The sequence below is a fragment of the Megalops cyprinoides genome, chromosome 1 (genome assembly GCF_013368585.1).
Source record: "Megalops cyprinoides isolate fMegCyp1 chromosome 1, fMegCyp1.pri, whole genome shotgun sequence".
Lineage (NCBI taxonomy): Eukaryota > Metazoa > Chordata > Actinopteri > Elopiformes > Megalopidae > Megalops > Megalops cyprinoides.
The window spans coordinates 44,067,494-44,138,797 of record NC_050583.1 but is presented as its reverse complement, the minus strand read 5'-3'; the positions used below and the strand labels follow the sequence as shown (position 1 = coordinate 44,138,797).

At 43.3% G+C, this 71,304-nt stretch overlaps 4 protein-coding genes across 5 annotated transcripts; 1 reads left to right on the top strand and 3 right to left on the bottom strand.

Moving 5' to 3' along the window:
- Positions 1–1,596: 1,596 nt before the first annotated feature.
- Positions 1,597–5,778, top strand: LOC118788981 (protachykinin-1-like). The gene is made up of 5 exons (XM_036545226.1): positions 1,597–1,896; positions 2,184–2,280; positions 3,626–3,658; positions 4,097–4,150; positions 4,310–5,778. The coding sequence occupies exons 1-5, from the start codon at positions 1,783–1,785 to the stop codon at positions 4,345–4,347; spliced, it is 336 nt and encodes a 111-aa protein (XP_036401119.1). The 5' UTR covers positions 1,597–1,782; the 3' UTR covers positions 4,348–5,778.
- Positions 5,779–10,753: 4,975 nt separating this feature from the next.
- LOC118779695 (histone acetyltransferase KAT7-like) lies at positions 10,754–20,921 on the bottom strand. 2 transcript variants are annotated; one of them, XM_036531899.1, is made up of 14 exons: positions 20,719–20,921; positions 18,252–18,399; positions 16,681–16,917; positions 16,445–16,527; positions 16,258–16,347; positions 15,924–16,019; positions 15,477–15,587; positions 14,803–14,994; positions 14,454–14,543; positions 13,881–14,021; positions 13,500–13,593; positions 12,969–13,115; positions 12,381–12,487; positions 10,754–11,358 (listed from the first exon to the last, which is right to left on the bottom strand). In XM_036531899.1, the coding sequence occupies exons 1-14, from the start codon at positions 20,731–20,733 to the stop codon at positions 11,257–11,259; spliced, it is 1,653 nt and encodes a 550-aa protein (XP_036387792.1). In that variant the 5' UTR covers positions 20,734–20,921; the 3' UTR covers positions 10,754–11,256. The 2 variants fall into 2 exon arrangements, with proteins under 2 accessions (XP_036387792.1, XP_036387799.1); XM_036531906.1 differs by having other exon boundaries at positions 16,681–16,914.
- Positions 20,922–24,156: 3,235 nt separating this feature from the next.
- Positions 24,157–47,918, bottom strand: LOC118780760 (rap guanine nucleotide exchange factor-like 1). Its single transcript, XM_036533440.1, has 15 exons — positions 46,676–47,918; positions 36,544–36,622; positions 33,994–34,144; positions 33,250–33,347; positions 32,553–32,665; positions 31,867–32,034; positions 31,360–31,457; positions 30,926–31,048; positions 30,380–30,558; positions 30,158–30,248; positions 29,610–29,660; positions 29,431–29,518; positions 27,853–27,917; positions 27,068–27,122; positions 24,157–25,234 (listed from the first exon to the last, which is right to left on the bottom strand). Exons 1-15 carry the CDS (start codon positions 47,058–47,060, stop codon positions 25,110–25,112), a joined length of 1,869 nt encoding a protein of 622 aa, XP_036389333.1. The 5' UTR covers positions 47,061–47,918; the 3' UTR covers positions 24,157–25,109.
- A 10,172-nt stretch (positions 47,919–58,090) lies between these two features.
- casc3 (casc3 exon junction complex subunit) lies at positions 58,091–70,475 on the bottom strand. The gene is made up of 13 exons (XM_036537704.1): positions 70,290–70,475; positions 69,465–69,489; positions 69,213–69,268; positions 68,469–68,696; positions 64,989–65,140; positions 64,607–64,783; positions 62,947–63,833; positions 62,547–62,608; positions 62,213–62,321; positions 61,535–61,651; positions 61,035–61,240; positions 60,642–60,824; positions 58,091–59,745 (listed from the first exon to the last, which is right to left on the bottom strand). The coding sequence occupies exons 1-12, from the start codon at positions 70,473–70,475 to the stop codon at positions 60,678–60,680; spliced, it is 2,352 nt and encodes a 783-aa protein (XP_036393597.1). The 3' UTR covers positions 58,091–59,745; positions 60,642–60,677.
- Between the last annotated feature and the right edge of the window lie 829 nt (positions 70,476–71,304).

Genomic DNA, 71,304 nt, shown 5'->3' with positions numbered 1-71,304 from the left:
TCTGTGATACCTCTAATACATGCCAGGTCTGACTGCATAAGAAGCCAGGAGATGGGGTCTCTATGGAAAGCCTGTCCTTCTACTAATCTGTTTGCTACAGATGAGCCTGCCCTGACACCCTTGGCCTGTCCTATTGTTGGAGCCATAGTTGACTGTATCTCACATCCATGCATTGCCTTTATGATAGCTGTGTTTTCACCCACTCATAGGTAGGTTGACTCAAATATAGATTAAAAAAGTATGTGATACACTGCTTAGCCTTGAACAAAAAAAAATGAATTAACCTTGAACAACAACTCCATGCAAGAGGGCTTTGGAAAACTTTGAACTAGAGCCAATTTAGCACATTCTGATTAACTGGAATGCTGTGCACTAATCTTTGAGTAGTAGTGGAAGTGGAACTAGCAGAAAACACCAGGAAAGGCTGCCAAGTTACAGCATAGGCAACAGATTCCACTTTGAGTTCAGCTTCTTCACTGCCTTTCAAGAGTTGCAAGAAAACTCATAGAATGTACTGCTGCTAATCAGCATACAAGGAACAACTACACCCCCCCCCCCCCCCCCCCCCCCCCCCCTCCCCAAACCTACACACACAGTGATACAGATCATTTGACCATCTGATGACCTGGAGCAGTGAGGTCAAAAAATCTGAACTGCAGAAAATTGAAGATGCCCCCCACCCCCAACCATATATTATATGTCATTCCCTTTATAATAGATGTTCAGGCTATTAAGGATTGAGCAGGAGAAGGGTGCAGTCTAATTTAACCTCTTCACCAATGTCATTGGCACTTGTTGGCTACAGCACAGCTAATTGAGCCTGTCTGGATATCAAAGAAACTTAATGCAGAGAACCTGCCTCTGATTATGTATATTCCAATGTCTCCTACTTTAATTGACTTTATTGATTCAGGGGAGGCTAAAATACTGGTTGACAATGAAAATGTCACAACAGATAGATATAGGGTTTACCTCGTATCTGTCAGTGTTTAAGTTATAAGAGTAATAGACAAAGACAATGGGGTCAAAATGCAGCAAGAGAAGGACTCAATGAAATGCCCTAAGACATTGACATAAACTGAGAGAACATATTATCATGTGGCAAGCTCTGTGACATTCCTGAGTACTTGCATTTCATAGTCAGCCTAATTCGTTTTGCAACACCCTATTAAACATTTTAGATGAAAATCAATTTTTAAAACATTTTGAATGATCTTTTGACAGTGAATCCAGACAATCAGCTTATCCTACTGGATGATTTAGTCTTTCCTCATGTATTACTGGAAAATAACACTATAATGCACTGTCGATATTTAAGTGGCATCAGCCTGTACATTGCAATGCAAGTTCACATCTTACAGAGACTGAGTGAATAATTACAAAACGTGACCTGGATTTTTTTACTTGGAAAATGAAATGCACCATGAAAGTAGTTTTTTAAGTGTTTAGCATCTCCTTCTGTTAGTCATTTTAGTTTCAGGGTACCGACCAAATACTAGAGTTTGTGATTCATCTCAGGCGGGGCCGAAGGTAATTTGGTCGTATGCTGGGGGAGTGGAGTACGGGTGAAATGGGTATAAATATCACTGGCAACCTGTGGAGGATCAGTACGAACCACAAAAGCTCACAAACACAACCACCTGAAAAGGCAGAAAAAACATATTTCGCATGTTTTTCAGAACAATTGTAATTTATTTAGATAATTACGGTTCGTTTAAAGTGCAAGGGTAACTATTGGAATTGTTATCACTGCAATATACAGTATCTTGCCACTGCGCCGCCATGGAGATCTGGAAGCTGCTGGTTTTAATAGTTGCCCTTTTTGCGCTAGTGTATTGCGCTCATGGATCATCTCCGAATTATAACGAGGAATACTGGCCGACAGAGGACTGGAAGGTAAAATTATTATTTTTTGTCAACTTGCAAATGAGATCAGAAACGAGTGTAATTTCAATAACTGAGTATTGCATGCGCTTTCAATTCAGCACCATGGACAGCAGACATTCCTCTACTCGAACGTAGTTCGAACACAACTTTGAATTTGCAAACGTAATCTAGATGCATGTTTACATCTGATCTAATGATAGCCACCACTTACATACGTTTTCTTGGTGAAAATACGCTGGTATAAACTGCAGCATGAGTAGGAAGTTACTTTATTTATGAGTTTTCTGTTGTTACAGGACGCGCCTTCGGAAAACACATTGGGCAACCAAGTGACCAACCTCGTTAAGAGATACAAATCGCAACAGTTCTACGGGCTCATGGGCAGACGCTCAGGTAACGTGCAGACGTCTCCTGTCTTTTAGGTTTGAAAGTATTTAAAATAGCCTTAGTGTCGGCAATCTACATGTGTACACAGCTTCCGGTCTTTCGGATATCGCCTATGGTTTACCAGTTTTGGAAGGAAATTTTCGAGGTTAATATCCTCGAGACATTTTCAACAACCATCACCTACAACCAGAGGATTATGCTGGATTCATTTTCAAAGTTGAACTTACTTTGAGATAAATCAGAAAAGAACGATAAAGAGGCTATTGTAAATAGCCTAACCACTGGTGTGCAGAATTGCTGTGAGTTCCTTGCGGCGCTGGAATTGTATTTGGATTTATAGGTACAGAAAATGTGTGAAACATGCTCGGGGAAAGGCAGCAGAGAAAAAAAATGAAAATTAATCAAATGGAATAAAAACCTTCATACGTCACAAAAACGTAGAAGTGGCATTTCAGCATTTCACGCTTCCAGGTTCTCTGTGATATCCTGTATATAATCAGAATTTAGAATATCAGTCAAGTACTTCAAGATTTTATTGTCGCGTTTTCTGGCTAGCTAACAAGGTAAGGTAATGGTAAGGTAATATGTAAGTCAATGTACTGTTGAATTATTTTAATCCGCGCTAAAATTAAGTCAAATAAAAGTAAAAAGCGCCTTCGACATATGAAAGTCTCTGTGAAAACTGCTTTAAGAATTTTCTAGATAAAATGTGTGATTATAATTTTAATTTTAATTTTAATTTTATTGGGACGTTTAAAATACATTGTGTTATAACATTTCTACATTTAGAAAGGGTTTGCTGCAGATAAAAGATTTGCTGATAAGATGCTGTTCGCACAGTTTCTTAATGCTTTTGACTATCATGCCAATTGTACCTCTTGACGCTGGGAAACCTATAAGATATGAAAGTACACCCTAGCGCGTTCCGGGTACAGTGGGAAATGAAATGTAGTAGTAACCAACGTGTAACTCGAGTAACGACGGGCCACACAAATGAGTCCGTATGACCGTGCGTGTCGTGGTCAAAGGGTAAGCAGTTAACATAAATAAACATCTTTCATTTTCAAGACTTAATCTCTGGATTAGACTGTACAAGCATGTTTTACATCAAGCGGAAATCTCTCGTTCGGATGTAGGGTTTACCCTAAGTACACATCAAACTGGGTATTATCTTTAAAATTCTTAACTTTGCTGGTCAGTTGGCTTAGCAGCATCAGCTGTTCTTGCCAACGGGAAAAAGAGAACAGCCCACGTTCTGAGGTATAAGCAACGGCCTGGAAATTGTGAACCTTTGCTCTTCACTTCCATGAGCAAGACTGATTGGCATTGAAGTATACCTTTTCTGTTTCAGGGGTTCCACTGCCTGGAAGACTAGGTCGAAAGAGTAAGTAGATTAGAAAAATAATAATGTAAGAGGGCTAATATTTTAATGTATTCAAAATCAAAAGATGAAACGATCTCTTGCCTGATGTTTTGCTGAATTACTGCTTGTAAAACTGCTGGAACATATATACTACATAGTATCTTTGTGACGAAGAGCAATACAACCTCCGCTGCCGAATCGCTATCCAGGTTTGGGAAGCTCGTTCTTGGGCGATCAAAGGGAGAATATGCTCAATCATCTGTCTGAAAGATCTGTTTTCACATGCAGGAAAGAGTAGCATCAATGAATAAGTATATACGTTATCAGTAGTTACAAACATTTTAACATATGAATGAATATGAAATGCTAGTTTCACCCTACCAATCCTGTTCTGAAATGAAACGATCCATGTCATTTCTTTATTTTGTTGTTATAAGGCAAACTCTGGTTTTCCGACAGGAAATAAAGGAGAGGCATTTGTTGGGCTCATGGGAAGGAGGTCTTCAAGTGGAGGTCAGCTATTAGGATTTAAGTCATTTGTGTTTCATTACATACTGATATACTGTAACAGCTCAATCATGATATATTTCATTCAGCTAAAGATATGAACATCATCTCCAGTCTGTTCTCTGTGCTGTATCTAAGATTGAACCTTTTTTTTCCTTTTGGCAGAGCTGGAAGATGAATGGGACAAACCACAGTTTTACTGAAGACATACTGTACATTGCTGATGCACATATATTTAATAGAATATTTAACAATGCCTCCTGTTTCCCCTTTTCTGACTTCATCTGTCATGAACAAAAAGTCTCCAAAATACTATTGCATACCTGTGATTGTGTATATGACCAGGGATCAGTTGTTATTGAGGGAAGGACAACAGGAGGTAGCTCTGAATTTCAACTCCTTTCAATTCCTTCATTTTGAACTTACATTATTCTCCAGAGAATACATACACTAAAAATTGTAAAAATCTAAGGAGCAATGTTTCTAATTCTCACCTCGCATCTTGCTATTGCCACTGTGAAAGTGTCTAAATTTATTTAAGAAAGCTTGGGTAAAGAAAAAGAAAATGATTATTTTTTTCATCTTAACAATGTCTACTCCATGAGACGTTTCCAGTTTTGATTCCTACAGGGCTTTGTTTCAGCTCTGTTAGGGCATTCATTTACCCTCCACCAAAATATGTTATTTAGCTAAATCATATTCATATAGAAATCATTTCCTTCACTATTGCCTGTAAGCAAATATTCATAACATTCATTGGCTTTCTTGGTCGCTACAGACCGAGCAGTGTTAAGGTCCTACCGCTTCTCTTCCCTCCCCGCTTCGCTCACCCTTATCACCGGTGGCCTAACAGCACACCACTAATCAAATTACGGAGCCTGCACACAATTTTAGAAATCACATGCATCCTTTTCATTCCATCCTTGTACCTATACAGCTTCAGTCTAAGGTTTTATTATGTTGTACAGTAGGTTTAGGTTAAAATGTTTCAAAGGCCTTTTTTTTCCCTAATAGTAGTTTTGCTGCACTTGATTATCTAATGAGAAAATACAACATACCAATTTTGCATGTAGAAATGTTCAATGTTAAGAGAAAATATCCATAAACTATGTTTATAATGTGTATAATCTTAACTGTCTTTTTGTATAAGTGAAATGAAGGATACACTATCCTGTAAAAAGTCACAGGACGCAGGTAATCACAAATAAAAAATGCATTTATTCCAAGAAAATGAATGTCATGTTGTGTAGCAGAAGACTGTCTACTAATTTGTAATAGAAGGCTGGTGGTGTTGTGTTTAACTTCTGCATTAAAGTATTAGCAAGCTCCACAACTGAAGATGGCCATCTTGGCCTTGCTCTAATTCAATGTTCCAGTTCATACCCAAGGATGTTGTGATCAGGTCGGTGCTCTGTGCTGGCTATTGCCATGTTCCAATGTTATTTTTATTTCAGAGACTTTTTAAAATATATAAGATGAAAAACCCAACCCAAAATTACTACCATTTCTGGCATTAACCCTGAAGATGTTGGTCGCCACACATCTGATGCCTTTGCATATCTATCATTGTTAGTCTGCTGCCCCTACATTCCAATCTCAGTGGCTAAGATTAAACCGTAATGAATCTCAAGCAATTTCTATCTCATCATATTTTTCGCGTTTGTCCATCAGACATCTTTTAACTTCTAAATATATCCTTTAAAAATCCCATTTCCTCTCGCCTCTGCCTGGGGCAGACTTCTCTGAAGTCTCTCATACTTTCACATTCTGCTAAACACTTGAGGATCACTCCTCCTTATTCCTTTTTCAGCAGATTTTTTTTTCACTCCTACTGCTTCCTTTTGAGGTATATTTGTAAAATCCACTCCCTTCCAACCACTCCTAGTCCTCAGTTTCATTTTTCAATACAGCAAGTCTCTTTCCAGGGGCTGTGATAAGATAGCTAAGGACTGCTTAGTCTCTCATAGCCTTTTGTCATTTCCTGAAGACACACTGCTAAAGCACATTACCTTTTCATTTCCACATTCTTTAATCTTTTTTTTTCTTTCTTTCAATGTCAAACACTAAAATTGAACACTATTACTGGTAAAACTTTATTTTTCCTTAAATATTACCAATCCACTTCTTTTTAATCTATTGTAAATTTTAGGGTTTTTTTTAAACTTTCATCAAACAATTTCAAAGGTTACTGCAACAGGTTGGTGGCTATAATTAACATTACACAGTATTATCAAATCTGATGGGTGTTAAACATTAGAATACTGCCCTAAGTCAATGCCAAAATACATCAAATAAAGCTGATGATTTTACAAAGAAACAATACAAGCATTTCAAAGCATTAATTAAACCCTCACTGTGAAATGCTTGAACTTATTAAGGCGTATCTGTAGCCTAGTATTGTCCAGATTCTTCTCTGATGCATTTGGGTGAAAACCGTAGGAGAACTTGACATGTTTATGTTTTAACTAAATAATAAAATTCCTCCATGAAAGATGCATTTTTTGGTTTAAGTTCTTGCTTCAACATTGACAACTGTACTAGAAGAGTCAGTATAAACTATCAGATATTTTCCATCCAATGGAAAATCTAAAAAACAACAGAAGTAGCAAAAAAAGGTGTTCACTCGCCAGCTGATGCACTCAACTGGAAAGATCGTATATTCAAATGAGTTGTGTCAAAATGTTATGTTTGGAACGAGTGCATTGTCGGTTTTGATTTGAAAAATTCTTATTAAAAGAAACCCACACAAGGCCCAAAAAGACAGCAATTATTCATTTCTTTCCAGAAAATGAGTTTACACTTAAAATCTGTCAGAAGGGTTCACATGGCATAATATACACTGGGGTCCAAAATTATTGGGACACCTGGGCATTTTGTGGTTAAGTGTGGATGTGTCCATGTAGCTATTAGTTTTATCACTCGAACTTAAGTTATGGTGTGGCGAAAACAGTTACATGTTTTGGCAACTATTAACATTTTCAAAACATCTCTTTATGTGGTTGGCACACAATTGCCTGATAACTATCCTTATTTCCAACATTTTAATAATATGTATGACATTAATTCTGCCAAACAAACTGACAATTCCATGACATTAACTTAATTTTAAAAGGTACCTACATACTTATTGAGTGCACACAAGTGAACAAAAGAGACCATCACTTCAATTAGGCCTGATTGAACCTTGCCCTGCCCCCTAATTGAACACTCATACTGAAGACTATATAAACCTAACAAGGTTGGAACATGGTCACAGAAGATGAAGCTGAAATTGACATTGACATAAATATGACTTTCCCAATGTCTGATGGGATATGCAGCAAAAAATATTGTGGGTTTTCAGAAAAAAAAGAGTGTCCCAATAATTTTGGATCCCAGTGTATGTAGTTTTCTGTAGAAATATGAAAGTGAAACTGTAATTTTGCTCTTGTGGGCAAAGAGCATAGCAGAACCTGAAGGTGTCAGTGGTCACTTGTAATTTAAAAATGCTTTCAGTGACATGCTATAAAAAGGAAAATCTAATTTTTCATATCTACAAAGTTATAAAATAAGTACCAATAAACACTATTAACATTCTTACAAAAATAGAATTAAATATGTTATTCATGAATTATCTTCCATATGTATTTGTAAAACTGGGACAAGCAGTTTAAAAACTTTTTCTTTTGTGTCAAATAAAAATGCCACAGCATTATGTTTTATTCATACTACAAAAAAGGAAACCAAACAGTATTGCTACACCCTAGATGAAACAAGAATATATTTCAAGCTATTACCAGTCCAGATTACATTAAATATCAAAAAATATTTGAAACCTGGAAATATTCAAAATATTTCCAGATTGAAAAGTATTTTCTTTTCAATGGACTTCAAATACATGCACAATTCATTCGTCCTAGCTGTTCATCATTTACAAAGTACCACTACAAGTCAGCTACACTAGCTAGTCAGCTGCATTAGAGCAACTAAAGAGATATAGCTATGTATCTACCTGCAATTACTCTTAAAACTAACTGTTGTTAAAGATTAGTGTTTGTTTTCCCAATATTATATTATCCCAATATTATTACTGGATTTCCAGTTCAGTGCATCATCTTATCAGCCCCAGGCCCCTGATCCTCTTCACTCCCATGATATAAGCATTCTGTAGACCAGGATTAATGGCAACATGATTTGCCAAATTTGCCAAATGCTCTTGGCAGTGAACACCATTCAGCAATGACTTCTGGTGGTGGGTTTAATGTGCATGCTGGTGAGCCGACTTTGATCCTAGAAATAACAGAGCATGGACGTTGCCAGATGTAGCAGTAAAAGAAAACTGATCTGATGAGTTATTGTGAAAGATGTATGCATTTGATTGCTCTACAGTAGTGAAACATTGACTATTTTAATTTGGACAATTTGCCAAGACTTTAAGGATCGTGCTAAGGACTTGAATGAAAATAATTTCAAGAATTTTCAAGGACTGGAAACCCAAATTCGTCTCATGGGCAATATGATCAAGACAAGCATGGTCTTGATCTTGTCTGGATTACTCCAACAGACCCCAAAATATAAGTGTAACAGTGTTACTGTTGTTGTCATGAAAGCGCAGAAAGCACAATTAACACAGACACTCAAAATAATATAGATTAAATGGTTCGATGTTGAATGACTACTAAACACATCAGCCTCACTTCCAAAATAAGACAAAATAAAAAGTGTTGCTCTGTAATATTCACTGGCCTCTCACAGTTATGCAAAAGGAATAGATTGTTATGATTGACTTCAGCTACTGAGGATGAAGAGCAATATATGATTTAAAACAGTATATTTCATCAGCTGTGGAAGGAGTGTCTGGTCTTCTACTAGATCAGGTTAGTTTCACTCACAATAACCAATTAGTGATAACATTATTTTAAGTTAATACTTGTGTTATTTTGTGCTTCACCACTATAACAAAGTGGCTTTTTACATCATTTTGTAAGGTTTTAGTTTGTTTGTTGCGTGTTCATTGTTTGCTGCCAATTAAGTGTTATTGTTTTCATAATTAGCCAAGCATGGATTGTTTCAGTCACAGTGCTATTTAGTTAGAGGCTGATTGAGCAGCTGATTAGAAGATTGTTTCCACAGCTGCATTATTAATTAGCTGGTGTATTTAAGTAGCAGGGGTGATGGTTCAGTGGCAGCCTCTGCCAGACAAAGACTCAGTTGGACCAAGACAAGGGAGTCTATCTGTGATAATCCATTGATGGGAGTATATCAGGGAGAACACCAATACACCGTGTTGTGTAGAACCCACAGACTGCCAACAGGTGTCCCTCAAAGCTCCGCCTCCTCTTCTTTTCATACCACTTCTGTGCTGATGACACTCAACTTTTCCTGCCTTTTCCACGATCTGACACGCAAGTCTGCACACATCTCAGCTTACCTGAAGGACATTTCACAGTAGATGGTGGACCACCGCCTAGAGAGTTACCTGGCTAAGACTGAGGTGCTTTACATCCCATCCTGTTCCTGCCCATTTCAAGACTGTCAAAAGCCTTGGTGTAATGCTCAGCAGCCAGCTGTTCTTCTCCTCTCAAGTTGCAGGAGTGAATCAGGCACGCAGATTCTTTTTGTACAACATCCAAAGGATCCGTCCGCTCGTCACTATTTGTTCAATGTTCAGGCCCTGGTCCTCTCAGGTGTGGACTACTATAATGCTCTCTTTGCTTGTCTTCCTGCCTGTGCCATCAAACCCCTATAACTAATCCAAAATAGAGCTGCATGACTTGTCTACAATCTCCCTAAACATAGTCAAGTTACACCCCTCTTCACCTCACTTCACTGGCTCCCCGTTATTGGTCACATCAAGTTCTAAACCTTGGTTCTGGCATACAGGACAGTGAATAGGACAGCCCCCTCATATTTACAATCAGTCTTCAAACCATATGTATCGCCCAGATCACTATGCTTTGCAATCATGCAGCAATCTACTGTCCTGCCCTGATAGGGTCGCTCCTCTCAGACACAATCCTTGTCTGTACTGGTCCCTCAGTGGTGGAATGAACTTCTGATGAAGGTCAGGACAGTGGAATCACAGGCCATTTTCTGATGCAGACTGAAGACACACTTCTTCAGAATACATCTCAGTTACATCTCAATCCCACCCATAACACCTGCTACTTGTATTACTTTCTGTTTATTTTATGTGTAGTATCACAATCTGTTTTGGATTCTGGGATCTAGTGACTGCAATGTATGGTAGTATACTCGGCTTCCCTTGTCAGTTTGCACAAACACTATTCAAGCCCTACCCCAAGTTATGCTCACACTGACTGGTTAGGGAGTGTTGTTAGCCTGGTCTGACACTGTTGCTAACTCAGCCTGAATGGATTATCTTCTGTTTGTGCTGGAACGCGCTCTGGATAAGAGCATCTGCTAAATGAATGTAATGTAATGTAACATAATGTAATGTAATAGGATTTCATCCAGTAAATGACATGTCACCCAAAAACAACATCAGACCAGAAGGAAAATGTAACAAGTGCCAAAAACATAATTTTCATATTAAATTAAAATGAAAATTAATGCATATTTAAAAAGAAATGTCTGTTTTTGTTGTCTCCTTTCACTTTAATGCTCATGATGTATTCAGCAATAAGGATGGACTCCACTGGTACCATAAAATAAATTTTGACAACATTTTTTGCAATAACAACATTTTCACACTGATTAGTAAACTTAAAATAAACATGGGCTGGAACACAGAACCCAGCAAATTTAACCTCTTCTAAATAATAATCAGTGGCCTTTCAATAAAGTTGACCATGTACTTTTCTACCTCTGTTGGAGGCATTTTCCCATTCAAATTTTAACATTCAAGTAGTGATAAAAACAGTTTTAAAACGGTTTATGTTTTAAAATTATTTCTGTAACCTAAAACAGCAGTAAAACTATGTGTAGAATGAAGGTGAGAATGGTGGGATTCATTAGACAAAACCTGAACTAAGCTAAAATTACACAACATATCCAAAATGAAAAATAAACACCATCTCCTCCCCCATACCTATGAAGGGAAGGGACCCTTCTCCCAATCAAGCAACTGGCTCTGCAGGAGCATAGGAACAGGGATAGGGTGCTGATGGATCCTATGTTCCTTTGGGTGGGGTCCATTTTAGAGAACTGGGGTCAATGGTCTTGTTGCTGCTGCCTCTTTTGGTCTCTTTGACCCTCCATTCGTTGATCAGGTCCTACAGAAAGACAGATCACATGGTCAGCTTTAGCCAATGCGCCGACAAAATGGACGAGGCTGTCGAATGCTCACAAGGTCACATGATGTTAATATTAACCTAATATTTATAGGTTTGTAGCAGAGTTCCTCAGCCCTGGTCCTAGAGGGTCCTACCCAGCAGTTAAACTAAAAGCACTTAATTCTCATCTGTGAACACTGCAAGTCATCAGCAGCAGACATTAGTGACACCTTCCATCCAAAAAGCACTGTTTTTGAGGTATCCACTATCTATTGATGTCATCCAGGAAAGGTGTGCTAGGCGTACTATATCTGCAAAGTGTGGAAGAAATTCCTGTAGACCCATTAATTATTTTAATCTGATATAGGCTAGCCTCCTGTTGTTTTAGGCATATGGGACTAATGTGGCTTCTGCTTACTCCCCTTAACAGTTAAATATTAATCAAGTTTGCTTCCTTGGATGACACCATGTGACCTATATTTCTAGCTTGTTTATGGGGGACTGTTATCTTATTCTTGTGATATTAGGTATCTAGTTTTTCTTTTTTTGTCAGGACGTTCCCAACGTATGTATCCTGTCATGATTACTCTGCTCCCAGTATTTAAATTTTTTTAACTCTAGGAAAAAATATATATATATTCAACCTTGTCTATGCTTGGGGTAGAGAGCTGCAGCGCTCTGTATTTCTCTCCCTGATATCATGCAATAAAGCCTGATCCCGACCGAAGTCTCCGGTTGTCTGAGAATTATTCAACAAAAAGTCTGCCTCAAAATGAAATTTCTGGTGTACAGATTAAATAGAAACCTCTTTCATACTGCATATACTTCACATTAAATACTAGCATTACTCCACCAGCTTGGTCTGAACAGTCTTAAATAAGTCCCTGTGGTGCCATTTTGCTCCCAACAATCTCTCTGCATTCATTCTTGTAATATCTGCACTATATCGCCACCAATGTGGTGTCACTGCAATGGGAAAATGCTGGAATTTACACAAACTGAGGGTATGGGAGGAGGCTTACCTGTCTCTTTAAGACCAGGTGCTTCCCCTTCCAGTACTTGAGCATCTGCAGGGACTGCAGCGTGCTGATAATGTCGACCGGGTTCACTGCGGTCTCTTGGCTGATCTCTGCACAGATGGATGAGACGAAGTGTTACACGCAGAACACAGAATACGCAGACTCAGTCAGCCAGCATGCTGAAACGAGGGGTGAATCGCCTTTTAGTTTTAAGTTCCATGTCTGCACTTAGGAAGAGGTCTAGTTTACTATTAAACAGCTACCTCCATAAAGCTAAGCTAACTCAGAGGTGTGCTGCTCACCGATGCACAGAGCTGCCGCAGGGGAACTCAAACCTCACCACCCTTTTGCTGGTCTTGAGGTCATGTATAGAGAGGATGGCACGAGAAGTCTGAATTTGGGGGGTGGGGCCCAATGCTGCTTGATGATGGTGTTAGTGAGAAAGCTTACCACAGACCTGACTGACACAACCCACAATTCTGTGCACTGCACGACCTGGACTTGGTGATAGGGACCACAGCCTCAAACGTTGCATCTGTCAGTTCACAGGGCTCAGCGTGCCATTGGGTGCGGTCCCACGATTGCTCTCACCTTTGATGGAGATCTCCTTGCCATGGAAATTGTGCAGGTAGCGCAGTAGAACCTCCTTCCAGTAGCTCCTGTAGCTGATGAGCCCCAAGTCTGAGAGTGGCCGCTCAGGGGAGCCCACCTTTTCCTCCACCTTGGTCAGCAAGTAACCTGAGATGGTGGCAGCGGAAGGGAGGGGTTTTGCTGAGAGACCCAGCTAACTGATTCCTTTCCTCCACATCAATAGCAGCACTGGTTTTATTTTATTAGTCATGTAATATGATCTTTTGCAATATCATTACTATGACAACTCTTAAAGGTTAAATGGATGACTGATGATGGCAAGGTCATTTGCAAGTTTCAAGATTTGGATTGTCTGTACTGGTGGCAACAGCGTGCATTGTGAAGCTGCTCTGCCAGCTGAATGAAGACCTGCCCTATTTCTTGAAATATTAATGCAAGCTAGATTTTATACTGTCTCTTTGCCAAAAGCACAGAGAGATGGGAGAAACACGAGATGGTGACAGATATGGCAGGGGCGAAAGCAGTACTCACTGAAATCAATCAGCATCTTGCCATAGCCTTGCCTCATGTACTGTGGCATCGTCAGGATGCAGGACACGTTGTAATTCAGGAAGGAATTCTTCTCCTGCCGGAACAATCAAGTGATACTGGCTTCAGCAATGGAGCTCTCGGACTTAAAGCGTGAGTAACTCCAGAGCATAATGACATTCATACAGTTCCAGTGAGCACTGTCACTAATTGCCAAAACCATAAAGCAGAGTCTTTGGTTTTGTGAGCTCTGTAAGTGAAGGCCCGGCCAGTTCAAGCCCCCTGCACATCTGTCTGATCTGACTGTTATAGTATCTATGCATTTAACAGCAACACAACTTCATTATTCAAGGAGGGGTTTTGATTGCTCTTAGTTCCTCTTACCTTGGAGAAATACCCGATGAGGTGACAGCCTGTGTTGTCAGCCTCAGTCATGACATAGAAGAGGAAAGGTTCCACGTCATAGTACAGTGTCTTGTGGTCCAGGAAGAGTTTGGCAAGCAGACACAGGTTCTGGCAGTAGATCTACAGTGGGAAACAGGAGACCAAGCTTTCTCTTTTGCTGCCATCAAGAGGCTGAAAGGTGTCAGTGAATGTTCTTTGACACTGATCCAATAGCAGACACAAGTACTGAGCACGCTGAACTCCAATGTTTGCGACTATAAAATCAGATCATATTCTTATCCACACATCTTACTGCAGCACAGTGGTGGGGATGCCTGGTTCACAAGGACTTGATGCCTGCAGACTTTATAACCATTTTCAACATTCGAAAAGTGATGCAATTTCATTAGCCACCCCTGTAATAACTGCAGTACAGCCAGGCCTAGAGGCCAGTCATGGAGTCCCTATAGACCTCTGTACCTGCCCACCTCTGATACAGATAACTGCATGAGTCAGGCAGGAGCCTGACATTGGAAGCAAAGTGGACCTGAGCAGAGCAACATGTGTGCTTACCTTGTTTTTCTTGCCATCCACCTCAAAGACTGAGATAACCCCTTTCCTGTAGATCTCATCTCCTGGCGGGTGCTTCCACGTGCACTTCGCCTGCGAGGCAGAGGGCTGTTAGCATCGCAAAAGACACCCACAGCCATACATATCACATGTTGCGTGAAGGGGGTCACTGGTTACGGAAGTGGAAAAGGAGGCTGCTGCCTCAAACCCCACATGCAACAGTATCAATAAACCGCTGGGCAGGCTGGCTAAGATGAAGTGTGCCCTGGAACAACGGACCATTTGTATGAGTCCAACACTCTCGAGTGATACGTTGCCCAATTCCACAATGGACAGCAGGGGGCGCTCTCACCATGTGCCGCCGCAGGATGGTCTGGCTCTTCATGTACTTGAGGCAGAACTCGCACATGTAGAGCCGGCCCAGGCGGGCATACTCTTCCGGGTAGGGCGAATGGTACCAGGTATCCAGCTCGAAGCAGCCGAACAGGATCGTCTTGATCATATTGCTGCCCTCCGTGATCTGGCCCTGAAGCCGCAGCTTTTCCTGCGCGCAATAGTGGAGAGGTGCCAGGGTGGGGATGGGGGAGGGGGGGGGGGGGGGGGGGGGGCAATGCATCAGTTCACTGACATGGGTAGGGAGTCAGGGTGAGACCCGCTTCCCTGTGGAGTGACCTCATGGTGGCCTTTCACCAGCGAGTAGCCGCAGAGCTGCGGGAGACTTGTGTGGTGTAATGCGTGCTGGCACTCTGACATGAACAGAGAAGGTTCAGGTCTTTTGTGATGCCCTGCAAAAGCCCTGGTGATTCTATGCAAACCAAGAGCGGCTGTGCGGTGCTGCATGAGAATGGAGTGCGAAGCCACCGGTGGGAGAGGTGGGGACTGCCACCGCTGGAACACCACATGAGAGAGCAGAGGGCTCTTGGATTGGGAGTCGGGGTGGAACATGACTCACCCACGGGGGGTGTTTCTACAAACTAGACAGGAGAGAAAAGGGAAGGGGAGGGAGTGGTGCGTTGTCTCTCTTACAAGATAATCTGAGGCACGTGCCTGGGCTTTTTGAAAGAGCTCCAGGTCACACTCGCTTGTGATGTTTTCCAGGAGGGGCTCTCTGGTGTTGCCATGCATCTGCTGATGCTCCTGTGGAAGAGAGAGAGATAGGGGAGGAGATGGGAGAGGGGAAAAGGAGGTGGGGGGAAAAGAGAGGGAGAGGAGAAGAGAGGGGGAAACAGAGAGAGGAAGGGAGTGGGAGATAGAAAGAGATGTAAGGAGGAGAGAGGGAGAAAAAGAGATAGAGGGAGATGGGGTGTCATGTCAGACCAGTGTGCAGTTGCAACTTGCCATCTGTTACTGCGAAGATGAGCTGTAAATGATTGTGGCCTAACACCGTGATCACAGTCTCAGGATCTAATAATCCAAAGAGATGGCTAGCATAGGCCTCGAGCCTTCTCTTTAGGTCAGTGGAGCTCGCATTACCATGCATTTCTCCTCCTCCTTCACCAGCCCGGAGCTCCTCCTCTTCCTCATTTCTGTCACCTTCTCCTTGTCTCTCACCTGCCTCTCTGTTGACACCTGTAGGGCCACAGAGAGCACATTGTGCTGAATTAACATTCGAGAAATGGCTGCACGGTCATTCCCTCAAACAAGTGTAAGCTGCACTGCCCAGATGCTTTTTATTTTTCATAAACACGGTTCAAAATGACATGCAAATTCATATTTAACCAGGGAATCTAGCTACAGACACTGAACCCTGACCAAATGCAGGCCGGTTCTTTGTGGGTCAGCTGTGACCTGGGAGATGACAGGATACCTGGTGGCACATGGCATGCCTGTTGTTCTCTTCCTGGCGGTGAGACAGGGACTTCTCCCCTACCTGCTTGTCATGGTGGGTAGCCCTCACCTGTCATAAAAGAGGGACAGAAAATCATGGACTTCTCCTTAGTGTGTCAAATGAAACTTTAAAGTCCCTGAAATGAACCCAAATCTCATGTATCCACCTTGCACTCATCCGCAGACAGGTTATGGTAGAGAGGACAACCAGATATGGAGAAATGCCTTTCATGTTTCCCTGTCAGATGACCTGTAGAGAAAGCAGACCTCAGATAAATGAAAAGCTTATTGACTATTATAGTGCATTCTCAAATGAATTACCATTAAACCAAGCATTATTAAAAACACTGTATCATAAAGAGGGAAGATATGTCCTGTGGCATGTGATGTCACAGGCCATTACCCAGGGAGTTGCAGCCAGGTGTGGGGCACTTCATGCTGAAGTTGTAGCTCTCGTGGAAGCGGTGGCGCTTTGGCCGCTGGGAGAGGTCGCTCCCCGAGTCCTGGAGCAATGGATCCTTGGCCAGGCTTTCATCGTTTGGGCTGAAGATGTCAGCATCCGAATCCGAGCAAGGGGCGTTCTCTGTGGGAGTGCGTGGCGGAGACTCACCCTGGTCCACGGTTTGCTTCGATTCTGCTGCTGAGGGGGGGCAGGGGGAGTGACAAGAAGCCAGCATTAGGCAGAGTGCAAAAAGACAGGTCTTGTCACACTACCACCAGCCTCCATGGAGAATGGACCTGTGGCAAAGATTCCCAGCAACAGTGTGTATAGCATTTAGCAAGGGAATTTAGCATGTAGCAAGGGCATTTTTCATGAAGTAGCTTCAATAATGCAACAAACAATCATGAAAGCCAAACTGAGAAGACTGTGAGCAACACTGCATTTCTGAACTGGCTGAGGGTGGCAATTACCTGAACGTAGAAGACAAACTGCTGCAACACATCACCACCAGACAACCCGTCAACACAAAGGGTGAGGCTGAATATTTTAATATTTTATTAAACAGTAATAATCTGAATAAGCTAAATAATAATAATAATCATTCTAAATGTGAATAAATGAAGATCTCTTTGCAGCAAGCCAGCACATTAAGAATAAAGGATGGAGTGGAGTGTTTGGGTGGGGGTGTTGGGGGAAGAACCTCAGAAGCCATAGATTATGGTATGTGATTATGGAATTATTCAAATAGGACATCATGTTACACACAAAGCCTTTCAGGTAACAAATACTTTCATAGAGGGCAAAGAATGGGATAAAAACCATCTAACAAGATAAAAAAAGCAGCTTTCACTTGTATACAGATGTCTCCATTCATGAGTTAATAGTATTTATGAGTGGTATACCTTAGCTCAGTCCTTCACTCTCAACCTCACAAACCTTTAAGTACCTGCTTCAGGTATCACACAGCTGTTTCCAGAAGACCTTATGTTTAAGGTGTTCTGTACTTGGGCCTCAGTGAACTGGGTTGCAGATGATGACACATGAAAGCACATCAAAACTGTGATATGCTTTAGTTGTGGTTCTGGGTGTTTCAGCAGTGATCCAATAAAGCTACTCTACCCAGCATTATTGACACTTCTTATGCATCCTACGCACACATTTACAGACAGTAAATAATAATAAATATACTAATAATAATAATAATAATAATAAACACAGAAGATAACTGGCAATAGTCAGTGAATAGAGAAATTAGCTCAATAAAAACCACAAAGATTTTAATTACAAAAGCTAAAACAAGGACACTGATCTTCTCCAAGACACAGTATGACACATGTGGTCTTTACAAAGCATGTAGGGAATCATAGTACTTTTCAAACTTGAGAGATCAAGGGAGCACTGCCATTTTTATGACTGTGAGGCTCACTATGGCCTATACACCTTCATCACCTTGGAATATTTCAACACAATGCTACAGACCTCTGAAAGGTGAAATTTCTACGTCTCATGAAAAAAACACCATGAAACGTCACCTTGTGAACTCTGGCTGAGACGCACCGAAGAGCGGGTGAGGCGTGCATTCTTGTAGGTGTTTTCGTCGCTCTCGGAGCTGTCCGTGTGCTCAAGGTCAGCAGAGGAATCCGAGTCTTCCATTCCATCGGACCTGCTTCCTGCAGTTCTCTATGATGGAAATTGCACAGGAGATAAATGAACATGGCCAAACCAGAAAGAAGGGCCTCTCACTCTGGTACTTGCACAATAGTCAATTTTTTTTTTATTTTACTGAGCTTTCAGTTTCACAGGACCTTTGTCAGTGTTTTTGCAAATTTTGTGTGAGAGAATTTTTCCTAAGTCTACTTTCAGGCACCTCAATTCAGTTGCCGTCTCCAGGCATATCTGCCAACAGCACAACAGCACACCTCTTCTCTGCTACCAGTCTCATACTTGCCATGCACATCTGACATCAGAGCTTGTTAACTAGACAACACCTAAGCTATTTTCTCTGCCCAATCCCGATACCAAATATTATCTCAAAAGCAATCCCAAATTATGGATACTAACATTTGAGTCAAGCTCATCTAAACTTTCTGACTGGATTATACCAATTTACTTGCTCATTTTCCATTTTGAAACCATCAGTATCCACTTTTTCTGCACAGGCAGCCAATGGCTCAGCCCTACTTCCTGACTGCTGTAGTAGTATCTTAGGATCAAAAAGTGGGCCACGTCCCAGTCTGCAGTTTTGTGCTCATTTTCCAAAAGTATGCCCCTCAAAATGGCACCTAATGGCAAAATGGCAACATTTTCATTTGACTCAATTTCATCTTACAAGCCTGCAGTTTTCCAATGATGGTCTATAGATGGAACCACTCTTTGGGCCCAAGGCTCCACACAAGTTGCTACAGTCAGGTAACATCATTTCAAGTTATGTCAAATAGCCTTCTTACATCTATGCGTACACTCCTGCCTGTAATTCAGAACTAGGAAATCTTTATTTTACGTTTGAATTCATAAAGTTAGAAATCAGCAGGGATTTGAAGCTGGAGTGTGCAGCTCCAAGCATCTGTGAATAGGACTTTTTGTGGGTCCTAGTGTTAGACAAAGGATCTTATCTATTCATATGTTACCTTATGTGTAGTACGCCTAAAAAGTATCATTAATCTTGATGATGGAAACTGGAAGCATCAGTTGACAGGTTTAGGCTGGTAAATTTTGACAAATTTAGACTGTACGTGATTTAGAAAGCCACCAGGCCAGCTAAATTAGCAAGTCTGATCTTGACCGTGAACAGTGGTAAGCATTGATTGACATCAACCAACCTGCTACAGAATAAATACTCATCTATTAGCTGTGCTGCCTACAATCATGTTCATGGTTAATGGATCTAACCATATTGTAGTTCAAGATGTTTTCACAGTCGTTAGGACTAATGACAAATATTAAATTACGATGAAACTTGGATGAAGTTTCTATTCTCTCTAGCACCGACCTAATTTCTGTGGAGGAAGACTCGGTTATGAATACCACAAAGTTAATTGACGGCTTGCAGCCAACCACGGTGTGCATTATTCTATTCCATGAGTCTGCCCCAGTCCACGCACCTCTTTTTAGAAGATTCTCCATGAAATAACTCAAAAAGTCATTTGCAACTTATACGCATGCATTTATATATGCGGGTTCCGCGCGAAATATTCGTGTAAATATTAAATCCTCGTCGCATTTAAATGCACTTATGATTTACAGTTATACATTACTCATCACATGATTAAACAGTATATCCCCTTTCGCTACAGAAACGTGCGTTGGCAGCTCCGGCCCATAACAAAAACACGTTCTGAAAAGATTAACCAATTGTAACGACGGAAAACATCTTAACCAATCGAAAGGGGGGAAGGGTGGGCCATGCGCGTCACTCGCTATCAATTGCACCAATTAATGTGTCTCTCTTTCACACACTGGCTAACAGAGGTGGGCACCCCGGCTTCAGAAAGTAAAAGTCCTACCATGTAGTTGTTCTAGCCATGCACTAAACAAGGTGACTTCAACTAATTAGTTCCTCTACCTGGCTGAAGAGTTCTGCTAATGAAATTCAGCTGGTGTAGTCCATGGGTGGAACAAATACGTGGCAGGTCTTTTACTTTCTATAGCCGGGGTGTCCACCCCTGCTGGCTAATAATGCAATGGACAGATAATACTGCTAAGGCCTCATATGAAGCCGACGGCTGTCCAGCATTCATTGCCCTGCGAACTCACTCTAAACACCGCAGCCATACAACAGCCTTATCCGTTGGTGCCCATGCTAGTTTCAGCGGTTCTATTCATAGCTTCCATTGAACAAACACAGATTATTTAGATAAATACTTATTGCATGCAGCGTTGTGTGGACCTTTAAAACTATTTTCAGTTTTCTGTGTGATGTTTAAGTTAATTTCGGCATCAAAGTGTTAAGTGTTGTCTAGTTATCTGGCTCAATAAAGAGACAATGCAAGAAATTCTTACCTTTCTACGCGGCATGTTTCTGTGAGCTGTTAGACCGGTTACGGAGAATTGAATGTCTCAAGACCAACTGTTCAACAGACTGAGTGGTGTGCCGTGGCGATATCAGAATTTCTTACGTAGGTTGCTAATTCACTAACTTTCTTTTCTATCGGCCACATGCACAAGTACAACACATAATGACTCGCGTCACATATGCTGTATCTCTTTTTGTCCCTTACCAGAACTTCCGGTGAATAGAAAGTGGGAGGAAGGATATAACTTTCAGAGGGACGTTTTGTCGAACGATGGTAGTATTTCCTTGTATTTCTGGCATTCATGATATTGAGAAGGGAAGCCGAATGAGATTCGTGTTATTTGTGATTTACTTTAATGCAACAATTTTAAAATTATCAGATGACAGATCGGGCTATGTTAGCTAGGTAGCTAGCGTTAGCTACCTACAGAATTTCATTGTTGAATGGGGATCACTGAATCACTGGTCGCTTTGTGCCCTTGCCAGCTGATTTAAGATAAACTTGCCTATCGATGCTCATCATATCCATTTAACCATTTAATAAAAAAAAAAAATCTGATCCACTATTAACGCATGGGTGCTTTGATGGCACGAAAGGCAATGGTACAGTTTACTTACAAAATTCTTGAAACACAGGGGAAGGTGATGCTGACGAGTATGCCAGTTGTCCAAGTTTTAGCATGTAGTGTGTAGCCGTATAAAATTGTATCCTAATTCAGTGTTCAAATGAATGGAAGTAAATGTAATAAGTCATACTCAGGATCATTTCTGGTGATTTTGGCCAAACCTTTGGTGCTGTGACATCGCACTTTTAAATACTGATTATAAAATGTTGGCACTCGTATTTGCTAGTAGACATATTTTGGACACTGTTATAGATGAATCACAATCTGGGTTCATGAGGAAACGACATATTGCAAACAATTAGATTGTTGGATTATTGTTGGTATTGGATTATTAGATCATAATGATTTTGTTAATGACAGTAGTTTCATTTATTTCTTGATTTTTATAAAGCTTTTGATTCGCTTGAACATGGTTTCATTTTAAAAGCTCTTGTAAAGTTTGGTTTTGGAGAATATATATATATATATTTTTTTTTTTGCAAAAGGTATAACCTTATAGGCTATAAAAATGGCAGTCGCTCTAAAATTTGGTACGTCCCCTAGATTCAGTGTGTCACGTGGCATTAAACAAGGTTGCCCAATTTCTCCCTATTTATTTTTAATTTATTAATTGAATTTATTGTACTTTCTTTACAAAGTAAAAGGAGTGGATCGGTTATCCTTGGGAGGATGGATAGCATAGAAAGTTTAACAAGGTCTTGGTAACTTCCCACCACCGTAAATTTTATGTAAAGATACTAAGATATGTAAACAATATCAAAAATATTCTTTTCATCAAAACAATTAAGACTGCTCCCAACACTGAAATGTGTTTGCCGAAATGACACATTAGTGTTGCAAAACTAACATTCTCTAAACGTTTCACATGTGCAGATAAGTAACACAGTATCATTTGTGTTCTCTTTGAAAAGCTCTTTGCACCAGTCATTTCACTATGGCACAATGCTGTAAAAACCGTCAGCTTCAAAATGGCATGGTCAACCCTGAATGCAGGCTCTCTTTTTCATATGACATGATCAGTGCTTACTACTTTTTCTGTGGTCTAATGGTGTCTTTGTTTGTGTAACGTTTCATGTAATTTTGTTGGATGCATTTTATGTAGAAGATAAGGGAAGAATTGCATAGGCATGCATGCTTGGCCTTCACTCTCATTTATTGAGCAAGAGCTTATTTGTTCCATATGACCACATAGTTGTACATATCTGGCATTATTGATGCCACAGTTGGTCAACTAATGCTGCATTTCATCCTTTCCCCAGCCCCTCACATTGAAAGGTCACGTCTTACATGGTCAGCAATACTGGCATGCATGTCATTAGGGACTTCTGTTTTCCCTTTGAGCAACCGTTCCACTGTGCATTCAAACCCCTCTTCCTCTCTGGCTTCTTGGTTGGGTCTCTTGTGTTACCTGGGCTTGCAGTGCCCCATGTCCTCTTCATCGCTCTTCCATTTTTAACCAACTCCAACTCACTGGTGACCTCTTTTACATATGATTACGCAGGACGTTACCCTTGTGGGAGAAATTGTTATCTACTGTGTACAAATGATCAATTGTTTGACATGAGTTACCAAATTGATTTTGTGTCATGTGTTGAATGTTGTGTTTATTGCTTTGTAAAAGAGTACTAAACATTCACAATTTGTGTGAAATAAATACCTTACTGCTTTGTAGAAAAGATTACTGTTTTGCTCAGGTTATGGTTTGGTCATGTGGGTAATTTACATTTCATTTATGTCTCAGCAATCAAGAAAAACTGTGTTTGGACATGGCATTAGAAAACTAACCTACTCACGCACGCAACTAACGCAACGTACCTTGGTTAACACTAACTGTAATGAAGATATGCTGTGAACTACACAGATTTTCTACAGCCTTGTCAAAATAAACAATCAGGACATATTTAATGTGCAATTCATTTATCGTTCTATCATTCTTAACGTGAATTTTCCCATGATCGACCTCACAAAAATTGTCCATTTTGTCTTTCATTACATTATATTAGTAATGTGACTGGTGTCAAAACTCTGCCTATTAGTAGTGATTTTTCTAGTTTATAAATTGTGTTTTTTACAACAAGAGTTTAGATTGCAAAATGTTTGTTTATCTACCAATATAACTGAATTCAGATTAATTATTCAGTTATAACACAATTTTCCAGGATGTATGTTAAAATTTCTTTCAGCAAAAAGGTTTAGATATAATAACACTGTATACAGACTATTTTTAATTGGCATATTGTTGTACAGAAACTAGCGAAGAAAATGTATACTATGAGGCAAGTTATTGCAAGAGAATAACAGACATAATTACTGCAGGACATCTCTACACACCAACACAAACCAAATTGTTAGGATCCGTGGCTGTAGGAAGCTTGAAGGAGTGCAGTAGACATGTTCACCAGCACAGGTTTTATTGAAAGAGTAGTGTCTAGGGCCAGAACCAAAGTTTTTCCATGCAGATCATCTGCTAGCTGCTCTGTCTGTGTCAGGCTTAATACATTTGAGTTCCACAAGAAGATTGTAAACACTCTTTACTCTTTACAAAAAAAAAATGAAATGTCCCCTTGAAAAATAAAAAGATACTCTATACAATTCCTAAACCTCATCAGGCTTCATTCTATGTACAACTCTTAAATTGTATGCTTAAACTTTATCAAATTTACAAAACAAAAAAATTCCCTTTTACAGGACTATCTTTCATCTCATACATAAAATAGAGTCTCCTTTCTGTTATGCTATTTACAGTTATCTACAGCTTTATAATACAAGTGAAATGGGTAGCCCTCCTTAGGGTCCCAATCCAGAAAATGTTAAGTGCACATTTCATCACAGACAAATAGAGTACTTCCATTTCTCAGTACTCTTTAGATGGCTGCCATATAGCTGTCGGTGGTAAGTTCCCAAGTGGATGAAGATTGTCCCTCTTCCAGAGACAGCATCCCCTTCTTCAGTCATGACCAGCTCATAGGGTGAAATGCTAGAACCTGTTCAGACACTGAGGTGGACAGACCTTGGAGAGAAAACAACTCATGGGCAGCTAATCTTTCCTACCTAGATATTTTCTGTTTCTATTTCCAGTTCTGTGGCAATGTAAACACAAGAACAGATGTAACAACAAAATAAACGATTGATGCAAAGAAAAAGTTAGCCTGACCAGTCACACTCCAATCCAATGTTACTCCCACACCTCTCTGCAATCCACTTTGCAAAGGATCCTGAAGAATCAGATTCCTTCCTGTTATGTATCACAAAGTATATGTTCACATATGAAATTTGCATCCAAATCTGGATTGTGCAGTTAAAGCCAAGGTGTGAGGTCTTGCCTTGCACCACTGGCAAGCACAATCGCAACCAGTTTCCTATTTGATGCCGTCAAAATGATCAGTTAAGCAATGTCCTTACACACCAGAGTCAGGGGGCCACTGCTACCGACGGGAAGAGACGGAGGGGCATCCATCTCATGAGGCAAAGTCCAGCATCTGAACTGGAAACCCAAATTTTGAAGCAGAGCAGCATGTCCTTCTACTTCCCTCTGCTCTGAGCTGCAGTCTGACATTCACATATGTCGCTGTTTCCTTTCAGTTCTAAGTATATATATGTATACACACACACACATAATATGTGCTCCAGCACAACATACAATTTCCTGGCAATGTATGTATGCTGAGATCTGCTGCAAACAACTGAAGTCTTTAAAACACTCCATGGCTGGACTGCCCTGGTGTTGGGCTTGGGGAATTGTCATGGGAATCTCACACATCTTTGGGCTCCACCTTGTAGGACATGTTGAAGAGGAGGTTCTGATTGTCGATGACTTGCAGCTGGCGCACATAGGCCTTGGTCTGAAGGTGTGAAGGAGAGGGCTCCATGTCCAGGGCTAAGAAGATAGGTAGAGGGAGGAAGATTCAGCACACTACTCTGCATGTGGCATGACATGGATGCAGTGACACGACCGTTCCACCAGGAGGAGGTGGAGATCACACTTTCAGTTGACCTAAGCTACCAGAATGCAGCACTGCAGCTTGGATCTTTCCCCACATTGAGGCAAAACTGGTTTGATTCAGTTCTAGTCAAAAAAAGTAAAAAGTCAGAGCTATGAATAGACACCAACAGCTTAGAAACAGCAAATCCAATGCTGTGTTGTGTTCCTCAATGCAGCTTTCCAAGCATAATATCTAAGGCAATATCTCTGTGTTAGTCTGCACTATTTTAACCACATTTTCATGATTAATGTGTCTGGTGCTGAGTGCAATGTTGCCCCTTCAAAGCAGCATGTTTTTCTCCTAACAGGAACGTTTGTAATCCCTTCAGACGGACTGAAAGAGCTACATTAATTCTGCTAAAACACCCATTCCATGTATACAAATGAACATCTTATAGAGCACAATATGCTAAGGCAATTTAACAGTAGTAAAAAAAGGAATTGAGTTCATCTGTCCACCACATTCTGGCTGCCTCATCAAAAACTGAAATTGGTATAAAATATTGATAACCTATTATTCAAAGTAAATACTGTGTAGTGCAATATTGCACTATGCACACTACATTGCAATATTGCATTAAAATCGAATGATAGATAACCTGAAGCACTGCAGATAACTCATAAAATATCCACATATAAATGGATAAAATGTGAAATTTGAAATAGAACTCATCTCCATAGACACTTACAAAACAAACCCCCCTTTTGTAACGCTTGTCTTGTGAGTTTTTCACTCTCAGAGTATGGAGCCGTTGGCATGGAGGCTGTATTGTGCTGTGTTTTGCTGCACCACCCTGAAACTTAATGGCCGGAGGACTGTGCTGTTCTGTACAGGTGGGCGTGGCAAGACATTCATAATCACTCTGAAGGGTGGAGTCGGGGATGTCAATGAGAGTGTTTTTTTCCACGCTTTCCTGAGTGCCTTGGTGTGTTACCACAACAGTGCATAACTGCAGGAACAGAATCTCAGTGCCAGGTGTGTGTGTGTGCGTGCGTGTGCATGTGCGCATATTTACTTGGGTCAGTGTATGATCTTGATAGTGTTGCCTAGAGGAAACTCCCAAATTGCCTGAAGGTTCCTCACTCCACTGAAGCTTCAAATCTGTCCTTGTGATCCAGTTTATTATTCTGCTTTTAGGGAACGTTTTTCATTTTCTTGATCATACCAACATTTTTTGATTGAATGAATGATTTAAACATGGGAAATTGGTATTTTCTGCTCTTTTTCTTTTTTTGTTCTCATTTACTTTCATGTTTACTGTTTTTTATGTTTTTTGTTCATGTATGTCCATTCATATATTTCTGTATTTATGTAGTATCTCTTAGATACAAAATAAATACATCTCTTAGAACTCTTAGATCTCTTAGAACATGTGGAATTATAAATAGTGCAAGTAGAGCTCAATAATCTTGTGGTCCTTAAGCCCCTGGTAAATAAGACACAATTGACTCACTCTGTTAGCATGCCAGCATTTGTATGCATGTGTGTATGAATTTGTGCTTGCGTGTGTGTCTGCATTGTCTCCACCTTGTACAGGCTTGTTACAAAAATCCTACACCTTAACCTGAGGACAGCGAAACTCAGCACAGCTATTCCTGAGATCACCAAAAGCCAAGTCTATATTCAGATCAACCTTTTCTCTACCAAACACTGCTGCAATATTTCAGCAACATTGTAGGAACGTTCGGAGCTGGCCTTCAAAGGCATAAACGATGCAGGAAACTCACCGAACTGCACGCTTCTGTAGCGCCTGATGCTCCTCACCATCTCTGCAACTTTGTGCTGAAGAGAGAGGGCACAAGAGAGGCTGAGCAGAGGGTGTGTGAAAGTGCCATATGAGATCACTATGCTCTCCATCTACAGGACAACCGACTGTCCCATCCCGATGGGGTCGTTCCTCTCAGACACGATCGCTGCCTGCACTGGTCTCTCAGTGGTGGAATGAACTCCCCGCGGAGGTTAGGACAGCAGAATCGCTGGCCATCTTTGATCACAGAATGAAGACCCACCTCTTGGTTATACCTCAATCTCTGCCCCATAATACCTGCTACCTCCAGGATTTGATGTTTATTTTAGGTGTAATATTGTGATGTACTTTGGATTATGTGTTCTAGTGACTAATGTATCGTAGTGTACTTGGCTTCTGTTGCCTCATCAGGCTGCACAAGTTAACTTGTGGTAGGGCTTGAATGGTGTTATGCTCACACTCACTGGTCTGTGAGTGTTGTTAGCCTGGTCTGCCAGTGTTGCTCTTTTAACTTGAATGGATGCATTTATGTTCTATTGTGCTGGGAGCCACTCTGAATAAGATCATCTGCTAAATGCGTGTGATGTAATGAGATTCTGAACACAGTATGACTGTAAGTGCAGCAGAGCTTCGTTATGTGGTCGGCCAGCAGCAGACCACTTTGGATTCAAGCCCATAACCATCAGGCCCAGAGTCCAGGGCTATAGCCACTACACCTCATGCTGCAAAAACACATTTTTAAAACCAAAAAAAAAGGAAGTTTACCATCTTCTCAAAATTGACCAGCTCCCCATGGAAGGTCTTGCAGCTTTCATGGAGGAAGGTCAGGTCTGTGGAAGCAGACAGAAAATGGGCTGAATGAGTAGGACAGATGTGAACTGGAGGAACAGTTACATAACTGTTAGTAAATGCTCTCCCTACACCTGTATTGTCTCCAGTGCAGACAGTGCAAAGATGAAGGAGCATGCCCTTTCATGCCCTGTGAAACTATTTTAACAAGTAATTGGAATTCTGTGGTGGGGCAGGGGCCAGAGGTGGAGGGTGGAAGAGGATTTGATTTGAGCCTTAGAGGAAGGATGAGAGAGGCCATCCGGAGTAGGCAGGGAAGCCTTGCTGCTCCTCACATGGGCCCCCTGAGTGTCCTGCCAATCCTGGAAGTCCTCAGGCTCATCCCACGTGAGTGCCAGGGCCTCTTCCGAATAACTGTCTTTCCACACACTCGATGGAGTGGGGCTGAACACCAGAATCTTGTTCTGACAGGCCCAGGAAGATCAGCACCAAGCCATTACATATCTGCAGGGGGTTGCGGAGTCTAAAAGCTGCCACTGCACCGGCAGGGTGCAGAAGGCAGTCCAAAGAAGGGTGAGCCCGGCTGGCCAGAGGCCTCCACCTATTCAACATGCCATCACGAAGCTACAGGGATGTTGCTGCCCTGGGAACGTCTCACAGCCAGCTGGGCACACAGTGAGTCTCAGGGCAGAGAGAACAAGCACAAGGCAGTCATGAGGCTGACGGTGAAACTCATGCAGAGGAGGGGCTGGGGTGAGGTTGAGTGGCATGAAAGCACTGTCCCATGTGGTTGGCGCAGAGATTTACGCGTTTAATGTTTCCATTTACTTTGAGGACTTGAATGTCCTCAACAATCGTGCCACATCTGAATCCATAATCCCACCGGTTTAATCTCCTGACATGGGGAGGACAGAAGGTCCCGCTCATTATCGATGTCCCCTGTGAGATCACCCTGGTGCCCTGCTGTTCATCCCCTTCTGTGTGTGTGGGGGGGTAGACAACATGTGTCATGTGTAACCTGATCCTACAGCTGCACTTGATGCAAAAGGCAGCACCACCTCTTTTTTGTTTTTCTCTCTAACACCACAACAATATAAACATGAAATCCCAATGCAATGCTTGTGCTTCACTAGCTCATCAACAGCCAGCTTAGACACATAACCAGTTTTAAGCCTTAACCATGTGATCATCAGCAAAGGCTGCTCACTGTACATCTGACAGGATAGAGACATTCTGTGTACACTAATTCTCCTGTGCTTTCATCAAGATATTTCATTTCACCTCTTTTTTGCATATCATTTGCATACGTGTGTTGTGGGATGCATGAAAACATGTATGTGCAAATACACAAATATAAGACTCTGTGTGAGAAATATGGGATATGTAATGTATAAGGTATATTTTCACGTAAGAGAGACAAAAAGTATGTGTGACTGTGTGTGTATATGAATGCATGTGTATATACACGTGTGTGTAAATGCATGTGTCTCCGCATGTGTGCATTTGTGCGTGTGTATGTGTGCATGCACGCATGCGAGCGTGTATGTTGCTCACCTTTCAGCAGCAGTGGGGTGAAGGGGATGAGAGGTGGCCTTAGGCTAGCCACAAGCTCCCGGTAAGACTTGTGATTCCTTGAGGGATCCTACAGGATAAGGACAAATATGCTGTCACTCTCACAGCACTGCAGTCACTCAGATGCCCATTCCCAGGTCCTACATTCCTCCGTTACTCACCGCAATGCCTTCAAACTGCTGAAACTGCTTTTTGAACTTCCCCGGCAACCCCTGAAAGACACACGCAGTCCAGGCTCGTAAACACGACACTAGACAGAGCGGCAGACATGGCGCCTTTCATGGATGGAACTTTCAATTTTCACACAGGTCTGTCTCCAAATTGTTACGTTACCAATTTTGCCTGGCAGGGAAATTCGTCAAGGGCAGCCTTTAAATTTTTATACAATAGCCACTGATTGTAAATGGAGCAGCTGCTTCACCAGCCCTCAGTTTTGAGCCTGTATCGTGTAGGCTCGAGTAGGTGCTAAAGGCACTGCACAAAGGTCACACCATACACACCATCTGCACGCTACTCCTTCATAAAGTGGGTTGTAGGGGCAAAATGTGCTCAGTGCCATTCAGCCAGGCTTTTAAAATCAATATCCTCCTTCAGAGTGGAAGCCACAATGAACCCCCATCCTACGCACAACACAAAACTAGTGTGTGGTGTGTAGCCACATTACTAGTGAATGTGTGCAGTCTGTGTGAGCATATTAGCACCAGGTTACCTCCCAAGTGAGGCGAAGCCGGCTGATCGCTGGGTTGTCCAGGCCCAGAACCACCGCCAGGAAGGAGAGAAGGTCCTGCTGCTGCTTACACCTGAAAACACACACACACTGCTTATTTCTGCCCCCAACATCTGATGTGGGCTGCTCAGTTCTTGAGGCCAGTGCCAGTGGCAATCCCCCACCCTCCTTCACCCCCCATCCCCACCCCTCTCCCCAACTCACAGCGCTGCAATCTTGATGAATTTGCGAAGGAGCTGGACCCTCTTCGGCAGAGACTGGCACTGCAGGATCTCTGTGGCAACCCAGTGCTGCACCTCGCTGCAGCGCTGCAGTACCAGCTCCAGATTGAGGGGGCGCCAGCGAGCCTGCTCCCCATGGAACACATAGGACACAAACTCCACCTGTCGTCAGACACACCAGAAAGGACCTCTGGTTAGGGGCAGCGTTCTTTTCATCCAGACAAGAAGGCAGAGGATTGGCGGATCATCATTGCATTATTTATGATTTGATTTAGTGTGGCTCCACTTGTTTTTTCCATTACAGTCTAGATCATGTCATAAATTTAGCACTCCTGTAAGAATCCACAGTCAAACATTTGCCAGTCTAATGCCCTAATAACCTTGTGAATAGAAAGTTCCATATTTTACTCTACTGCATTTCAAACACTATTCCTTCAAAGACAAACATCACTCAGTAATGCAAAAATAACTGCTAACAGACACTCAAGTGCAGCCCTTCCAACTGAACTTCACTGGCCTGCCTGCCAACCTCATGAATGCAGCTGAACAGCTCCCAGTCGAACGCCACCAGCTGATTCGACACCTCCTCAGCGCTCATGTCATGCAGTTTGCTGTCGCCAGGAGTCCAGTGGATTTCCTCTGGTAATGGCAGCTGAGCAACAGGGGAAGGGTGACAACAGTCAGACTCACAGGAAATAAGTCTCAGGGATGTTATTTTTCCTTTTGCTGCATTTTTTTTTACACTCTATTACTCTGTTACATCCCCTCTTCAGTTTGTATCATCAGTATATACCCTCTCCATACGCTACCTCCCTCAGTATATATCCTCACCAAGCTGTATCTATCTCCCTCAGTATCTTCCTTTTCACTCTGTGTCTCCTACAGTATGTCTCCTTTCTCTCCCTCCTCTGCTCTACAGCCTCTTCAGTGCCCCCCTCCCCTAACAATCCCCTTGTCTCTTACCAGGGTGTCCAGCTCGTGTGGCTCACAGGCAAACAGGTGGGTATTAATGCCCAGAGTGGTGAACACAGCCTCATCACTGGGACGGAACACTGCCTTTTCTGCAGACACGCACACACAGATAACATTAACTCTCTTGATCTCTGTAAGTAGAGCATGATGATACCCTTTTCACTGTTACCAGGCTTGTGCGTATATGTGTGTCTGACAGCAAATGGGTGTGACCATTTGTAACATTACGCATAGTAATTGTGTTTGTGTATATGTACTGGGGTTTTTTGCTTGTGCATTGTGTGTTGCTTGAACAGTTTGTGCATGTGTCTGCACACATGCTCCTGCATGCGCCCTAGTTGATGCCCATTTTTCAACCCAAATGAAATTTTTATATGCAATAGGAGCTCCTGTGATTGTAGTTAGAGTTCACTAATTCTGATAGTTCTATATCTATGGCTGTTTTAGTATTGTCCATCTGCGAAGATGATGGTTTCTCTGTGTAGACTGAGGTCTTACCTCCAGAAGAGGTGACAGCCACCAGTATGAGAGTCCCTGGTCGCCTGGGCTGCTCCTCGCTGTACTGCAGTTTCTCTTGCACCAGCGCCAGGATCTCTCCCACGCAACACGACAGCCTACTGCGGATGGTCACATACGAGTGGTCCGGCATGTACACCCTGCAGAAGACTGAACGTGCAAGCACAGGGTCTGAGTGCACTGTGCCCGCCTCATACACGTGCACTTACACACACACAAACACATGCAAACACACACTTACACACACACACACACACACACACACAAACAGCCAGACAGACAAACACAATGCACCATAACATGCTTCACTGCATGGACGCATTTAGATGCACACTCAGGCACACACACCTACACACAGTCCACCTTTGTGCTGTGTAAATACACCTGGCAGACACCTGCACAAACACACACTCCACAAACACCACACCTACTTCACCTCAGAGATCATAAGCTTATCAGCAATCATATCTGAACCCAGCTAAAACAATTCATATACCAGTATCATACTATAATATTTGTTGTCTAGAGTTGGAAAATTCTAGTCCAAGATTGTCAGTTGTTCTGAAATCACTTAACTTCTCAATCAAGTGTGAACTGGTAGTTAAATCTGAATACACACACACACACACACACACTCCTGTCCCTGCTAGTTGTGACATGTCACTCACTTTCGTCAGACCCACGGAAGGCCTCACGGGGCTGCAGGCAGGCATCTATGCGTCGGAAGTGCCGGAAGAGGGGTCGCACCTGCTTCTTCTTGCTATCCCTGTCCTCCTCAGTCCTGAGAGATGTGGAGAGAGGGACAAGATTTGCGTCATGGGGGATTAGGCTACAAGGAACACCTCAATGCAAAGGGGCTGGCACTTTGAGTGTTTGGCATGGCGGTGCAGGAGAGCCATCACACGGGTGTGTGTTTAGCAGCTGGCAAACAGGGACTGTACGTCATGAGGACTTTGCCTTTACATTTCAAAAGGACCTTCCATTACAGGGTGGGCTTCCACTTAACTGCACTTTGACATGAGTGTATCATGCTGTGCTGCCGTTGGGGTTTCAGCACAATGGGCCACAGACCCACTACATTGGAGTTGTATCTCCAGGGTCTCACTGATACCAGTGTTAAAAACTGTTTAGACAGTCACTTCTGTATCTGAACGAATAAAACCAAAACAATAAGTGGTTGATTGGTGAACTTGTGTGACAGAATAGAACTGTAACAGTGTAGTGGCTTCTAGAGTACTAGCATTGTTATGCCTTGAATTTTTTTTTTCTTCTGTCATTACACACTGTCCCAGTACAGTGGTGACAAGGATCCTTGTACTTTTGTGCCAGTGGAGCACCTGTGCTGAGGATTAGTACTTCACTCACGGGCTCTGCAGAATCTCAGTCCAGCGCTGCAGCTTCAGAACGTCCTCCACCAGTTCTGGGTATCGGCTCAGCTCCTGCGCAGCACTCAGGTACAGCTCCTTAGAGTGTGTGTGTGTGTTTGTGTGTGTGTGAGAGAGAGAGAATGAGAGAGACAATGAATAAGAGAGAAAAGGTATGTATGTGTGTGTGTGTGTGTGTGTGTGAGAGAGAGAGACAGAGAGAGAGAGAGGGAGAGAGAGAGAGAAGAGGGAGATAAAATAGTATTGGGTTAAGCAGATGAGATAGAGTGAGAAAGACGGAGAAGGACAGAGGGTGGAGAGAGAGAGAGAGACAGAGAATATGGTGAGGGAAATGGCACAGAGGATGAACAAGAATGGGATAGGGAAGACAGTAAGAAACACAGAGATACAGGGAATGAGAGAAAAGGAGGGAAAGGGAGGTTCGGGAAAAAGAAAAGTCAGGCATTAAAAATATGGCCAAGATCATATTTCAAGTCAATTCCTGGACTTCAACATGTGCAGATTGGCCTATATTGTGCCCGTAGCAACAGTCCAGAGAACCAGACCACAAAGAACGATATCTGCAGACAACATCGCTGCATTACCGAGAGGTAACAAACACAACTGCTAGGTTACAGTCTTACAGTCTTACAGTGTTAGGTTTCAACTTGTAGTGGGGCCACGGTATTTGCATGTCTGGGTTTACGTGTGTGTGTGTGTGTGTGTGTACATGTGTTTTCAGTACCTTAGGGAAGCTGTTGGCTTTCTCTCCCTCCTCCTGCAGTAGCTCTCTGTAAGTGTCCAGGTAGCGGAAGGCCGCATTCAGCACGGCCTGTTTCCTCTCCACCCCATCCCAGCCAGGCCAGCCCTCCCCCTGCTTCCCCTCCACCCCAAACCTGATCCCAGAGTCAAGGACAAACTGAGGTTGTGAGACACACAGTAGCCTCCACTCTCCTACTCATACACACATACACGCACACACACACAGACATACACACACACACACACACACACACACACATACATGCATACATACACGCACAAACCTACATACACACCTAAAAAAGAGGCCATAATTACCATGCAGTAGTTATGGAATTGCAGCACAGTTCTTTTCAATTTTATTAACAGTTTAAACTACTAATGGCCATGGCAGAGAAGTACATGCGTGTGGCTTTCCTAAGCATAGAGGTGATGCCGCATGTCTATGAGTTCACTTGCGAGCAGGCCCTGAACCTCATCTTCTGGTGGTTTATAAAGGGCTAACAGCTGGAAGACACTGTGATGGTCAGACAGAATACAGACATCCCTGTTTGTACAGGCATGTTAAACACAAGCTGGAAACATATGCCTGCACAGCACAGAATCACGTCTTTTCATGTCCACCGCAGCAACCAGTTTGGCGCGAGCAGAAACACACTTCACAGGTGCAGACACACAGTACAGAGAGACACGCGTCCGCGTCCATGCGCAAACACACGGAGCGGAAAAACTCACTGATTCCAGACCCCAGGCCACAATTACAGCCTTGCGCTGGTGCAGCACACACAGGGACACACCCATGACACCCACACGCTCTCCCCGCCACGCTCTCCCAGGCCTTCACCCAAAATGAGCAGGAGATGTCCTCTCCTCCAAAAAGCTACCCCAGCACAAGCCCACAATTGCTACAGAGTGTGATTCGCTTCCAAAAATGCCTGAGAGGACCTCAGAGAATCCCGTGGCAAAACTAGCCTAATCCTAGGGAAGATTTGCATCTCAGACAGGGGAAACCACTGGGTACAATGGTTTGCATTCAAATGCACAAACAGAAATAGCCCCCATCTCGAAATACATGTGAGCTACTGCAAAATAAATGTGCATGACAACCGAAATGACCGCAACAACCATACTGGAGACACATCCTGCACAGACTCCAGTGCCACAATATCCACGCACAGAGGAGGGCTGTAATTCAGTCCAATCAGTGAGGGTGAGAGAGCCGAACGCACACTTAAAAATATCTGTGACAGAAATAAACCTCTCACGTGCACAGCAGAGCCCCTGGCAGGGGCCAGCTGCAATTTTGGCCGCCGATGCAGGCCAGCCTCCTGTGGCCTGCGCAGCTGGTTTGCATCACTCGCTGGATTTGTACTATCGTGTCTTCATGCAGTCAGCTGGCAGGTGCCTCCTGTGGGGCAGGGGCAGCAAAAACAGCAGAGGCGAACCGCGCAGCTATTGCCGGGAGCCCAGCGTGATGCGCAGTCACTGTACATTTCAGATTCGAGAGTGATGGGATAGTGTGTGTGTGCGTGTGTGTGTGCATGTGTGTGTGTGTGCGTGTGTGTGTGTGTGTGTGTGCATGTGTGTGTGTGTGTGTGCGTGTGTGTGCGTGTGTGTGTGCGTGTGTGTGTGCGTGTGTGCGTGCGTGCGTGTGTGTGTGTGTGTGTGTGTGTGTGTGTGTGTGTGTGCGCGTGTGTGTGTGCGTGTGTGCGCATGTGTGTGTGCGTGTGTGTGTGTATGTGTGTGTGTGCGTGTGTGTGTGCGTGTGTGTGTGTGTGTGTGCGTGTGTGTGTGTGTGTGTCTGTGTTGCGGGGGTGCATCTGTCATTCAGGAAGAAAGTAAACTGTAGGAAGATTTTTTTTTTCCAGGAGGAGGTAGGCTTTGTCTTCACTCCCAGCAGGAAGCCAGCATGTTTCCGCAACAAAGGATTTGATTAGACTGGATTAGGTCCAGACGAAGAGAAAGAGGAATAGAAGGAGAGGAGGGTGGGGTGGGGTGGGGTGTAGATTGTGGGGGGCATGCAGTGTCATTCATCATCACACTGTTACTCCCCACACATTGTCCGAAACAGCCAGGCTGTTGTTGCTGAAGCCACCGAGGCGTACTCTTGGGCCTACTCAAGCTTGCCTTTATCCTGCCATTTCTGCTGATTTCTGTCCCATAGATGCCCATTCCAGTTTTGCTTACAATTCCCAACTCACACTGTGGATGTCAGCCAACCAGGAAACAATGGTTTTTCTGAGGAAAAACCAACTGATCAAAGCCAGGGTTTCCCTTCATACTCTTTTTTCTCAGACAAAAATTACACAATGTATAAATATATTCTGCACACAGGAATTTTCAGGGGGGAAGAGTAATGTACCATTCATAAGGTGATTTTTCCTCACTTTCCTGTCACATGCAATAGAACATGCAACTCATACATGGCACAGACACACAATATCTCTTCCACACACAAACACACACACACACACATACATACACAGTCATATGCACACACCTCACTACAGGTGTAGCATGCTGGGAAGGATACTGTTGGAGAAGGATCTGTTGGAACCTGTCAGATGCCAGGAAGATCGGGTGTGTGAGCATGAAGTCATCCAGAAGTGTCTCTGAAACAAAAGAGAAGGGGTGGAGAGAGGGGGAGGAGGGGATTATGGTAAGTATTTACAATGTTCTCTTACCAACTAGACAAACACAATCAAAAGTCCCCTCATTCAGAATACAGGAAAACTTAAAACCATTACAGACCCAATATTCAAATACTATGAACAGTTTGATAATGTAGGGGTGCAACACAATGCAGGTATAGATAATGAGGTAACTGCTTCATGCTGTAGACCTGCACTTACTGGTCCCCATTTTTGGCATTCACCATTTATCAGCTCTAAGGACATTGCCCAAAACATGATGTGGGCAAGGCAGGCTTCCTGTTTGGAAGTGAGCATGTAGGACTGCATTTCATCCCCCAATGGAGGAATAAGCTGTTACAAATTGTTATAGAAACATGGGTAAAGAGAGCAGCAGGTACATTTGATGTTTTTCTATGTCATATTGAGTAATTAAGTATCTAAGCATGAGGGTGGGTCAGCTTTGGAATTTTCACAAACATGCACTTCTATCTGGAACAGAAAATAGACCAACATACACGACATAGCAGAGTGCTTAACTATAGAGTTTTGTAATGATCTGAGAGATCATTGATGAGATTGACTGCAGCATGCTGCCATATCGGATGCCCTTCAGAGCAATTGATTGTGCATTTCCAATACAACTACTTCATCAGTCAGTCAAAAGCAAATATGCACAAAGTAGGACAGTGAGTCTCCTGAATATTTATTAGCGTCATAGAAATCACTTCAAAAGCGTGGGTAAAACACAAATAAGACCCAATTCAGCGAGGTCTCCAGCTTCCATTATCCTCTTCACAACAGCACGCTCTTCAGCACTAATTGGATTGCCCCAAACATGGTTCCCCTCTTTCACTGGAGTTGTGAATTTGCCTCGACTACAATGAGTAAAACAAAAGCTTGGAGTGACTTTCAGCGAGAGGAGTGAGCATGGGGTCGGCACCAAATGCTATCTCCTATTCTGCTATCACAGAGTATGGTGAGATGAAACCACCAGTTTAGCTGTTAACCATTTTAGCCTTCACAATAAACCGCTAAAAATAAACAATGAGGGACAGGGGATGCAGCTGACACCCTGGTAATTTTCTTAACTTTGTTACAACACACCAGTAACAAGGAGCAGGAGGGTCTGCGCCTCTATTAATATGACTCAGCAATGACCAAATGGTAAACTTTGTCATGAGTCAGAGAATGAGTCAGTGAGTAGTGAGTGAGTGAGTGAGTGAGTGGGAAAGTGAGTCATTGATTGAGCCAATGAGTGAATCAGTGGATGAATCATAAACTGAGTGAGTGAGAGAGAAGCACTGCTACCTGCCACTGCAGTCAAGAATTCCAGGGAATGTGTTTGGTTGGACAAACAAGTATTTACAAATCTATCGTAAATTTAATCTGTAAAAAGATCATATGTTATATTGTAAAACTAACATTTCATAGAGTTCTAGTGCATGAAAGAGGATGCTGTTCTTTACATCCAACAATCTATGTACGCTAAAAAGACATTTAACAATTTTTAAAAAGGCAGTCCAAATTCTTCATAGACACCGGTAAAAACAGCTCAGCACCCCTATGGTCATATTCTCCCCATGCATAGAAAGACAAATATATTAAGTGATGGAGGGTCAAGATGTTTAACCTGAGTCGATAAAACACTCTACACTTTTAAAATGGCAACAGGATAATAAAACATATTAACAAAATAAGTTTCAATTTCACTTTTCAGGAAGGACTTTCTTGGCGTTTAAACACGTTGGAGGACTTTTCCACTGTTTGGCTAGAAAGCTCATCACAACAACAATTAATCTTACTGGTTTAGCAGTCAATCAAGAGCCAGTAGAGCACAGCGATAGAATTCTAAATCAGAAATGGTCTGCAGTTCTACATTGAATTAGACATGAATCAAAGCAATTTTGCTTTATTGTTTCCAGTTTACATTTTATGTTTATATTTTGAGTTTGTAGGATGTCGAAGGCATCTCTAGGCCTATGTATACATAACTGAAGTATTTACCAGAGTGTTATGGCAGTGTTAGGGTCAGGTTTGCTGTCATGTGGTGGATCTCTGGGACGATTCTGTGTGTCCATCACATTACTACTTGTGATACTTGTGGAAACAGATTGGAGGGGGTGGGGGGCCTGAGCAAATTGCAGCTGTGGAGCAGAAGCTCAAAGGCATGATGACAATTACAGCCTCAGTCATTACGTTTCATGTCGTATCTCAGTGCATTGCTGTCACTTAATGGCCCAGCAAGATCAACACCTCCCCATGAATTTGGGCTATCAAGATGGTGGGTGGGTTTGGACATGTTCCTTCAGCTAATCAGTCAACAGTTTCTGTGGGCTACTGAGAGATGCTCATGTGCACCTCGCCCCCCTGTTCTGCCGCTGCGGAAAACAATCATTTCCCACCCTTAATTATTCCTGCGGGGTGTAACACCATCACCCACCTGCAAGGCCTCTCTTTGGTTATGCAGGTGATTGTAGCCACACATGCGCTGCTGGCAAGGCTGCTCAATGCAGCTCCTTGCCCTGGTGCTCACTGCTAAGTTGCCTGAGCCCAGAGAGAGCATGAAACCCACTGTAACCACTCCCGTTTCCTCCCTGGATCATTTAACACCTGGACTGGACTTCAGAGGATCAGAGCGATAGTCACTCCCAATAACAAGCTCCACCCTCATAGTGTCACGCTATACTATTTTGTCCATGCGCCCCCCCCCCCCCCCCGCCCCCCACCCCCCAATCTGTTATGTGTCCTATAAGAAAACACTAATCCTTAATGATGCGCCTGGGGAAACTACTTTAGCTTGTGAAGCCTGGAATTAAAGCATTTTCTTTTTTTAATGACTATTATTGGTTATTTGTGAACTTAATACACAATACAACAGATTCCTTTGTCCAGGGCTACTTAGGTGTAAGGTCAGTGTGAATAAAATGCAGCCCATTAATACAGCTGGAGTTTTACTGAAACAGTAGTGACTCATGTGAGTGTGCAAACAGCAGCAACACATCAGAACTCAAACCCTCATTCCTGATCGCTCCAAAAGCCTAACGTTCTGCCAGTGCAGAATGCCCAGAGCAAAGAATGAAGCTCAAGGAGCATTAAGGAGCAGAAACACACTGGAAGTGGATATGGATATCACTGTGCAGTTACATAAACGATGGAGGGCCCCCTCCCCCCCATAGAAGGATGGAATTCCCCCACCTGGCACGCTTTCACTTTCTTCCAATTGTTCGCTTTGCAGATTTGCAGGTCTCCATTTTCATGAGTCTGGAGATCTGGAAGGCAGTGTGTCAAAGAGGCTTTATCATTGCGTGTGTGCACGTGTGACTGTGTGTGTGTGTGTGTGTGTGTGTGTGTGTGTGCGTGCATGTGTGTGCTCCTCATCTGTTGTTTTTTGTACTGTTGGCTCCTGCTCTCCAATGCTGTCGCATCCCTAACGACCACACGTAGCACTTTATATTTCCTCAGATCAAATCACCTTTCAAAAATGCCATACCCTACTACAGGAAAAGGAAAAAATATGCTTGTGATTTCTGAACATTTTGGTCTTTGTTCTGCTCTTTGGGCAGCTCTGTTCTTTAAACTTTACGTTTTCCTGCAATGTGTACAGTTACAATCCACAAATAATTACAATTAATCCTGCCTCTCAACCAGTTCACTTAACTAAGTCTGTGTTCCCCATTTGTTCCTGAAACCACTTCCAGACCTTCAGAAGGTTAAAGCATTCCTGGTGACCTCCTGTAGGCGGATAATTTGACAGAGGCAAAAAAGACAGAAAACGTTAACAAGGATCTTGCAACACAGAGCCAATCACTTATTGCACTTACTGGGAGCAAACACTATGCACCCATCTGTCCATGTGCACTCTGAGCCTGCAGATGGTGCAACGCTGGAAGGAGGGAGAGACATGCAGGACCTAGTCCAAATGCAGTGGCCGTTCATCTGGATTCAATATGCGGCTTTAGGACATCCCAACTTCTGCATGCTGTGGTTTACTGAGGTACATGAAAGTGGATGTGTCCATCATATTCATGGTGTCCCAGCAGTCACAAACAAGCATTTATAGTATCCATTCCTCCTCACTGCAAAAGGAGCTTCTCCCCCTGCAACAGTTCCTCCTGCTTTATAGATGTACTGCCATTGCTTTCACAGATTTGAGGCACTCCTCCGCAGAGGTGGCTTGTTTAAGTGCAGTGCATCTGTGCTCTACCTTTCCTGGGCTGTGGGAAGGTTTCTCTCTGATTGTTGCTGCCAATAGGAAAGGACTGATTTCACACCAGCAAATTCGTCTGCGTGCTTAATGGAGGCTGGGACTACAAGCAAAATCACCAAAAAATATGGAAGCTCTCCCATTACAGCATTTGACTTTACAGGTAACCATTGGACAGGGAAAACAGCGTCACTCTCACATTAACCCCTCCCTTGCAGTATTTGATTGCCTCTCTCTCTCGCTCACAAAATTGAGAGCAAACTCTTACATTTATATTTATTCATTTGGCAGATGCTTTTATCCAAAACAACTTACAAGCAAGGCAGAATACAACACAAGCAAAAAGCCATATAAGGTGTCAGCAATGTTAGAAGCGCAGCATGAAGTTTCAATAGTTGGCCAGACAAGGTACAAGCTAACCAGTAGATACGAGTGCAGGAAAACCAGAGATTTTACGTTTTCTATATGGAAAACAAAGTTTAAGGTATAAGAAATTGCTTTAGGTGGTAGGGTTTCAGGTGTTCAGGTGAATGGGGAAGAGCTGTGTCTTCAGATTTTCTTGAGGAAATTGAGGGACTCAGTAGAACGGATGTAGCATAGAAGTTCATTCCACCATCGGGGGGGACAACAGCGGAGAAGGTTCTGGATAGTTATTTTGTGCTGCAATGTGACGGGACCACCAGACACAGAGCATTGTGGTTGGGAGGGAACATAGGCTTTTAGTAAAGTGTTCAGGTGGGTAGGTGCAGTTTTTTTGGATGTTCTGAATGCAAACATCAAGGTCTTGAACTTGATGCGGGCAGCTACAGGGAACTAGTGGAGCGAGACAAAGAGAGGTGGAATGTGGGCCCTCTTCAGTTGATTGAAAATCAGACACGCCACCGCATTTCAGCTGCGTTTCAGCTGCAGAGGCTTAACGGTGGAGGCAGGTAGGTCAGCTAAGAGAGAATTGCAATAGTCCAGTCTTGAGATGACAAGAGCCTGAACAAGGAGCTGTGCAGCATACTCAGATAAACAAACATGCAAAGATATGGGGGTATGAGATATTCCCAAAGAAACTATGACCCATCCATGCAGCATGTTCCACAAACTTGCTGTTGAACATGAGAAAGGTATTCAGACCGTTGTTATTGCACAAAACAGTACAACAGAATTCAGTGATTCCATCTTTTTCCCTCTCTCCCTCTAATCTACCATTCCTCTTCCAGTCCCCCCCCTCCATTTCTACTGCTTCGTTAAGAGGTCTCATTCCACTCTTACATTCTGCTCCCTCCCCCTTCCCTCGCTTCCCTCCTCCTACTTCTCCTCCTCTCCTCTCTTCTCTGTGAGATGGTTGCCATGTGAACAAATGCCTGGCCACAGAGCCACACTTTCATGCACACAGACGCACACACACAGCGGGGCAACAGGAACACCCCAGGAGCTGTTGGTTCCAGAATGCACTGCTCGGTTGGATGTGGCCCAGGAGCATGGGCTATGGGCTAGTGCAAAAGTGGGAGGGCGTGGTTATGGGGGTAGCAAGGTGTCTGAAGAGAGGTAGTAATGTCAGCCTCCGTCTCCCTTACATAAACCTTTTTTTTTAAACAAAAAAATCCTCCCACACAGAGTACTAATCCTTCTTTGTGTGCTTTTACAGTTCCTTCATGGTTGTTAAGATTTTTTTTCTGCCATTACCGAAGAGCAACTACATTCAATAAAACTTGAAAAAAAATGAACGAGTTTTGCATATCCTGGGGAGATACAGAAGAAGTATTGACCTTGAGGATCAGGAGAGCTTGCTTGAGATGGGTCAATGCCACATCTAAGTGACAACAATGACAAGGTTGCAGGTGTTCTCTGTTTTCCCAAAGGTTTCTTCTGAGATGATCTTGTAAGCTTAACACTCCCAATGTGGGGGTTTTGGTGTGGTCCTTCTCTATGAGATGGCTGACTCAATTTCCGGTGCTTTCAGTAACATTGGTTACACTCCAGAACTGTTACAAAATCTTTACAGGGGGAGGTCAGCGCTGTGATCTTTCACGTATCCACTGTCCATCCAAGTGTGTGCACTGCCAATATTCACTGCAGCAAGCAAGACAGATGAGGCAATAACTCAATCCGAATTCCAAATGTATCTGAGACATGAATGAAAATATGTCGATGCTATGCCTTCTTTATGAGTATCCTGGGATGGATATAAAACTTTCCCTTTCAGTTTTTATGAGTGGATAGCCGAAATTGCACAGAGAAAGCAAAACAAAATAAATAAATAAATAATATGTCAACACAACATGGGTCACAACTTTTTGCCACCCACTTCACTTCGAGCATGCAGATGGCATTGACCCTTTCCCGGCCCCAATACAGCAATATGTGAATCAGCAAGAGTGCTCTTTGACAATCACTCTCCTAACTGGAATTGGACTGATCTCGCAGTGACATACATAAATGAAGTAACTTTTGGGGGCAGACCAACACTACATCCAGAAAAGCATGTGTCAAAAGAGAGGATTTTAACCCTGACAGTGGCAGAAAGCAATGGAGAAAATTTGACCCCAGAGGAAACTCAGGTCTGGAGGGAATTGAATTTTAAATAATGAGAGAAAGAGGTAACCTAGGTAAGGGTGTCTACTGAGCGCAGGAAGGGGAAATGGTTGTCAGTGTCGCTATAAATGTACATACAGCTAGCACTGATCATATGAGAAGCATTGCTTTTTAGAGGGATCGGACGCAACACGGAAGCTGCAGGGTTCTCTGCACAGGAGACAGTTTGCAGACACGCTCAGCTGAGACTGAAATGGGAGATGCCAGGAGGAAGGTTCTTCAGGGTCATCTCAGGAGGGAGTTTCCACTAAGCTGAAAACAGAGACCAGGCAAGTGTGGAAAAACCCCTCTTTGATCGGCTGATACTGTCTCTCAGTGCTCACTGCTTGCAAGTCCTCCCATCATCCCCCTTCACAGCCTGGTTTTCAGGAGCTGTGCCATTTCCCCTCCTCTCTTCCCTTTCAATCAAAAACGAAAGTGAAAATTTGCCCCCAAAATGATAAACAAACCTTACATAAGATGGTGCCATGACACTGAGCAATTTGTTGAGGAAGGGTACATTTAATGTATCTAATGTCTATTGTAATGCTTATCATTTCTTGTCCACACAGGGTACACACACATACACAAGCACAGCCCTAAAATAGTCTAATCGCAATGAGCTGAACAACTATGGTATTCTTGCTAAAACATCAGCCCTGAAACAATGTGGTCTCCAAAAAACACTTTCAGAGCCAGAACTGTGCTGAACCTGCAAGTCTTCATGTCTCCCAGAACACCTCTTAGAAATTTCTGAAGGTGTGGCGTGTTAATGTGCCCAAGTTGATGGACATGTGATTAGTGGGAGGTTTGATTTAGTAGCAGATTGACAGATGTGTGCGCTGATAAAATTACTTGGAATAAGCCTAAATTATTTCCTCACCTTTGGTGGAGACATTGGTGCTCCACATTTTGAATGATCTTTAAGGTACTCTCTAAAGACCACCACACGGTAACAGCTTTCACTGACACCTGATTCATAACTTATAAGAGCTACATCCTACAGCCCATATTAATCAATAAGGATATCCACAAACAATTCAGTCCAAATCTGATAAATCGGTTAAGCGGTTTGGTCCCCTGTTGTGTTGACCTCTGCCTAATACATAGCGATGATTTCACCAGTTAAGGAAGATGATAACTCTACACCAGTATAACAGCAGGTAGCTTACTGGAGAAAACCTGAAGAATTGAATTTAGAACTTATTAACCAGTCATGTTATGGTCAACCTGAGAATCATAAAGGTTTAAAGAACATCCTGTTAAACAATGAATATCAGAGGCTGTGATGGGTTAAATTATAATCCACACTTTTTACTGGCTTTACTGGCTGGGAACTGTGAGTTACACCTAAACTGAACTTTGGCCATTTGTACCAGCTGTATCATTTATTTGATAAGCAGGCAGGGTCAAAGTCCGAATTCCAGCCAGCCTCTGGGTCTACCTTCTCTTACTGCACTCTTGTGAAAGCCTGCCTACCAGCCTCAGAGCCAGCTGCGCAGTCAGACAATCTGTGTGAGTGTGAAGCCATGGTAAAAATAGCTGTGTGAGAGAGCGGGAAGAAGATGGCAGCTTAGCGAATGATGAGGCTATGCAGCAGAAAGGGATACAACACAAAGGGGCCACCCCCACAACACACACACCTCGCTGCAGAATCCTCACACATTTCAACCCTTGTCTTTGAGTGCCTGGCCAGTGTCCATAATCCCATCAGTTACAATGGTTACTCTCAAAACACTTTAATCGCACAGAGTTGGCCAAGCATGTTATGGGAAGGATGCAGCTTTTGACTGCACTGACAGACAGACTAGAGACTTGCACTAGGACTGTCTGAATAATTCCAGGTCTCCCTCCACTTCCACATCTTTTGTATGACATTGACCAATGCGGTGGCCAGCAGCAGGTACAAGGTGCCTCATTTTAGCCTGCCTCTGGTCAAGTTTTACATTCCAAATTTTGTATTTGACCCCTTCAACATGAACACACAACAACACATGAGGTCTACCTGTTCTAGCTGCTAAGTTGGATGGATGTTTGGGGGGGTTCCAGTACAAAACTGGAGAACATTTGCCAAAGTCTTCATGATGTCTGAACCCTAGACATGAAGGCCTGATGAAAGAACACCCAAGAAAAAGTGACCAACACAGCTGCAAAATACACACTAGTTCATCTCTGTGATGTGACTATTTCCCCAAACCAAACACTACACAGTACTTAGGGATGAGAAGGGATAATTGTGTCTCCAGTAAGGATTTACATTACCAATCCCATCAAACCATGGGCAGCACTCTGAATTATAAATGGCATATTACTGTCATTCAAAGCGACTTTTATGCTTTCTAAATAATAGGTTCAATTATAATGTGCTGATTGAACAATGAATTAGTGGAGAAAAAAGGGAAAATTGAGAGTTTTTCAACAGACCCTTCTGTCTTTCTCTAGAACAGACATTTTGCCACCTTTCAAACATCCCATTTCTGAGGGGTCGGAGGTATACTGCATAGCAGAGGTTGCTATTCCTCTGCCATTACGATGAGTGAAAAAAGGAGTCAACCGCAGTTTTTTACCCTAAGCGGAATCATGGCCCGGTTTCCCACATCTGCGCACAAAAGAAAACCTGTATGATGGTAAAATAATGGGCAGCAGATTTTTAGTTGCAGACAACGGCTTTTTACAATGTACGTTGTAGAAGGCATGAAGGACCGACAACTTATTCGGGGCACAGCCCACAGTAGCGTAACGTAAAACTACCTAACTACCATCTTTGAGCCGCCTTTCTCCGCATAGTGAGCATAACCAGAAACAAATCCATCTCGGACATGATTATTAGGTATAGCACTTCATAATGAATGCGTGCATATTATGCGATTTTCAATTTCAATAGTTTCGTTCATGTGCAGCTATGGGACTGTGTTTTTACCATTTACTGACCTATGTATGACAAAAATAATCATGTCTATTCGATACCTCTAGAAAAATCATTTGGTTTCATGACTGAAAGTCATAATTAGCCCCTCCTATATCACTACACTATGTACGAATACTATGGAATATCTTAAGCGTATCTTTTGTTATGTAATTAATCAGGAACTCCATCAGCTAATGGATTTCAACTGTCCGTGAGCACACAGGTGCACATGGTTTAATAATTAATAGAATAAATATAAACAGGTATTCCAACAGGAACGTGGAAATGTCTGCACGCCAGTGTATCAGTTGTATGGCGGCACGGCAGCGGACGGAGCTGACAGAATGGGGTTGATTACCTGTATAGCTACCGTGTCGCCTCCCGCCTGCCATGCAATCCAGGAGCGCCAGTGCGATATTTTCCGGCGTGTCCGCCGGCAGTGGTGTCCAAGTCGGCTCCACACTCCCTTCTGAGCTCTGTTCATCGCTCGATAACGACGGACTCCGGATGTCGGCGGCGACTGGGGGCCAGCACGGTGGTTCTTCTGTCTCTGGGCTGAACATCTCACGGGCCGGGCCGCTCTCAGGGGAGGTCTCCCTGAAGAAAGGCACGACTCGAGAAAGACTTGCCCGCCGCCTTGTAGCCCCTGTGCCAGTTGCCTTATCTCCGAAGCCTCCAGCCCGAGTGAGCGCAGTGGTCTGTTTCTTCAAAAACTTTTCCAGTGGCTTCATTCCAGCCGGCATTTTTGGTAGCGGACCGCTATATAGGTTTTAAAGTCTGTACATTAAAATACTACTTTATTATATATATTTAAAAACATATATAATAAAGTAGTAGTATATCTGCAATGAATATATATATTGCAGACATAAACGAGCCTGTCTACGTGCCCTTTGCTAAATGTAACAAAGGGGTCAAGAATCCATCAGACCAACTGAATTAAAATTAGGTGATGAAATTAAGATGAGGCAAAAACCGTACCTTGCTCAGCAGCAAGTACCCCCACACAAACCTAAGTATGTTCCCAACACTGTATCTGAGCGCGAGAGAAAAACCTGCTCCACCACCGTACTCCCTGATGTCTGCTTGCACTTGTTTACCCCTTCAGCAACCGCTTCAGGCTGTACTGCCGTACAGGGTGAACGGTGTACCAAAAACAAAAACAATACTTCAAAAAGGATATGCCTCAACCGCCCCTGCCTTCTACAGCTAGTTAAATGGAATAGAACCTATTGAATACACCGCTCAATGAAAGCAGATATGGAAACAAAGCAACTGAATTCGTCGCAGGGGTACGGCTCTCCAACAGCAGCTTCAAATCGACTAATACAGTTTTTCTTACCAAGGGGTTCGGCAGGCAAACGGTGTTGTGATAGACAGGCGCCTAGTGTTTTTTATATAGCCTATCATACGTAATTATGCCAGTGTGATACCGCATCTATGGCTTTGGGGGTCTTCATATGAAAGCGTGTCCTTTCAGGCGCCTCCCTCCTCCGTCTGTCTCTGTATCTGTGTGGCACTGGTGAAAACCTCGCTCTCCCTTCCCGCTTGTGGGTGTGTGAGTGTGCTGCACCCGAGATTGCCGTATTGCTCTTTATCCCCATCCCTCCCCTCTGCGGTTGCGCTGTTCTGGCTAGCCGTACTGTACTGTACAGTAACCAAAGCAGCTGCCGCTTGCGCTCACAACCACCGCAGAACACGTGTTTGCGTTGCAGGTTAACCCATGATTTACGCGAGAGGACCACCGAATATTGTGCCGGAAAACTTGCAGCCCCTCTTATTTCCTTATTTCCTCAGTATTTCCACTGCATATAAAACCAGGGAAGTAGCCCAGATTTCAGAAGGTTAACCGTATATTAATATTAATTTAACTATCTTTACCGTTCGTGCAAGGAGTGTTCAAGAAGCTGTTTCATGTATTTATAATCAGACAAGGCACACCACACAAATATGATAATTAAATGTTTAAATTTACTCATGTTTTGTTACTTTTGTAGGAAAAGAACAATCGAATCAGAATAGGCAAGCCAAGACCGGAATTCTACTGCAAGCTATTCGAGCAATTACAAAGAATAAGGGACAGAGCATATAAAAATACCCACTCGTGCAATAAAGCATTTCATGACCTTAACATGTTAAATTTAATACTGAGATATTCTTTCACACGACAGGTAGGCTACGACGGCGGCACGGTGAGGGGAAGGCTATCGAGTAACAGTGTTTACGAAACTCAATCTTATCAGGTGTTGCAGGAGATAAGTGTCACTCCAGATATTTGAAGCGAAGAGCTGTTCAGAGTGCTCGAAAAGCGACAAAAAATATTGTTCCTAAGTATGAGGATGAACTGTTAGGAAGGACTGTATTATTTTTAGTGGTATATGAAAGAGAGGGTAGCGCTATGAACACTTGCGGACCATCGCAATTAGACTGAAGGTAATATTATGGCTAAGATCTTCAAAAATGCGTAATATCACGATGACTAATCCTTTTAAAGACGTCAATATTAAGCATAAACTGATGTGCATTTTAGTGTCATTCTTTCGAAATTGGAACTGTTGTATCAAAGCACAGATCATAGTAGTAGTGGTAGTTTATTTGTGAATAAATTACGAAGAATTTGGTCGCATCTATAAACAGGAACTTGGAACACTGTTTTCATACAAAAGTCACAACAGTGATGTTCTGACCTCTTACTGAAGTTTAGGATGGTCATTTTACCGTAATTTGTACCTCTTGTATTCAGTGCATACCGATGTCTGCCAATGTTACTTTGGCCTGTTCTGTGTTACATTGTTCCATCAGTGCATTTTTTTTAAATACCCCAGGTGACATATCCACGCTATGCATACAAATAAAAAAATGATAAAGACAGGGATTCTGCATGGTGCTGAATGTTTGTTTCATAGTTCATTAAATGATCTGTCAGAAGAGACGCCATAAAATTCACCACCATTAGTTATACAGGAATGCACTATTCAGGGTCATGTTATGCAACTCAATCCTACATAGTGTTAATTAGAAAAATCCATATTGGTGAAGCATACATATATGGGTCAGTGTATATCAATGTAAAGAACACCAATATTGAGATTTGCTTTTAGCCAGATGTGAGGCTACTGTTGTCACCACAGGAAAGGGGGTCAGTTGTGACAATGGGAGGAATGTGAGGGGCTGAGGGTGGGCCACATAGAGGATCTCAGGTCTTTGCAAATACATGTTACTGTGACTGATGGCTGATTCTTTTGGGTATACACTGTCTCCTCTGTGTGGTTGTGATCATCAACAAGCACAGCCATCCACAGCCTATAGTGCCAATGCACCTCCCCTAGTTAATAAGTCCTCCCATGTTTCAAAAGATTTTGACCATTTTCCAGGAAAACAGGGAAACAACTGATGTCATTTCTTCTCTTTATCCTATAAGACTCTGAATGTCTTGATGTACCTTCATGTGTGAAACAAACCTGGCAGTAATGAAAAGGATGATGTAACAATAGTAAGCTCTGCTTTGAGGACGGCTTTGCCATACTGAGTATGTAAATGAATGCAAAGGTTTAAATAGTAACAGAAGCTGCTACCCCTCCACGTTAAACGTCATCTTTATTTAAAGAGATAGTGAATGTCATTTATCTTTGCTGTATGGTATATATTCCATGCATATACGTATATGCCATCTGTACATCACATACCAAAATGCCAAACCAGCAAAGTGTCATGCCTCCTAGTTTAGCCCATATATGGAAAGTATACACAGATGAAAAAAGGGTAGTAACAAATGCATTTAGATGGTCTTTATATAGACTATACACTGCTAAATAGGGATGTGAGTAAGGGTGGTGGTTTCCATTACAGCACTCCCACACCCCACTCGACCCACCCCTTTCTCTGTTTTTTTTTCTATCTCTCTCTCAGGGCTGACCATCCCTGTTGCTTTTGGTACTACTTTTCTCTGGTTCTCCCAAAAATTTGTATAAATTCAGTGAGGATACTCACTGCTCTCTCCTACAACTCTTTGGTAACTCAGTGCAATAGTTAAGTACAGCAAGTGATTGTAAGGATGATGCTACAAGGCACATGGGTGGCTCGGGAGGCCAATGATCATATCCTGTGAGTCACCAAGCCTCAGTGGTCGAGCTGTGAATAGTGTAATGTCAGTATCGGTATTAGAAAGCCCAAGATCGCAGAGCCCTTTCAGTGATTTCCCAGTGGTCCACAATAATAGTCAAATGTCACAGAGAAGGAATATTGTTCTCAAACTATAAAGGCAAAGTAATATATGCTGCTAAAATGTTACAGCAACAATGTTGTAGGTTTATATATTAATAAGATAGACACTGGTGGGGTGTGAGTGACAATTCAGGCTGCCAACAGTGAAGCCATGACATGAGCTACCTGCATCAGGCTTTGGGGAGAGGCCCAGAGGCCCGACTCAAGGGAAGGTCACTCAGAATGAGTTCTGCAGATCAGAGATGAGCGAGTGGCTTGTGAGTGCAGCTGTGACAGAGCAGCAGTGCAGAGCATGGGAAGAGCCGTCTGGGCTCCACATAGTTGTGTGTGTGCGCGTGTGTGTGTGTGCGTGTGTGTGTGTGTGCGTGTGTGTGTGTGTGTGTGTGTGTGAGACATGATAATCCTTGCTTCTGTTGTTCACATCTGTAGTTACTGTATATATATTGACATTTGATGTTTGACATGGACAAATCCATCAATATGAATAGGTGAATATGAACAGTCTTCAGCCAAACAGATGTCCTAGGCTGGTGGTCCTATTTAAGATGTTGCTGATGCAGTATGTAACTCTATCTGTTTATTGACAGGGGTCCTATGAGGTCTGTACCTCCCCAGTGTGTCATCTTTAGCTTACAATACTCCCAGCCCTAATGAGCTTTTCATCATGACCAGTCTGCCGCCTACATGTACAATGACTCATGCGTCCCCTTGCTGTCATACAATAAGCTTCACGGCATATGGCTGGCTGCAGGCACAACAACAAGGGCACACAAAAGGCAGGGCCAAGGAAGAGTGACCCATCCCATATAAGAGTCCCAATGTGGAACTACAAGATTTTGACTAATTAGAATTATTACTCATTTGATTAACAGTCTAATTAGGGTGATTGCATGTGCTTCCATTTTTAAACCTCACATTTCACAGAGCAAACAATGCCCTCACAGCATAGCCGCAACATTGCTGCAACAGTATAGAGAGGATATTAGAGCATAAAGTTAACAGATAAAGGCAATCCATTCATATCCTTTTATGCTGGGACAATAAAGTGAAGTATGCTGCTTGAGATTGCATGAGCAATATGAAAGAGCAGATATTACCTGCACTCTGGTCCGTGCTGCTAGTATGTGCTTATATAAGGGTTTAAATGTTTTAACCACAGGCACATATGCCGAGGACCCCACAATGGATGAAACATTGTGAATCTGTATGCTCAGTTAATGAAATTGTTTACTGGGAGCTTACATTAGTGTGCAAATAACAGGGATTCAAGCATAAAAACACATTTTCCCCCTGATAAGCATCATAAGCTAGCTAGTGATAAAAACTGGTGAGTGATCTTCCTCATTCATTTACAGACCAAAAGAATACTGTAAAGTCTGGTGTATCAATTACCAAACAAGGTCATCTGAAATGTCTGTCATCAGAAACAATCTGAAATTTTGTCTATGGTATTAAGAAGGGGGCTAATGGGTGATAGCGTTTTCTCTGTGATGTCTTCAAGACACTACTCCTCATTTAATAGTAATCATTATCCATAAATCAAACATGGGTATAATCAATCACTGAATCAACCAATGAACCAGGCTTATTTTTGAAATGGTGGAAGAGAAGGAATTATCTGAAAAGGGATTTATGGGTACTCTATCTCCATGTGCACTGAGTTGTTCACTTAGCAGATGACTGAAACCAAATTTGGACAGCCAGAAAAAACTGTGATACCAGTACATATTGTTAGTGTACAGAGCAATATTTGAATGATTGATGCATTATTACTTGGATTACTCTCTAGTATTGTAGATGCATCTGTACTTTGTTACTGTCTGTCATCTCCCTGGCTGGAAATGCTAATATATCCACATGCTTATATATTCATGTTCATTTGGAGAGGTGCTTGGTAATATAGTTACCACAACACACAACTCGTAGGTGCAGTGGCGTACTTTTGTTTGATGAGTGTTCCTCGGTGATAATGGTGAGGTAAACCCCTCCTTTATAGATAACATGCATCCATAACACAAAAGAAAAAGGACAGCATTAAATATGCAGCAGTTTAAACATGCCCCATTAAAAATGCATGCACCAAGCATCATGCTAGTAGAGGATTCCAGTTCTGTCTGTCTTGGGCGGTGGGGGTTGAGGACTATGAGCTTGGGGGTGAGTTGACCTATATGTGAAAGAACCCCTCCTTCCCAGACTAAGAGACAAATTAAGAAACACCAAAAGACCATGTTCGTAGACACACATGCCCCAATGGCCGTACACCCTGAGCAGGACCTGCATATTCCAAACAGGTGGAGAAAACAGAGCCCTAACTTCAAAACCCTGTGAACAAACAGGCAGGACACAAAAGAGAGAGAGGGAGAGGGGGCTCGTTTGGTGGTGGCGATGCAAGATTATGCAGCTATCCATCACTGACAGGCGAGGGGTGTGGGGCAGAAAGCTGAAGGGACAGGTTCACACTGGCTGGATATTCAGTGATACAGATTTGGGGGGGGGGAGAAGAAAGAAAAAACAGGAGACTATACACAACAAGAAGAGAGGGAATGAGATAGAGAGGAAGCAGGATTAAAGGAAGAGGTAGAAGATTAAACAGGACAGTGGATGGGGTGCAAGTGGAACTGAGGGGAGTGGGGGGGACTTGGCAGAGGTGAAGTGTGAGAAAGGAGTGGTAGATCACTTTGGGGGGGTTGTTGGTTTTAAGATGGAGGAGGGGCCACCAATGCAATAAGAGTTTGAGTTTTGCTGCATAAAAAGGTTATGAAACAGACAGGCTCAAACATGCAGAGCAGGGCACCTCCACACCTGGGTTATGGCTGACCTGACATGTCAATCACGGGTTTTGTGCCACTGATTAAACAACTCAGCAAAATGCTATAGTATTGCCTCTGGCACTCCAGACACAGCCACACCAGCCATTCAAACAGTTGTATGCTGTTCATTCCTAGTGCAGGACCTGATGAGCTGTGTAAAAGACTGCTCAACAGACACCTTTAAAGGACAGATACATTGTAAACATTGTCTTCGTTTGATTTTGAAAGGAGATAAGGTTTAGTTCCTCAGCAAAGGTACAACACCTTTGTGTTGGATTTTATGCGGGATTCAAATCTTCAGCAATTTGTTGGCCACTAAACCACTAAGCCACTAAACCACAATTCAGTGCTGTCACTAATAATTATTATTCTCTGGATTCAGACTGCCAGTGAAGACCTATGTCATATAGAGTCCATGCAGCTAATAAGACTGATAAACAACCATAATCTTTCTGCACTTAAGAATATCAAGTATTTTGGATGAATTAAAAAGAAACATAAAATAGTCTGATTCCAAGAATCATCAGTCATGTTAAAATAACTTCAAATCTTCCAGGGTGCACTGTAAAAGTATTTAAGGTCATCAAAGCAGTGAGGGAGGTTAAGCAGAGTAGAGGCGGTAGTGAGGAAGACATTCTATCTATCCTAGTTAAACTGGGAACAGATGACAATTTCAGGATTTTGCCATGTAAACCCACAATCTTTGCAATACGTGCTGTGGGATCTTTAACTACCACACTGTGACAGGTTAATTTCTTTTAACATCATTTAATACCTTGTCAAAAAACCTCACATAAAGCAGGATCCCTGCACAGGATCTGTAGGTGAGATTGCCCCCTACTGGCCTTACAACACCACTTTCAACAACCTGGTTGCCCATCCAAGTACTTACCAAGCCCAGTCCCACCTACCTTCAGCCATTAGGGAGGAGTGAGTCTCTGTTAAGGTTGCCCTTTTTTCAGTTAACTTTTGAAAATAACACACTATACCAGGGGTCAACTGATCGCCAGCACAGGACCAGGCCTTGCGTAAGTTTGTTAGTTTTGTAGTCTACTGAAATTACCCAGTGTGACACCAGTGATGACCTAAAGGTGCCACATCGGGAGTGGCACACCCTGTCTGCTGTGACTGGATGCCCGCAACAAATCATGAAATTGATATTAGGAAAGTGTGCTCCTGTTCCATTGCATCTCTGTAACATTGCTGGGGAGGATGAATCCTTCTTCCCACACAGCAGCTTGAACCTTCTCAGGTTTTCCCCTCAGGTTGCCTGCATACCAGCCATAAAACATGGCTTCCATGATTTATATCTTTGACCTGATTCTTGCAGATCTACAGGGACATTCAGTATGTATTCAGTTCTTATCACAGAACACATGGGAATATTCCTTAGCCTTTTGATGGTTTTTTCATTTGTCTTTTTTGCAATGGGCGTTTTCTGCATATTGCTGCACTTTGTATGGGATCTGTGATTGAAATGCTAATTCCCATTTCAATTGTCACTGTACAGGACAACAAATTAATCACATGAAAATATATAGTCTATGCAGTTTTCTTTTTCTCCTACACACACACATACACACACACACACACACACACACACACACACACATACACACACACACACACACACACACACACACACACACACCGTCAGTTCTTTGTCTGTACCGGCCTAGCTCATTACTAACACCTGCTAGATGACACTGCGTCTGCACAAAGAACGCACTGGTGCATGACACAGCTCCCATGGGAATGTCCCAGCTTCACAGAGCAGGGGTGAGTCACTTCATCAGAATAGCGGCCACTTTGACGCACCCCCTTATTGTGCGACACCCTAGAGACCCCTTGCAAAAGAGAGGACAGAAAGAGACATGCAGGGTACAGTCAAGGCTGCCCATGAAGCACAAATAACAAAAATGTGAAGATCTGCGAAAGTATCTCTTCACTAAGGTTAAAACTGTATTGGTCAGACTTGTGCATTGGTAATTATTATGATGAATCCAGGCATACGCATTTTCAGGGGCCTTAACAGCACTGATGTCAACAATCTGTTCCACTACCACCGAACAAATATGTGAGAAGAATGCCTGGGCAAAAGGCAGTTGTTTTAATATGTAGTGTCCCACAGCGTTTACTTCAGCTGGGAATTTGAAGAGCCAGGAAGAGGAGTGACTAAAAGAACAGGTCTGATAAAGTACTGAGGGTGGGAGGGCATGCCATAGGGTTCACATGAGGTTGTTCTGTCTTGTGAACATACAGTACAAAAGCATGCCCGTACTTGAGTCATCTAATAATTTTAGTTGTGTTTCTCATGTCACAAAATAGAGATCACACCTCCCATCTTAATGACATTTTACTCGTGTCAACATGATTAAACATATTTAAATGGAAATTTATTGTCACAATATGATGAAAGTCACTTCCCGACATCCTTGACTTGTTTTTTCAGCATTCACTTTTGAGAAAATGAAAGAGTGTGGTTTGTGCAAGTTTTAATTCACTATTGAGTCATTTGTGACAAAGTAAGCCTGTCATGCAGGGTGATGTTACCAGAGCTGGCCGTTGCACAATTACACAACTGGCGTGATCTAACACATAGCCTGAACAAATATGGCTGCTGAAACCTGGCAGAACATATTGCCTGCAATATTGTAGGACTTCAAACTGCAGTAACAAAGTCAAGTCCAATTGCAAAGTCAGTACAAAACAAGTTGATTCCAATCAATTCCACATCTTCATGGTTACGGTGGCACAAAACGATATCAGGAATGACATGTCAAATCCTGGTCCTGCTAATGCTCGTGTGGAACGATAGATGCAGAAGGGCATCGAAAGACAGGTTTTCTTTTTCAGCTGAGGGGCACACAGGAAGGAGTGTACTGTCAAAAATGCTAGGATGTTAAATGGTTATTGTTGTGATAAGCCTAATACTTCATTTTTACAAAACAGCGCCACCAAGTGAGCTTCCGCAACGCACATCGTACCATCTGTAAGCGCTACATTCTTTCCACAATGCACCTTCAACTGTGTACAGTCAGACTCCAGACAAATTAAGTTTGGGGCATGAAATCTGACATCCACTGTTCATTCTGGACAAGATGTGAACCTGGACTGAGACAGCATACATTTACATTTACATACAAATGTTGTTGTTCAGAGGACAGAATGACTGCAGTGCAAACTTCTCTTTCACTACTTACATGTTTTCAAAATCGTCAATGTCTGTACTGCCCACTTTGATAACTGGAGTGTTGAAATAATAGCACATGGAATTATTTCACTTAATTTTATTTTTCTCCACCATTGCGCCACAAAGAACAAAATTTGATTTTACAAATTCACACACCTATAAAATAAACAAGCCATCACAGTGTTAACTGGTCTAGAGAAATTCAACTGATATGTAAAACCAACAAGACAATTAATTCTTAAGGCAGAGAAAGTACACTGCTTTTTAGTAATAATATAATCACCATTTTAAACATAACATTGAGAACAAAACAAAAAATTAACTTGAATCAATACTTTTACTGCCAGGTTTTTTGTAAAAAATAAAACAAAATAAGTAATGTACAAAAAGAATCCCCCAGACCTTGCCTCAGGGGTTTCAACTAACACCTTACCACACCTCCCACCCCAGTATAATTGCATTGAAGGGAGGAAATAAAAATCTGGTACAATTTTCAAGTTCAAGTTCTATATATTTATTCATGCATGCATGTACTGTATGTTTTTTTTTTTATTCCAAATTGCCTCCCTGTGATTCAGTAGCATGAGACAACATTCCACGCTGTCTTGGCCAATAGAAACACGTGCACGCCTGGCGTCATGTTGAGGCATCTCACCTCAAATCCACTGTGCATTTGAGATTTTACAATTCCGATTAACTGGCAAAACCAGACAAAGCCCTTTTCCGGGGCAGAAAGACATCGCCCCACTCAAAGCATCGTCCAATCAGCATCTCATGCAAAGAGGCACTGTCTCTGCAAAAGGTCCCACAGACCTATACATCTTTCCATAAAAATGTATGGGAGTGTTGCTGTAAGAATTCTTCCACAGGTTTCAATAGATATCTGTATAGTTATATACACATCTTTAGATCTATTCCCCAGTTGACTTAATATCAGATACTTTCTTTCAGGCAAAAATAGTTATTTGCTAGTTTTACTGAGTGAAAAACATACAGTACAATTATGAGACAAAGAGGGAAAAAAGCTTAGTATTTGAGATGTTAATATAAACCCAATACTACGTTATACGTTAAAGAAACAAGCACCATCGACATCGCTACAGTACTTGTCAATAGTCATGAATACAACTCCATTCCTGATGTTTCACATGGTAATAGATACTTTTGCATGTAACACAGCCAAACCTGTCAACTGAGCCTAATCCTAGAGGTTTTTCTGGTATAGTCTGCAGCAGAACAAAAATAAATAACCAACCGATCAAGACTGGGTTGCCAGAGGTCAAACATTCAAGATATCTGCACACAACATCCTCATGCTCACTTGTGGTGCTATAGCAGAAATAGAAACAAATAAATGAGTTCTATGCACAGGCTTGTTAACAGCATTTCCATATCAGAAAATCCACCTGAAATCTTTGGCAGGACTAACCGTACATACTAAGACCTCCTGGTACGCTAATGTACCACCAGGGAGACTAGAGTTAAAAAAAGAAAGAAAGAAAGAAAACAGATAGAGCTATCCATGAAGGGAGACCGGTCTTTTGTATTTTTTTTTTTTTCGCCACACGTGGATCAAACAAATTCTCCTGGACCAAAAAGGAGTCACCAACACATACACACATACACATACACACACACACACACACACACACACACACACACACACACACACACACACACACACACACACACAAAGACACACTTCAAAGCCAGGAGGACTCTACCTATAGACCAACAATGAGAAGAGGCCTAGCACAACAGACTCCGCACTCCTGGCTGAAGCTGGCTGCAGGCTCAGCCCCAGTCGCTGCAAGAACACTGCAAATGAATGTGCAGACCCCTAACTGGCAGTACCATCTGTAGCAACAATAGATAAATGGAAACAACACAGCTCTGCCAACAGCCAGCTCCACCAACCGCAAGCCAACATCTCAGCCTACTAAACTCCTCTGTACGACTGGCCCACTGCACAATCCATTTCTCTTTTTAGTCAAGTGTGCTGTATTGTACCTTCTGCTGAAAGGCCTAAACGGCCTCTACCGGAGAGGGAACTTCATGGTAAGAGTCAGCCGTATTTGTCCCTGCTTTATATAGTTCTCTAATGCAGGACAGGCCTGGTGTTATGCCCATGACACTGAAATGTACACGGCTGGCAGTCCCTACACTCAATCCCTGTTTAAACAAACCAAATGCTTTAAGAAAGGGCGCAGAATATAACAACCCTGGGCAAACATTTGAACAATGAGCAGTGCTTACAAGTAGTCATGCTAGGGTTAATTGTCCTACTCAACAGAGCACTATTGATGACACTTATTGACAAGAAAATACTCCACCTTATAATTTATATTGGACTAAAAGGCTGCCTTAACTTAACCTAACAGACTGGTTCACTAACAATTTTCAACAAATGAGGCTGTGCCAGCACTGTGCTATGTTCAATGGTCACTACATAGTGTCACAAGGGGCCCTGTTGAGTGCCTTTAGCCTGGCTGCCATAGCTAGATTGCCACCACGGTACGTTGACAGTTATTGCTGATCATATTTGAGGCAGATGGTCCGAGCAGTTTAAGCCTCAATACTCCACCAGCCCAGTGTCGTTGCTCTTCCTTTTCCTCTCACCGTCACACAAGAGTCCATCCATTCCAAAGAGTCTTTGAAGGAATTGAAAATCATTTTCTAAACCAAGCTTAAACTTTAACAAAATGAGACTTTAAAGTTTTAACACTATGGAAAAACTCCCACGACCCCGGACAAAGGACTGGTCGCTTTGCCGCTGCGCACCATCGTGAGGCTGCTCCGGCCAACCAGCCAGGGGACATCTGTGCAATCATGTGGCTGGAGGGCCGTCAGCCCCCTGCTTCAGCCAGCCGTTACAGTAAACATCGTCCTTCCTATTTATCTCACCATTTTGGTTTGGAGGGAGGGGTAAAGGCAGAGCACGGGCAAATAGGAACACCAAGCAAACAAACAGCAAAGGTTTTGCATCATATAAGGTTAAAGGGAAAGTGTGCTGTTCATCTTAGGACAACATTCTATATATTATGCTTCCGTATTTAAAGTTTCTCGTTTGTCTGATAAAGCAAAATTAAATTTATGATATAAAAAAAACAGATTCTTCCACACATGGTGCTGGTCCTTCTGATATTCTCTGTCACCAAGCTAGGAGGTGGCCTTCTCCTTTGTTCTTCCACACTTCTCTTTCTGGAATAAAGAGCACGAGAGGACAGTCAGTTCGCCCTGGGAAAGGATTTCAGCAGGGATAAGCTGCACAGCCCAGCTGACAGCGTCGTATGTACTCATCAGGGACAATACTGTTTGCAGCGTGCGCTGGGTTGCTTAGTACAACAATTCAGGGCCATGCATTGCAATGTTGAAAGATCATCTGAACAGACATTAGCCTGCAGAAGAGCAAGCCATTCTTCAACCTTCATGTTCAAAATGAGATTAGGTAAAAGACAACCAACTACAATTATACTTCTAATAAACTGTTTCCTGAAACGTTTCAAACCTGATGACTGAGTTTGACAAGCCATTAGAGATTGAAAACAAACCAAACAACGAGCTTTGAAGGAGAAGTCTCTGAAAGTCGTTACTGCGCAATGCAGAGATACCAAAGTATTTACAAACAGCCTGGTATCTTGGGTCCAAACATGGTCTTGTTGTGGTTGAGACATGAGAATACTTTTGCAATTTCCTCGTCATTAACACGAGAGAACTGTATCTCAATCCATTGGGCAGGACCTGCAGGGTGAGGGCTGCTCACCAGATTGGTCAGGGTTTACATGACACATTTCTCAAAAAGCTAAATTAATAAAGTCAAACGCTCCACTTAGCACGCACATACACAGAGACATTTAGCCTTGTTAACCATTACGAACCTTATAGAGGAGAATGAATCTAAATAAATGTGCATTTACTTTAACTTTCTGGCCCCTTAACGTGTCTTCGTAATCTTTTTCTAAAGCAAAATTGCTAAACTCAATCTCTCCTTCACCCATTAAACCCCACTGCCCCTCCCCAGCAGCAATCAAAGTGACAATAAAGCAGTGGCACTGTAATTATGCAGTGGTACTTGAGAAGTGTGAAGTGAGACTTGCCCATGGTTGGCTGGAAGCGAGACCTGGAGACACGGCTTACTCTGGAACAATGAACGGTACCTCGGGAGGGGGGGGTTTGATAGTGACAGGCTGGGAAGAGCGGCGGGGGGGAGAGGGCTTGGGCTGGGCCTGCTGCTGCATGGTGTCGTAGTAGGTCACTCCACCGTACACCTGGGCCTGAGCCTGAGAAGAGAGGGAGACGCACTCAGACACGCACCAGAGGGACACCGAGGCTTCATTCCCTGCAGTGGCAGGAATCTGTGACCACCGTGTGTTGAGAGATTTTCAGTGTGGAGGACAGGACAGTCTATATGACAGAAATGCCACAGTGCTACTTTGTATGCGTGCCTGTGCGTATACACACGTGCGCACAGGAGCAGGTAGTGTACCCACCTGGGGGTTGGGGTACATGGGGGGCAGGGTGGCCCCAGCAGGATAGGGGAAGTTGGTGTTCCCGAAAGCCATGACTCCAGGAGGGGGGTAGAAGGGGGGTGCCAACAGCTGCTGAGGGGGGGGCTGCCCAGGAGACATGGAGACGGGGGGGCCGGCATACATCGCAGGGTTGGGTATGGGGGCACCAGACTGATGAGGATGTAAACCTGGGGAGACCAATCAGAAAACTGTTCAGGCTGCAGCAATGGCAGCGCCACATTTAACAAGATCCACAAAAAAAACCACACGAGAATAAAAAAATGTAATGCTTGCCTTAATGCTGTCTCTAAAATAACAACACGGTATCGTGGTGCTTAGACTGAATACTCTATCTGTGATTTGTACTTTAACACAGAACTACTGGCGTTAACATGAAACTACCCGCATTGCCACAGGAGAAAGCCGAGTCCGCTCAGGCTAAAGCGGGTGGAGTGGACGGAGGTCTGTGGGGTGACACTGACCTGGATGGCCTGGGTGAGCAGGATGTGTGAGGTGCATTTCTGGCTGGACCAGCATGCCCTGGGGTGGCAGGGGCGTTGGGCTTTCACTGTGGGCATAAATTGGTCCCTGGAAAGACACTTCAGGAGGAGAGAAAGCATCAGTGCAGCACATGTCACACTGATTTCCACTGGTGTGCAAACAGGAGTGAAACAACCCGAATGTTCTGTAGTATAGGCTCTCGCTTGTCATCATTGTAGTACCTTAAAAATTGTCCAAACATACAGAGTACGGCTCCACATTAGAGAATACTCCCGTGTGATATTTTATATTCTGCCTTTTTTTGATTCTTACAGAGATCATTTTCATGATCAAGTCCATACCATTTGTGATTCAGAAAAATGCTTGGAATCCCACCAGCTCACGCCGAATTAAAATAGTTGATATTATTCAAATGTACAAGGGATATAACCTGCTGCAATACTGCATACTAATATGACTATACATTTCAATTTATCTGCAAAAAAGGCAGTAAATAATCATACTATTATTTGTACCACTAATATTGCCTTGGTTGTATTATTAAAAAAAATGAGCTGGAAATGCTATTTCATTCACGACTACTTCATTAAATGAAATTGACTGGGTGGGACAGCCCTCTGTCCACGTCCCCTGGTGGCTGTCTGCAGTACGGCACTCACTGGGTTCGTAGTAGTGGCCCTCCATAATGCCGATGTGCATGGGCGCTGGCTCCGGGACTGGCCGCTGCCTCTGGGAGGAGTATCGCTTTGCTCGGCCGCCACCCACACCCTGGACAGAGGGAGAGCAGTGTGAGGGACGAAGAGAAATGTGCACAGGGGTGAGGGGGAATAAGGCAAGGATGAGAAGAGAGAAAACCGGAAGAGGGGAGCATAACTGAATGTTTCCAACAATTACAGAACCTGAACTGGTTTGAAACCACCTGCTCTGACTCTGTTCAGATCGTTCCGACAGGTCCTGGTCTTGCCAAGCTATTTCTTAGAGCAGATTACTCACCATCTCCTCTAACCGGTTGTACTGCGGGGGCCCGCCAGCCATGTGCATGGAGTTAGGAATGCCTGCAACGAGAGGCAATGGGTCTAACTGAGCACAGAAAACAGGGCAGTGGGTCTTAATCCACAGACAGTCACAGGACACATGAACATCTCTCTAGTGGAACAAAACGAAAAGGTCACAGTACTGACAGTCAGCAGTGTCCGCTGAGGGTGAGGACAGTGGGAGAAACATGCCATTCAGGCTGAGCTGTGACTGCCTATGTGTGGGTTCTGATCTGCAGCCCCAGCTCCTCCCTGAAATCCAGCCCATGGGCACATACATTTTCATTCACTGAGCACTCTAAAAATTGAAACCACATCAGACCAAGGCATGGCTTTCACTCAGGGGCCAAGAAACTCACCCCTCATCTCAGCACGCAGGTACGAGGTGGGGCTCTGGGTCCAGTTCTGTCCCCCCATGCTGAGTCTGGCCAGGTCCTGGTCCAGGCCAGAGATCCCCCCCGCCACGCTTGAGCCATCTCCCGTGGCCTCCCAGGCCTCATTCTTCACAGCGGGTGGGGCCGGCTGGGTGGCGGGTGGGGCCAGTGGCATGGAATCCTCCAGAGACGCCTGCTTGCCCATCTCCAGGGGCTTGGCGCGAGTCCTGCGGGCCAGAGAGTACGATTTCCTTTCCACTGTCCTTTCAGGTGCCAGCGGGGCGGCTGGGGAGGTCTCCCGGGGTGGGGCCGGCTCACTCGAGGCCGCTTCCTCCCGCCGCCGGTGGGGGAACGGCGCACTGGCTTCTCTCTCCGACGCCTTGCCGGTGTAGTACGTGGGCGGCGGCTGCTGCTTCGGCAGCTCCAGCTCCTCCTCCTCATCCTCATAGCGCTCGTCCTCCACCACCACCGAGGGGCTGCGCTCCGCCTCCACGCCCCTCCCTCGGTGCGCCGAGGCCCGTTCCCCTTCTGGGTGCTGCGCGTGACTCCCCCGGCCAAAGCCCCCCTGGTGCTGCTGTTGGTGGTGGTGGCTGTTCTCTTCGGGGGCTTTGTATCCACCGCGCCCCTCGCCCCGGTATGAGGCCGGCGGGGGGCGGTTGCCCTGGAAGCTGCGGGGCTGGGGGTGTGCGGAGGTCCTCCCCCCACCTCCCTGAACACGTGACAGAGGAGGTGCGGGGGTGGAGGCGGGCAGCGCAGAGGAGGGCAGGATGACAGCTGGGGGGGTGCTGCTGTTTCCGCTGCCGTGCCACGCTGCACGGCTGGGCTTCTCACCATCCCTCCACCTCTTGTCTCGGTTGGGGGGGCTGCTGTACCTGCCAGGAACGGGGAGACAGAGCGTCACACACATCAGTACAATATATATATATTATAAATATATATTAACCTATTACATTTTAACATAACTAAACAGCTAAATTAGTCTTGTCATATATTAACTGATGGATTGTTTGTCAGACATAACTTTACTGCCTTTGCAATATCAATAGCAATTATCAGACAATGAACAGCTACTTCTTTTCATGTGGGTGACAAGCATGGATGCATCCCATTCTGCAAGTGAGCGAAGAAAAGTGGGCAAGCAAGTTCATAATTCATCTGACATCGCACAAGAGTACATAGGAGGAAGGGGATGGGTGTTATTTAGTAGCAAACCTGAGACACACTCCGCTGTCATCATTCAAGTACAACAACTTGTGATGAAACAAGAGTGACTCAAATGATACAAAACCATGGAAATGATAGAAGCATCTCAGCATAAAACAGAATCGGAGCTACATATATGTTAAACATTGCTACTCAAAGTGGTTTTTAACACCTGACAATTTTGAGAGATTATGTCCTCTCCCATACTGGTCGCTCCCATTACGTACAAGAACAGTTTGGATAGAGTGCAGAGGTAAAATCAAATTAAATTTAAAGTAATATCAGATGTAATTTTGAGGGGAAATGCTTTGGGCAAGTGAAGAATAATGCAGATTGGGACACAGCCTATCTCTTCTTGTTCCAATCTGAAGAGGTTTCAGAGATCTCTTTGAAAGGCCTTCCATGCCCCCTAATGGACAGAAGGGGAACAGACATAAGATACCTGGGCTTGCGGGAACGGTAGGGCCTGCCGTCGCTCGGGCCGTTGGCATTGCGGATATCATAGCCATACATGGCGATCAGCTCTTCACGAGACTTCGGCGCCTGCTCATCCTCCCGGAATTTGTCATGCTCCCAGCGGCCCTCATCCTTCCACAGCTTCCTGTGTCGCCCCTTCGGCCTGCAGAATGAATGAGGTAGAGGGAAGCAAGCAGGAGACAAACAGGGGCATATTGAGAAGGAGGGAGAGAGAAAGAGGAGGCGTCACTTCCAGTATTCCATTCTGTGTTCGCTTGACTGCTTTTCCTCCTTTTCCTCCTTTTTCTGCACCAACTCTCCCTCTCCCTCTGAGGTCGCCCTCCGCTCCCCTCAGACCCGGCCCTCACCGAATGTCTTCCTCGTGGGCCTGTCCTCGCACGTCGTGCTCGAAGAACAGCCCCTTGCGAGGGATGTACGCTGGGTTCTTGCGGTCTTCGTCGTCGTCCAGCTTCTTGCCAGCCTTGCTGCCAGATTTGTTCTCTGGGTCATCCGTGCTCTCCTGAGAAAGGTACATTTCGGAGGAAAAGCTGGAATTATTCCTCCAGCGGTCAAACTCTGCTGCAGCACACTCCATACAGTGTGCTCAGTTTTCAATTTCTACATTTTTTCTGGGCACAACCTCCATTAAATTACTAAGCTGTGCAGGTTCTTGATCAATCAATCAGTTCAGCACTACCTTTACACTGGAGTGGGATCAGCCAATTAAAGTAGCTGCACTGCTGTGGATTAGCCACTGTATCCATCATCAAAATACAGGGTCTTCAACGTGCATTTACAGCACACATATGCATTACTAAATTGAATTTTGAGTGTGAATTCAAATGTTCCACATTGTGGTAACTGACAAAATGGCTTTAATTTCTGTTCTTCAGTGTGCTGAATACTAAGGCAGCATAGGCTCTCCCTTACTGCAGCCTGGTGCTGACGGGCTGCAGGAAACCCTGCACTAAGGAAGACACCTTCTTGGAACACTTCATATGCAGGAATTCTATCCACTACTCTGCAACCCAGATATTAACAGAGAATTTCGGCGTACGGCATTGAACCTGAAATAAACCAGAAGTGAGAGTCAGTACCAAAATTATGGTGAAAGTGGCTGACACTTCTGCTGCAGTGGATGAGAAGCAACACCACCTCCGCTCAAGGAAGTAATGACGGAGTGGCCACCAACACAGAGTGATATCAGACGAGTCTGTATGTGCCAGACTGCTCAATGTTCCCAAAATGTTTGGCAGAAAGCTGAATTTAAGGTATTGTTGCCTTACACCATCCTATTGAGGCATCCACTTTCAAATGCAATGCAAATACATCTACAGAAAAATGTTACCATAGAAAAATGTGATGTTACAAAAATAGAACAATCAATGTATTTTCCTGTGTGCTGCACAGATTTCTTTGAAATGCCACAAATGCCAGAATTGGACAGCTCAGTTTTTTCTTTTAAAAAAAGCTACCCAAGATGATCCCAGACAGAAGAGCATCACAATTTAACATAAAACTGTGTTTACACACTTTGCAATAAATTCGCAATTTAAAATACTTTACAGTAAATTATGATAAATCTACAATAACTACAAAGTTCACAATAAAAATACTAAAAACCGAGACAGTTGGACAGAGCAGTGGAGTGTGCCTGCTCTGTGCTCTCTGCTGCACGGGCCATCTGAGCAGAGCACTGCTGTGACAGTATGGAGCTGTGGCTCAGACAGGTGCTTACAGCACGCCCAGGAGCGCAAATCACCACCAGTGCAGCCAAAAACACCAAGTAATATTCAATTCTAATAAACATGAACTAACAAGGTTTTGTGTCTGCACTAGGGTATCCTTAACCTGGGTTTCAAAGATATGAGACATAATCTCCTCGACTCATAGTCTGCTATGTTATCCCAGCCATTGAGGTAAGGGACAGCCTACAGGTATTAGTCCAATGTACTAAACTGAATTCCATATATCCCAAGACCCACAACAAAAGGGGGCTTTCAAATCTCTCAACCACTATGTAGCGAAGGGTGAGAGCAGTCACCCCACCCGGCCTCGAACCCGGGTCTACGGGGTACCAACCATGCGACTTTGACCGCAACGCCAAAGAGCCAGGCTCGTTGGTATGGCAGTCAGAGTGCATACTCAACCATAGTGACGGCACTCCGTCACACACTAGCACATTGGAGCTTTGTTCCTTCTCAACATTACTGCCCGCATAATACATATTTCCATAAAAAACATGGTCTCCAACAGGTGTCCCACCAAACACTTATTCAACCACAACGAACAACGAAGAATACAATTTATCTGTTAATACTTTGTGATGTTTAGTTGATGTACATGACATTGGTGTTACTGAAATGTTTGGAAGACTAACCTGAGTAGAGCAGTTCATTTACAAACACAACGCACATGTCAGGCTTAGTCTACATAACCACAGATCCAGCTCGTCCATAGCCACACTGTTCATATACCTTTGTTTGATATGTAAAATGCAATCCCAAGACATTTAATTTAACAGTAGCTATATTAAAACAATATGACCTCCCTCCACAATAACTGTGTTGGTGGTTTAATCGTAGCTGGAAAAACTAGCTTGCCGCTGTCCAAGTCCAGAGTTAAAAAGCTGTTTCCACAAAGCTTAGCTGATCCTGCAGCATTTCAAAAAAAATAACTCTTCCTCACTCATCTGGACCTTATGATGGACTATATATAGCCAAGTCCCTGTTTGAGTGATTATTGGGGTTCATGTATCCCATACAATTCAATATTCCTTTGAAAATAAAACCATGAATATCAATGTTCTATAATTATTTGGTATGTCACCCGTCCTACTCTGAAACAAACCCACCCAACAGCACTGTTTCCAAATCACATCAACTTCCAAACTATGGCCTAGTCCACTGCTCCATGCTATGCATTCCTTTATCAAAAATGCCTTGCATTTATCTTTAAAGATCATCATAAAAGAAGCTGTTAGAAGCTTTTGAGGCATGCTTGCAACTCATCACTTACTCAAGTCTTTGGACATGAGGGCAGGCATAAAGCAGAGGACCAAAGGCACAACATAGGGATGATTTTTTTCTAGTGCCAACATTAATCCTGTGATACTAGTAAATGTTTGTGGAAGAAACTACATCTGGAACTTGAACAAATCAAGCTGAGGAAAAGGAAAACAGCAATGTGTACAACTATTTAACATCTCAATAAATATGTATATCTAGAACCAAACACAAGCTATTTCAGGAGGATTGACATGCTAATAAGTAAGCCATTCTCAGCCCAGAAATTCAGCAACCACCACCTTAAAACCACCTTTAAGTGCCACGACCAATTTCCAGATAGCGCTGCCCATCCTTCTGCTCCAAGGGTTTTGCCTTGTATGTCTTATGTTTTGCAACATGTCTACTTAGCAAAACAATTCTATGAAATAATATAATGGTTTTATGGTCATTTGTAATAATCTAGTCCACATAACACAAAAACACTGTGTGTGAGGAAAAAATGAGGGAAAAATGTTTATGGTTAAAAACTCCCAGGCAAGATGAACCCAGACATTTAATAAAATCAGATCTCACTAACAGTATGGAAGAGCAAAACAATACAGCTCAAGAAAGGAATTGGAGCATGTCTGATATCAGACCCACTTTCTAGCACAGAGTAAAGAAAACAAAAGGCTGGCTATGGACAGGTCAAATACACTATGTATATCCACCAACCACTTTCACCTGTAATACCAAGAGCTGCAACATCCAAACACCAGGAAAATCAGCAATGCCAAGAATGAAGGGGATATGGTGACGGTTAAGGGCAGACAGATAGACATGGAGACTGAAGTGGCATACCTGTCCATCCCCACTCTGCCTCTCCCCAGCCAGATTCCCTTTCTCCTCCGACTTCACTTCTTTGCCCCCTCCCTCCTCGTCTTCGTCCTCCTCTTCTTCCTCCTTATGCTCCACCAGCTCTCCAGCGAACTTATCCTCTGCAGCTTTGGGCTTGGCCTGCTTGGATCCCTCTTCGTCACTGAACCTCTTGCCTTCCACCTCTTCTTCCTCTTCCTCCTCCTCCTCTCCCTGGGTTAAATTGAGAAAGTTGCTGTCTGACCAAATGCTGTTCCGTGCACAAGAATACCTGTATATTGCTACCGCAGAGCTCGCTTGGGACAGTACCATCACTGGCATCCATCATCACTTCTACAGAGGTTCCACAATGCACTGAACAACTTGAAGTGGAGAAATTCAAAAATGGGAACCACAAGCTCAGACAATTTTATTTTAATTAAGAACCAGAGTAAACATCATACACGACCACATGTGGCACTCAAAACACTTGAGCACATACTAATCTGTATGGCCTTTTTCCATACATCAGAGAAGAGAACAGTGATCAACTGTTCTATAGACAGAGAAGTGTTTTTTTTCGCATAGTCATATTAAAATGGGCTCCTTCATTGAATGAATCTTTCTTAGATGCTTTGCTTTCTAACATCACCCTCATAATCAATTCATGCCTACTGCTCACAGCCCAATCCTGACTCAGTCCTCCACCCACTAGCCCCATTTACTACCTCTCAATAGCTGGCCACTCACCTCAGAATGGGAGCCATTCTCTTCTGGATCTGCACTGTCATAGTCTGACAACACAGCTGCAAATACAGACACACTTTGTTAATTTTGTGCAATATCATCCTACTATGTGGTAAATAACCGAACAGCTAAACGCACGGCTCTTATAGGGATTAGCTTCCATATTAGATTTTCAAAATCATAAATTCTTCAACGGCATTATACACCAAGTCTTTCAGAGAACAAGGATCTACAGAAATGTTCAAACACACTTACCCTCTCCTATGCCATCTTCACTTTCCTAAACAGCGGTAAAAACAAAAAGAAATTAGTGACGGTTGTTAAAGGATCGTTAATGGTGAATTTTGTAAACCATTTGAAAGATTTTACAACGACAGCATGTCAGAATCCATTAAACATGCATATTCACCACAGAACCACCTACGTTTACAAGGAAAAGTCAAAAATGCCACACTACAGGTTTATAGGTCAAAACGCTACCTCGATTTAGTATGCTATTACTGCGCCCATGATGTTCCTGGTTCTGTCGTACCGAGCGAGCTAACTAAATCCCAGCCCTTTCAACCACAGCGGACCGTCGCTCGCTCGTGAACAGCATTAGGATGTGTAGCTGGTCAGCTAGCTCCCTAAAACCTGCTGCTCTAGAATATATTACCGGGTTTCACAACAATGACACAGTTCATCGATTAGCAATCCACTATATACTCTTACGATCAGACCGTCTGCCGAATTAGCTGTTCGCCACAAGATACACTTTTCACCAACGTTAGGTCCAAATCGTAGCATCAGAGAAGAATCCTGGCGGCTGCTACCAAGGAGCCAACTGCCTTGCCGCGTGCTGCATAACGCAGGTCGCTAGCTAGCTAACTATGTCGGGCGATACTGAAACCCTAAAACGTTTCCATTCCAAAATTCTGTTACCCAGCGAAGCACTTAACTTCACATTTTTCTTAAGAGGATACATGTTAAGTTTAAGCCAAGGCCGTGAGGCCTGGGTACAAGAGAACTCCAGCTCCTAGCTATCTTGATACCTTACAGAGAACCATTTTAAGGCAACAGAAGAGGAAAAGCGACACTCACACACTCCGATTCGTCCTCGCTTTTCGTCCGAACGCGTACAGTGGGCAGCACCACAGGCTCGGGGGCAATCACTCGTGCCTTTCCCCCATCTGAACCAGACCCTGCACTCTCGGTGCCCGAACCGGACTCGTCCTCCTCCTCACTGTCCTGGGACGCGCGCTTCCGTCGCCGCCGCCTGTCCGCCATCTTGGGAATCAAATGGGGGAAAACCCGGACCGTGCAAGGCATTATGGGAATCGCTACGCGAAAGAACAGCGAAGGTACCCTTTGCTCGAAGGAGCTTATCCTGGATCAGTCACAATACCACACAATATACCAGGGTTGGGATTGGGCAGTGGATAAATTGATTTAAGATTTGTTGAAAAGGGCCACAATTAACGGTAAGCACGACATAAAAAGGCTTGGTTTGAGGGCGTCATGCTGCGCAAAAAATTCGCCGCAGATTCTCTAATCGTTTTATCATCCAACCTTAGTCACTGTGCCGACAGTGTCAGGCGATCTACTCTCTATAAAGATCAGTGGATTTGCATAAGCACGACACCCTCAAACGCCAGTTCAGGGATGGATTTCTGTTTTTGGTTCAACATTGTGCAGTTTCTGCACTGTGAACTGGCGTGGGTGGCAAATCCTTAGCCGACGACGCCAGTTGATCCATATACTATAAAGATCAAAGATTCTTTGCAATGTCAATGGGTGCCATGCTGCACAGAAATCAGCACTGATTCACAAATCATAAATTCACCTGACTGGCCCATCCTATTCACGATGCCCATTTCAACCAGTCTGCATTTTATATGGATAAGACAAACTGTCCGTTTTAAGACAAATGCTTCACAAATTGTGCTCAATTTTACTGTTCAATACGAGGCCGATTCAGACTTCAGACACGCGCGGATAAACCCAGCTCAAGTGCATCTGCGGATAGTTTCCCCACACGGTCTGTGTAAGGTGCTTTATGGGAGATGTGCATTTGGGGTGGGGATTGCCCAAAATGAGGGCATGTTATTATTTCCCA

What these genes read in the sequence shown, in the direction of transcription:
- LOC118788981 (XM_036545226.1), top strand. Translation starts at nt 1,783, where the DNA reads ATGGAGATCTGGAAGCTGCTGGTTTTAATAGTTGCCCTTTTTGCGCTA. An exon ending in GCTCATGGGCAGACGCTCAG is followed by an intron (nt 2,281 to 3,625) that starts GTAACGTGCAGA and finishes TTTCTGTTTCAG; the next exon opens with GGGTTCCACTGCCTGGAAGA. An exon ending in AAGGAGGTCTTCAAGTGGAG is followed by an intron (nt 4,151 to 4,309) that starts GTCAGCTATTAG and finishes TCCTTTTGGCAG; the next exon opens with AGCTGGAAGATGAATGGGAC.
- LOC118779695 (XM_036531899.1), bottom strand. An exon ending in CAAGATGCTGATTGATTTCA is followed by an intron (nt 13,116 to 13,499) that starts GTGAGTACTGCT and finishes CCACCATCTCAG; the next exon opens with GTTACTTGCTGACCAAGGTG. An exon ending in ACCTGGTCTTAAAGAGACAG is followed by an intron (nt 11,359 to 12,380) that starts GTAAGCCTCCTC and finishes GTCTTTCTGTAG; the next exon opens with GACCTGATCAACGAATGGAG.
- casc3 (XM_036537704.1), bottom strand. Translation starts at nt 70,475, where the DNA reads ATGGCGGACAGGCGGCGGCGACGGAAGCGCGCGTCCCAGGACAGTGAG. An exon ending in ACAACCGGTTAGAGGAGATG is followed by an intron (nt 62,322 to 62,546) that starts GTGAGTAATCTG and finishes CCCTCTGTCCAG; the next exon opens with GGTGTGGGTGGCGGCCGAGC. An exon ending in TGCTCACCCAGGCCATCCAG is followed by an intron (nt 61,241 to 61,534) that starts GTCAGTGTCACC and finishes TGGTCTCCCCAG; the next exon opens with GTTTACATCCTCATCAGTCT.
- LOC118780760 (XM_036533440.1), bottom strand. Translation starts at nt 47,060, where the DNA reads ATGCCGGCTGGAATGAAGCCACTGGAAAAGTTTTTGAAGAAACAGACC. An exon ending in GGCTGTCACCTCTTCTGGAG is followed by an intron (nt 31,458 to 31,866) that starts GTAAGACCTCAG and finishes GCGTGTCTGCAG; the next exon opens with AAAAGGCAGTGTTCCGTCCC. An exon ending in TGTTCAGCTGCATTCATGAG is followed by an intron (nt 30,559 to 30,925) that starts GTTGGCAGGCAG and finishes GTCTGACGACAG; the next exon opens with GTGGAGTTTGTGTCCTATGT.